The sequence below is a fragment of the Saccostrea cucullata genome, unplaced genomic scaffold, assembly GCF_032062105.1.
Source record: "Saccostrea cucullata isolate Sc308-1 unplaced genomic scaffold, CSIRO_AGI_Scuc_v1 ctg613, whole genome shotgun sequence".
Lineage (NCBI taxonomy): Eukaryota > Metazoa > Mollusca > Bivalvia > Ostreida > Ostreidae > Saccostrea > Saccostrea cuccullata.
The window spans coordinates 80,133-152,221 of record NW_026923726.1 but is presented as its reverse complement, the minus strand read 5'-3'; the positions used below and the strand labels follow the sequence as shown (position 1 = coordinate 152,221).

The following is a 72,089-nucleotide window of genomic DNA, read 5'->3' as shown; positions in this document are numbered from 1 at the left end:
CGTTGTCTCGCAACTTCTTCCGAAATTTGTCCGGTGCTTGGTTTAAAGAATTAAAGCATCTTCATTATTTAGATGTATCCTTTAACGGAATATCAGAGAAAACTTGCAACTTTACAGGTTTAGAAAATCTTACAAATTTACATTTAGGAGGCAATTGGTTCAAAGAATTTCCAAATTTTTGTAAACACCCTTTAAAGAAATTGGAAAGACTTCGTTTTCAGAATAATAAGATAACTGAATTCTTACCGAACTACTTTAGGTGTTTGAGGAATCTAGCTCACTTGAACTTGAATGGACATGCAATAAGAATACTTTACGATAACACTTTTTCGAATCTAACGTCTTTGGAAGTACTGAACATGCAAAAGTTAGCCGGACAGCTTTATCATATTGAGGCAAGAGCATTCGAAAGTGCATCGCTAAGGAAATTGATTTTTACACAAAATGGATTTTTTTTCGAAACGAAAGTACAAATCCTGCTCCAGAGTACTTTAAGTATTGTCCAAATTTAGAGCTTCTAAATATCTCCGGAAACGCTCTAGATTTACATGAAAAAGAATTCATTTCTATGTTAAAGCCTCTGAAAAAATTGAAAACTCTTGGAATAAGAGGCATGCGTCTGGTCTATTTACCACATGGACTAATGGATAATGTACCTAATTTGACCAAACTCGACGCATCAAATAATGTTTTAAGTGGGTCTTGGAATGGGGAATTGGTTTTTGGGAATAAGTCTAATTTAGAGGTTCTTGATCTATCGTTCAATAACATAGATAAAATCACATTTTTTAATTTCCCACAGACATTGCTTAATGGATTAAATGAAAGCGGTCTAAACGTCAGTTGGAACAAATTTTCGTGCGTTTGTGATGACGTGATTTGGTTTTATAGATGGATGCACTCAAACGAGAAGAAGTTGTCCAAGATAAATAAAATTGCGTGTAGGTCTAATACACATGATGTGGGCACACAAATATTGTTTGACCTGACTGAAAGAGACTTATGTCCTATTAACCCAGTGTTGGTGATAGCCATTATAACATTATGTAGTATAATAGCAGCAACGCCTCTTGTATTGGGGTTGGTGTACAAACTTCGATGGCACATACGATACTGGCTGTACCTCTTCAAGCATCACAAAAAGGAATACGAACTTATCACAGACGATCCCGATTTTTGTTATGATATTTATCTTGTGTACTCCGACGAAGACAGTGATTTTATTTTTAAGGTTGCAATACCGTTTCTTGAGCAAAAAGGGTATAAACTTTGCGTAAGGTGTCGAGATTTTGAGGTTGGAAAGCTGCACTGCGATAATATCGTGGACAATATTAACCAAAGTAGAAGGATTCTCTTCATCCTCTCAAATCATTTTGCTAAAAGCAAATGGTGTGAATTTCAAATGCATTTTGCTTACAACAGATGCTTGGAAGAAAAAAGAAACAACATAATAGTGGCTGTTTTGAGCGAGGTCAGTTATAAATACCTTTCGAACACACTCAAAGTTCTGTTGACGTCATATGACTACGCTCTTTGGACGAAGTCTGACGAAACAGGACAAGCTTTATTTTGGGGGAAAATTTTGCGGAAGTTACAGTTTCGACTAGATCGCACAGAAAGCGCTGAAGTTATGATTGGAGACATTCAGTGATAAAAGGCCAAGTACACTACAACCAACTTTACAAGGAAGCACAATTTACAGATTGTGTGGTAAATTCAGGACAGCCGTGAAACGCAAAACGTATGAAGATTGTCAAATATCTGCGATACTTAAGTGTTGTTCACCATACATTTATTTTTTTAACAATCCATGCCTTTTGTTTTTACACAGAAATCTATGATGATCGAGTACAAACAGGAAAAAATAGTTTGTCATTTGTGTTAGATATATTTTTAATGCTATTTCGGTCTTAATTGATCAAATTAATTTAATAATCAAATTAAGATTCGCTGTAAGATTTCGTTTTTATTGCACAAGAAGAGGGAATTGTTGTTTGCCTATGATATATGCTTATAAAGTATTCATAAAACAACCAAATTTTAATTTTAGCTAGACCCTAAGCTAACTGAAGTTGTCCCGTTCCCCTGTGATATATTATGTAGTTTGAGGCAATTTGAAATAATATATGTCATAGATCTCTCTAAAGTTACTGGTATTACACGTATAACATATTTATTACTTGTAGTCAAAGTTTTGCTATATACTGATTGATATTTTTTCTCCATTGTTATTACTTATGAACAAAGGAACTGAAAAATTTAATTCCTATATCATGGGAATACAGAGAATATTCTAATAAATTATATTTTAATGAAAATTGGTTGCATCTGATTGGTCGAAAAACATTTAAAAAACTTACACTAATACCCGCTGTATAATGAAGCCACACCCTCCAGCATAGCAACAGCATACTGACTCAGTTCGAGGGCAACATGCGTTTTGTCGGACCCAAGAACCAAACTGTCAAAATACACTCAACTACATGCAATAGTTATATAATATGCAATGTATGTACAATGTATAGTCTTAGAGATGTAATTTCGAATTCATACATAGTTTAAGCTTACATGTATGTATTATCAGCTATCAAATCTGTGATATTGTCTGTTTGATTTCACTAGGTGATATACATGTATCACTTATTCGAGTATCCGATATCATAATTTTAAGGAGGAATGCCACACCAACTTTTTATTTTATAGATCTCTGAGTCAACCTTTTTAAACAATGGTTTCAGCATTGAGAGGCCGATATTAGCTCTTCATTATTTTATATGAATTTTTTTGTATTTTTTCAAAGAAAATGGAAAAAAATTAATTACATCCAAATTAGATGCTTTCTTGTAAAATTTTTGCTGTAAATGAATGCAACACATCAATACCTAATAAAATATGTAAAGAAAGTCCGGTTAGACTTTTGAATTTTTTTTTATAAAAAATTATTTATGAAAATAAAACACATTATTTGCGAATATTTTTTAAACTTGTGGTTAAAATCTTCTTAAAACCAGTCACAAGTGGAGAGAACATGTTCATTAATCATATTTATAAAAGAAATTGAAACAAAATAGCCAAATTTTAGAGAAAATAAATTTTTTAAATTTTGGCCAACCCCGATCAAAATTAAACCGATCCTGACCATAATTGTACAATTATTGGAAATAAATAACATTTTCCTAAGAACACTAGTCTGATTAGGTGTTATAAAGGTTAAAACATTATAGAACCTGACAATAAAATAGATTTCTTCATTGTAAATACATGATAAGGCAATAGATTAGCATTTTATTCATTTTGTGTTAATTTTGATCGGGATCAGTTTAATTTTAATCGGGTTAGGTCCAAATATTAAAAAAATTAATTTCTCTAAAACTTCTCAATTTCGTTTCAATTTCTTTTAAAAATATGATTGACAAACATGTTGTCCTTAGTTGTGACTAGTTTTATGGTGTTTTTAACCATAGGTTTAAAAAATATTCACAAAAAATCAGTTTTATTTTCATAAATAATTTTTTATAGAAAAAATTAAAAAGTCTAACCAGACTTTCTTTACATATTTTATTAGGTATTTACGTGATGCATTCATTTACAGCAAAATTTTTACAAGAAAGCATCTAATTTGGATGTAAATAAATTTTTTTCATTTTCTTTGAAAAAATACAAAAAAATTCATATAAAATAATTAAGAGAAATTTAAATATAACTTGAAATTCCAGAACTATTTATAATTTTCTCGGAATGCCTCTAGAATTTTGGAGTGTCTGAATTGCCGGAATTCGTCGTTTTGATTCGGGTTTTAGTATTTGCACTTAGTTCCGGGCACGTTAACGAAAAGTTTGAAAAATTGTTTAAAAATCCCTCTTTAGGAATTATTTGCAAGATGTGAGGATATTTACAATTAGTAATGAATGTTCTGAGGCGTCCGATGCAGAAATATCGGTAGGTGCAGCGTTTTTTAAAGAGAACAAGCCATGTAAACAAGCGAGTTGAGCAGACGCCATTACGGAGCCTTTACTTTTTTTACATATCAATAAGGTACATTATAAATATTTATAAACCACGACCCAAGTACCTGTGCCACACATCATCAAAATTGTGGAGCTGTTGACAAACATTTGAAAACAAAAAATTACGCCCCCTTCCGCCTTCTGCGGACCTGGGGTTAAACTATATTCAAAAGTACATTTTCAATTGTCGTAAAGGACTTCTCTTGAAAACCTTTTCTAAAAATCGGTTCACGAAATTCAATATTCAATTGCAATCAACTACTACTTATATGATAAAATATTAACCTTTTTATACACTTTAATATAATAGGGATTCAATTCAATACAAGCAGTGCTTAGTCTTTGGTCATGGTTTGTCCACTCGATCTCTTTTTAAAAATATTTAATTACACTACTCCACCTTATGACTTCCGTAAATATCTGTATAGCCTATATAATTAGTCTGAATGTGGAATTCTCATAGTGTTGAAACCATGCATGCTTTGATCGCCAGCGTTTTGTCACTATCAAAAATAACTTCCTGAAGTAAAAATAGTCATACCGGGAACAAAATAGTAAAATGTGATTCGATCAACTGCATTTCTCTCCGCATATTATACCCAAGAATACAGGGTCTGGTTCTCTTGCCTCGGGTACGACATAAGTAGGTGCAAACTGGAGTCAAAGAGGGCTAACAAGCAAGGTAAGCTTGTGCAATTTGTTCCTCTTAATTTCTTTTCAAACTTAATACATGTCGCTGTCAAACTTTTGGGTGTAGCCTAAGTTGCGTGATATTTCCTTTGACTTCATTGGCAAGCCAATAAGCTCAAGCTCAATTTCTCAGCTCTATCATTAACCATTTATGGAATGTATGGAAATAACGAACGGTATTCAAGCTCAAAAGTCCATTCAAACAATACGGATTGGGAGTATGGTAAATATGGGCCTTTAATAGAGCATCAGAGTTGGGATCAGGTGCCATGGAGGTATGAGCCGCCATGTTTTTTTTTGTCATTAACGGGGAATAACGAAAAAAATCTGTGGTCAATTCAGTGTGTTAATGATCATAGATGGCCCAACTTTCAGTATCAAAAACGCCACTGAGAATTTGACTTAATGAGAGATTGTATTTGCTGACAAGGTCACTGTACCGTTCATACAACTTCCGAAATGATGATATAAAACGATAATGTTTATATAATATTCTTGTTTTATCAACTTTTTTGTCATTAACTTACCTGAGAGTCGTCGTAATCTAGACAGAGTACAGGATTGTGGCATTCGAGCGCTATGAGAGTCCATGACAGAGAATGCATTTTAAAAAAAATAACCCAGATTTAAAAGAGGGGAAAGGGCGGAATAATAAATCCTGGATCCTCCCCTTTTATACCCATAGCAAAAATGACTTTGCCCATTATACTAATACGGGAGCTGTACATCTTCTTGTGAGATTATTGCTCACGTGTAATACCTCTAGCTTGAATTAAGTGGTAAAAAGATTTGATTATTTGTACAACTTAACGTTAAAATTGATGTAAAGCACAATTTCAAGGAAACAGACATGAATATTGGAATTATAATTTTTAATAATAGCATTTTTTCTTTCATAATTGCAATGCTTCATAGATTAAAACTTCAAAATAAAAAAATGTGTAAAATCTAAATTTTTAGTGCTTTTGTATCAATAAAAATACTGCCACTACTTGTATAATAAAAGATAAAAAAATGTTAAAATATATACTGAAAGGAAAAAGAAACGCATAATAGCATAATATCGAAATATATTTAACTATATGTCCGAAAATTATGAAAATTTGTCAAATGTTTATTTTGATTACTGTGCACTAAAATTGCTGGTCAAAATTACTCAACCATGAAATGTATGGCGTCACGTAGGGGAAATGATAAAAAGCCAAAAACACGTGCATGTTGATGATGACAATTTTATGATCACATTTTGTGGTGCTAATCGATGCATTGGAGTTATAGACATCGTTTTCCGCATTTGAAATCAGTATAAATTTCGTGCAATCATGGTATGGCTGACGGAAGTTTCAATGGTTCCAGTAATTGAATTGCGTAAGTGAATAAAAAGGCAACAAGATGTTTCTGTGCAGTTTGTCAAAAATTTAAACTTTTCAACAAAAAAAGGTTTTTCAGTTGTCAGAGAGTAAATTAAAAGGTTTCCAACCAACGATGGCGGTGACGTTGACGCGTAACAACGTCACATCAAGACAGGGCTTTTCATCATGTCACCTCGGTTGTTGTCAAGGTGTTATCACTGAAACCGATATTTATACAGCAAACTATCATACCAATATTTTCACCCTAAAATTGACAGAAATTCTCTGCTCTAATTTGGTCCGCGAGCTTGGCAACTTTTACGTCGATTTTACTCTCACGCGCGCACGTACGCGTCGTGTGCGTAATGTTTTTAGCATGTTCACACCGGGGAAATGTAGCCAGTGTTTGTCGAGACTTTCTCACAAACATTCATGTGTACCAAACCAGCTGGATTCTGTAAATTCTATCCTTAAATGAAAATTCGTGGCACTCATTTGGCGGGGGGATTTGTTGGCTTTGGAATAATACAGCTTCTATCAACCATTAAGACTATTGTCGGAAGCGTTGAATAATAATCAAATGAGAAAGATAAATGCTCTGGTGAACTCATTGCACAGGAAAATCAAGGCTGTAACCAATGTGCAAGGGAGATGATGAGAATTTTTATTTTAATTTTGGGGGGTATCGACATATCAATTTCAATAACTCAGGAATTATCAGTCAAAGTCACACAAGATTTTGGTAACTTGTAGATTAAAGATGAATTAAAATGTTTGATAACAATACTGGAAAACATTTTCGAAATAATAGTTTTAATTTAATTTAAAAGTAAAATATGCGTTTCTTTTTCCTTTCAGTATATTATTAAACATCTCGTTTTCATGCCACTACCTGTATAATAAAAGATTCGGGACATATACGGTTTTGTCTGTCCTACCGTTTGTCTGTTTTTCTGTTAAATCTTTTTGCAAAAACTTACTCCTGGGCGATGAAGGTTTTCATGTATCACATTCGAAATACTTGTGATAACCCCCCCCCCCCCTTTTTTGGGTGGGTACCAAAATATTTGACATCTTGACCATGTCCTTGTAGTTTTGCCTATTTATGTGAATTTTTTCCAAAATTTTACTTTTCTTTTGTAGAATCTTGGCTGAGTAAAAATGATATCAACACCGATAATATTTTTCACACTTATGCTGGTAGAAAGTAGCTCACAAATAAATCCGTGTAGTGCTGCTGAAAAAATTCCCCCAAAATGGAAATGCAAGTGCTTATTTTATGGCAAAAAGGCTACGAGTGTTACAATAAAATGCGTAAATAGGGATGACGACAAGCATTTAAGTTATATACCGAGAGTGCCAAACAACACAAAACACTTGTACATTAAAGGATATCGGTTTACAAATGTAACGAAACAGACGTTCAAAAATCTGGAAAACATAAAATTGATGAGACTGACTTTACTGGACAATCGTATCAGGAACATCTCCAGAGATGCACTTTCGGAAATGAAATATCTACGGGAGTTGGAGATCAGCAGAGAAATTCTAGTCTCAACAAAAGAAATTGGCAACATGTTGCAAGGTGTACACAGGACGATCAAAACTTTAAGGTTCTTACACAATACCTGGAATGAACCCCCTAATTTTGATAGGCTTAAAAACAGTTGTCTTACTCACCTAACCTTATCCTTTAATTATTTTCGAACATTGATGGGTAAATGGTTTAAAGGATTAAGGTGTCTCAAAACTTTAGATGTATCCTTTAACGGAATATCAGAGAATAACTACAATTTTACAGGTTTAGAAAATCTAAAAAATTTATTCTTAATTGGTAACTGGTTCAAGGAATTTCCCAAGTTTTGTAATTCCTCTATCAAGAAATTGGAAAAACTTCATTTTCAGTACAATAAATTAACTGAATTTCGGCCTAGTTACTTTCAATGTTTATCGAAATTAACGTACTTGAACTTAAATGGACATGCAATAAGAAAGCTTTATAATAACACTTTTTCGAATCTAACGTCTTTGAAAGAACTAAAAATGCAAAAGTTAGCCGGACAACTTTTTCATATTGAGGCAAAAGCATTCAAAAGTGCATCGCTAAAGAAATTGATTTTTACACAAAATGATTTTTGGTTTCGAAACGAAAGCACCAATCCTGCCCCAGAGTACTTTAAGTATTGTCCAAGTTTGGAGGTTCTAAATATCTCCGGGAACACTCTCGTTTTACATGAAAAAGAATTCATTTCTATGTTAAAGCCTTTGAAAAACTTGAAAACTCTTGGAATAAGAGGCATGCGGCTGGTCTATTTACCACATGGACTAATGGAAAATTTACCTAACTTGACCACACTCGACGCATCAAATAACGTTTTAAATGGGTCTTGGAATGGGGAATTGGTGTTTGGAAATAAGTCTAATTTAAAATTTCTTGATCTATCTTTTAATAACATAGATAAAATCACGCTTTTTAATTTCCCACAGACATTACTTAATGGATTATATGAAAGAGGTCTAAACGTCAGTTGGAATAAATTTTCGTGCGTTTGCGATGATGTGATTTGGTTTTATAGATGGATGCACTCAAACAAGAAGAAGCTGTCCATGATAAATAAAATTGCGTGTAGGTCTAATACACATGATGTGGGCACACAAATATTGTTTGACCTGACTGAAAGAGACTTATGCCCTATTAACCCAGCGTTGGTGATAGCCATTATAACATTTTGTAGTATAATAGCAGCAACGCTTCTTGTATTGGCGTTGGTGTACAAACTTCGATGGCACATACGATATTGGCTGCACGTCTTCAAGCATCACAAAAAGGGATACGAACTGATCACAGACGATCCCGATTTTTGTTATGATATTTATCTTGTGTACGCCGACGAAGACAGTGATTTTATTTTTAAGATTACAATACCGTTTCTTGAGCAAAAAGGGTATAAACTTTGTGTAAGGTGTCGAGATTTTGAGGTCGGAAAGTTGCACTGCGATAATATCGTGGACAATATTAACCAAAGTAGAAGGATTCTCTTCGTCCTCTCAAATCATTTTGCTAAAAGCAAATGGTGTGAATTTCAAATGCATTTTGCTTACAACAGATGCTTGGAAGAAAAAAGAAACAACATAATAGTGGCTGTTTTGAGCGAGGTCAGTTATAAATACCTTTCGAACACTCTCAAAGTTCTGCTGACGTCATATGACTACGCTCTTTGGTCAAAGTCTGACGAAACAGGACAAGCTTTATTTTGGGGGAAAGTTTTGCGGAAGTTACAGTTTCGACTAGATCGCACAGAAAGCGCCGAAGTTATGATTGGGGACATTCAATGATAAAACGCCAAGTACACTACAAATAACCCTACAAGGAAGTGCAATGTACTGATAATGACTGTGATAAATTCAGGGCAGTCGTGAAATGCAAAACGTATGAATATTGTCAAATATCTGTGATATTTCAGTGTTGTTCACCATAAATTTATTTTTTAACCATCCATACCTTTTGTTTTTACACAGAAATCTATGATGATCGAGTACAAACAGGGAAAAATAGTTTGTCATTTGTGTTAGATATATATTTAATGCTATTTCGGTCTTAATTGATCAAATTAATCTAACAATCAAATTTATATTCGCTGTAAGATTTCATTTTTATTTTTATTGCACAAAAGGATGGAATGGTGGTTAAAAACTGTTCATAAAACAACCAAATTGTCATTTTAGCTAGACCCTAAGCTAATTGAAGTTGTCCCGTTCCCCTGTGATATATTATATAGTCTGAGGCAATTTGAAACACTATAAATGTACGTAGTAGATCTCTGTAAAGTTATTACATGTATAAAACATACGTACTAGTATATTACTTGCTGTCAGTTTTGCTATATACTGATTAATATTTTCTCTCCATTGTTATTACATTGTTATTATTTATGTACAAAGAAACTGATATTTTAACTTCCTGTATCATGCAAATACAGAGAATATTTAATAAATTATACTTTCATGTAAACTGATTGAAAATGATTCGTCGAGAAACATTTGTCAAAAAACAATATTATATAAATATTGCATGTAGTTGAGAAACATTTGTCAAAAAAACTGAGGTTGACAATGGTTTTCGAGGGGTGAAAATTTTCAATGTTACACTCAACTACATGCTATATTTAATATATTTAATATACTGAATGTTTTATACAAATACATGTAACAGTGAACCGTGCGTGCATACATTCTGCGCAGTCGCTATTTTTTGGAATATCACCCGTCGTCAAGCAATGTTGACTGTTGCTACGCAGGAGGGCGTGGCTTCATTATTCAGCGGGTAATAGCGTTTTTTAACAAATGTTTCTCGACGAATCAGATTCAATTAATTTACATGAAAGTATAGTATAAGGTGATATCACCTATTTGAATGTAATTGATATCACTTAATTAATGACTAATGGCAGTAAATACCAACACATCTCTTTGTTAAATTCATTGAAATTGTTTACTCTGGAATATTTCCTTGAGCACTCGGAAATCCAATCTTTGTTCCTTATTTTGGTAGATGAGTAAAATTGATAATATTCTAATGATTTACATAATTTTTTCATCAATATAATCGTTTTTTAAAGTTCCTTTATTGAAATATAGGTAATTTATTTCGAGACTTAACTAACATATTGATATTGCTAGCAAAACATGGACTTTAAAACTGTATACACAGCTCCCTGTTGTGAATGAAATTAACATGTTACCTGCAGTATTCATTTCTTTATATATGTAATAAATATGCTAAAAATGAGACTTTCTGTTTTAGTTTACTATCATAAAATTTACAGAAAATAAACAATACGCATGCTCTAAAGTCCATTAAAGCAATACAAATTAAGAGCAGATCTAACACGGCCATTTATCACACACCAGAGGTGGAATCAGGTGTCACGGAGGAGTTAAGCATTCCCTGTCGACCTGCCACGATCAAGCAGACAAAAAAAGTGTGAAAATAATAGTCTAACAATGTGTATGAAACAGGTCAGCCAAGTTAACGGTAGATTGTATCGACCATAGTATTTGCAAAATGTTGACACTAAAACAAGATTGTTAATATCTTTGTTTCATGAAGTTATTTGTCAGAAGCTTGCTTCGTTTCAGAAATTGATTGAACGCAGAGCATGCTCCCGTGCATCAATCCAACTGGGAGACATAACTCCATATCCAGATTATAATGGTATATTGATACAGAAATGAGGGAAGATGAAAATGGAAAAGTTTTTATAACGTTTTAAGAAAAAAATTTTGTTGTTTGGTTACCATCAACGTTTTTTTTTCTGGCAAAATATCCAAATATGAAACAGATGTGTCTGACTCTGTGGTATCTTTTATCTCGAGTTCAGATGGATATATTGAATCAACATATGATTAAAAATAAATATTGTCTTTTATACACAAGATGTCGTCGATATACTACAACTAAATGTCGAACATAAGGCCAAAGCAAGGTACTTCTTTTTATGCAGAAGTTTTTGAATATTATGAATTTCAAAATACATGTATTACTTCTTATCAGTGCCAGGAAGGTCAAATCGCGTTATCAAATAAGAAAGTGTGACCTCGAATATTTTCAGTCAACAAAATGTTCATCATTCGAATGTTATCCTTCATAATTCTGACTTTCTCATTTCTAATGACACATTGTGCTCACAACATTACAACAGGTAATTTTTTTTTTCTTTTGAAAATCATGTAAATCGTATTTAATGAACTCATTAGTAAAAAGCAATTTTGAATTGTATCTTATTTTTGTCAAGGATGTAGGCCGTTGGATGTTGTTTTCCTGATCGACAGCAGCGGAAGTGAAAACAACGCCTCGTTCAATGCTCAACTTGAATTCATGAAGGAACTGGTTCAAAGTTCAGCGTCGTACAATAATGACACAAAATTCGGTGCAGTGAGTTTCTCCAACGAAGCCAAGCTCGAATTTAACTTGAATCAATATACCTCAACAGCTGATATAAGTAAAGCCATTGAAAACATTAGTCACATTGGGAAATTTACTCACATTGAAGAGGGATTCAAATTTGTAACCAACGTAAGTTTCACTAACACAAGTGGCGATCGACCGGATGTGGAAAATGTCCTTCTGGTATTAACAGACGGAATTTTTCACCCAGAAAATGCCTCGGAACCGGCTGAGATATTGCTCGGAGATGGTGTAAAGATCAATCTTGTGATTTTTACCGACAGAATGACAGATAAATTGAACAACAATGCCCAAAGCGTCACAGACCTAAACAATACGTTTACAAAAGATACATTTGAACCCATGAAATTCTTTTGCTCAGGTTTGGACTGTATTTTTAGTTGCATCAGAAAAATAAAAAAAAAATCATTAAACAAACAAAAAATAACAAAAATATCCAAAATTTTTAAAAATGTCTTTTTGAAACTTGTACTTTAACATGCTGAAAAAGCCAAATACATATACATGCATAAAATCTAACCCTAAATCTGACTTTTGATAGAAACGTCATCAAGTATCCCAATATCAACGTCATTTGCATCTACAGCCTCATCACAGACAACGCCCCATACATCCAATCTCGGTAAGAGTTTCTTCTGACATGGTAAAAAATACTCTATTCTCGCAAGTTAGTTCTTGGGAGCACTAAATAAAAACTACATATATAATTAGTATATATATTCCAATTTTTTTGTAAATTCATCTAATTGTAACAAAAATTACTGACTTTTTAAAAAGTATATATTACTTAACATGTAAATAAATTTTGATCAAGGAATTATTTTTTTAACCCATAATATAATAATGACGTGTTATAATTACATGTATACTATGGTTTAAAAAATTATTACGAAACAAGTGCCCGAGGCGTACATTCATTAAATTGTAAATGGCAATTAAAAGACTTATGAATTCTAAGTAGTTAGAAAAACGTAAATGCAATTTAATATGAAACAAACTTAAGGAACTAATTTTTCTTTTGAAAGTTTTATTTTGGGAAATCAAAAAACAACCGACTTATATTTCAGTTTATATAAGAAAAGTTATCCCTAGCAAAAATTTACAATATTAAACCATAGGAAAAGATAATAGAGGTGCATGTACTTGTAGTATTCTGATTTTTACTATATTTTAAGTAATTCATATCTACACCATCATCTAAGAGAACGCCCCATATAGCAAATCTCGGTTAAACTATAGCCATAGAACTTTAGACCTTACTTATTAAATAGTGAGTCCAAAAAGCTTGAATTTATTTCTGAAATTTTTGTACATTTTTATTGTCAAATATTTTTTCAAAATTTGATATTTTTTAAACACTTTCATTTACTGAAAGTAAATATTTTAATATTTTGCTTACTTAATTATAATTTAACTTTACTTTTTAGTAAATTATATAGTTTACTGTAAAGTACTTTTTTGTTAAAGGGTAAATCGGTTGCATTTCAAAAAAATCAGGGACAAAAATATTGCTTTATCAATGTACATTTACACTCAATTTTCGTTATCTCGAACTCGATGGGGCCGAGGAAAAAAATCGAGATCTCCGATTATTCGAGATATCGAGGATAAAATACTTCTGACATCCGAGACTTCCAAAACACGTCGACATATCCATGATATTCGAGATATCGACGTTTGAGATACCGAAGTTCAACTTCAACATGTTTATCCTTCAGGTTGCCGTGATAAAGTTGCAAGATGTGCGAGCTACGGGGCAGAAATTTGTTCTCAATTTAGGCCCTGGGCGGAGATTCAGTGTCGATGTTTCTGTAAATTCGATGAAGGTAAACCCAACTGTATATAATACTAGTATATATAGTGTACACTTTTCAAAGAGGGTGTATTAATAAATTTTCTGTAATATAGGATCATAAAAAATTTGAAAAATCAAATAAACTTTTCTGTGCTCTTAGTAACAGGAACATTTAATAACTATATTAATGTTTAAATGCAATACAATAAACAATGGTGTCATTTACTGTTAATATATATATAAAACTTAGCAGACGCCTAATTAGAATACATGCATTTCAGTGACTTTAACCATATGTGTTAATATATTTCTCTAATTTTTTATTTTTCAAAAATATATCTTTTTGATCAGATGTTACTGTACCAACGAATCCAAAGGTCTGGGTTACCATTATGAATAAACACCGATGAATTTGGATGTTTGTTTGTTTGTTTATTGTTTGTTTGTTTGTTTATTTATTTTTACTAAATTTGCTGTGTTATGTAGAAAATTCTAGATATGGCAAGCAAAAATTGTTTGGAAACAGAAGTTAATTACGCATTCTGAAGACTGAATAAGTGCACAAATTCCCGAACATATGTTGGATTTGCTAGAATAAACCCAAATTTACATGATTGTATCAAAAACTCCTCTTAAAATCTGAGCCAATAATATTGTTTGCACCACTTCTCCCTTTCCCACTGCACACAAACTGCATATAACAATGTTCAGCCTGACTGTTTAAATGTAAAATTATTTAGCAATTTATCTTACACACGCAGATATTAGAATGGACATTATTTTGTTCTCTTGTCTACACAATTATTTCACTTTGATTCTGAAAAATTTTTGTTGAAATTTCACGCTACCCGAAGTATTAAGACCACATACCTGGGAGTAGAGGTTCGACCACATATACAATTTTAACTTTGTATGATTGGTCAGTTTTGCACCAACTGGACATTTCTTATTGACCTTTTAGTTTTATCTCTCAGAAAGGATTATGTGACGTGAGATATATTCCTCCAAAAACCGGACACAGCCCAGCTTTTAAGTAGCTGGGGGAAATTTCAATTTGGAAAAAATATGGAAATCGTGTTCTTTATAGTTTTGGTGCTGTCTTCTGTTTTCCTCTCAGAATCTACACTTGCGGTCGAAAAACAACTACACGGCGACTTATCTGGTAAGGATTCAACATTAGATTCATAGTCCGTATATCAAAATGACCCACGGTGACATTGGACAATCCTATCGTAGAAGGAGTAAAAAGGTACAGTATAGTCGTTATTTCTTCATAGATGAAATGTATGAAAATAGCAAGTACGTATATCAGAATGGTCCACAGTAACATTGGACAATCCTATCGAAGAAGGAGTAAAAAGGTACAGTATAGTCCTTATTTCTTTTGATGAATTGTATAAAAATAAGCGAACAGTATTCAAGCTCAATAGTTCATTCAATCAAAACAATTCAGGAGCAGAGAAATCTTGGACCTCTTAAACATCAGATGTTGGATCAAGTGCCATGGGGGATCAAAATAACTATCTCCTACTTTTAAAACGTACATCTGGGATGCAGCTAAAATTAATCTAATGGTCCTGTAAATTAGGATTGATCGTATATGTGCAATATAGCTACATGTATTTCCAGATCCTGCGGCGTGTATAGACCACGTATCACTATGCCATACCTATGATCCTATCATCTGTACGATATATAAATCATGGGCAGAAATCCAGTGTTTTTGTTTTTGCCAGCTTCACTCTCATGGTAAACTATTGAAATGTTTATAGATCTATAATTAAATTCCTGCGTTGAGATTCAAATTCTTGTGAGAGGATAACTGCAACAAAGTAATATAATAAATTATCAATCAATATAATTTTAAAATTGCTGTTTTTACTATTTGGTTTCAGGGCAAAATTGGATTTACAAAACAACTTCTCCATCAACCTCAACACCTTCTACACAGCAGACCAGCTCCACGACTCAAATGATGACGTCATTACAAAAAGTGACCAATCAAGTACCCCGATCACTCTCCTGTTTCACCTGTGACGATTATTTAACTTTTCGTTGTCGATCATTTGCTACAGAATGTGACAATACTTGTATGATCAGATACAAAGATGGGAGACTGCAAACAAAATGCACGTTAGTAAGTTCGAAATGTCGTTACATGTACTGTAACACTATTCGTATTTTAACGGATATAACGAACAGCATTCAAGCTCAAAATTCAATTCAAGAAAACAAAATTGGAGCATATCAAACATGGACCTCCAAAACACCAGAGGTGGGATCACTTGCCATGGAGGTATGGCCATTCCCTGCCGACTTGTCACACCCGCCATGTTATCCTTGTCATGAGGAAAAAAATTCGTCGACAATTCAGTGCACATGTATATAAAATTGCCTAACAATTAGTTTGAAAAACGTCAGTCAGCATTTGACTTAATGTTAATGATTGTATTTGCTGACAAGGTCACTTGTGTCGACCATAGAACTTATGAAATGACGACTTTAAACGAGACTGGTGATATTCTTGTTTCGGCAATTTGTCAATAGTTTAATTCGTTTTATTAGAAATTGTTCACATATAAAGTGCATGCTCTTTCGTATCGAATCAACTGAGATATAAACCCCGTATGTAGGTAGTGCGAAAGGCGCTGAAATATGAATGCCACTAAATTAAGTATGTTAACTTGTATCAACCGGACTCTCGATAGGAAATCCCCTCAACTTTAACGTGGTTCAATCATTTCTGTTCAATTTATTTCTCCGGGATTTTTTTACTAGAAAATAGCGTAAATATGTCACAGAAAAATTTTTCATGAAAATAACAGATGTGGTGGTACCTGAGGAAGAGGATGTTACCGTTCCCAAGCACATGTTCTTAAACATCGTGTTTGATGTCATGTTATATGGCAACTTAAAAAGTAATTATATAAGGAAAAAAGGGTATATATAATTCCTTTTATTTCATCTAATTTTTTTTTTATTGATTTTAATATCAAATTCTCCAAAAGCTTTCACACGATTCTTTAAAGCCCTCCTATATCTACATGTATATGTATGAAACATGGAGATAACAATATTTAGGATCAAAAGTCCATAAAACAATAGGAGCAGAGCAAATACGGATCTCCAAAACATCAGAGGTGGAATCAGGTGCCCTGGAGGAGTGAGCATCCCCTCCCCACCGTGTGTTCCTTGTCATGCCTCAGTGATAAATTGTGTTTGCTGACAAGGTCATTGTATCGACCATAGAACTTACGAAATGATGACTTTAAACGAGACTGCTGAAATTCTTGTTTCATCAACGTGTTTGTCAATAATTTACCTTGATTTAGAAATTTTTCATACGTATAAGATTTCTATGAATAGTTAAGAGATTTTTTTTTCTATCTGTAGGATCTTGAATGTAGAATTGCTCAACAAGATGACTTTTTAAATATACGCAGCTCGACGCGCTGCTGCAGAGACAATGCTTGTGTTAGCGATACCCTGCAGCAGGCAGTTCTAGGTAAGCGTGCAAAATGGTGATGAGGTAGGATGGTGAAAAGAATTGCATTAAATTTCGTCTCACTTAACTATTTTCATTTTTCACTACTTGTCAGATGCTAAAAGGTCATGTATTAGTCGAAGATGCTTTTGCATAAAAATATAATTCCAATTTAATAAAACTTCGAACATTGGTATTTTTTAAAAAGATATACTGGTATACGTAACAATATACGTGACAATGTTACAATTTTCATGCTGTTTGTATACGGTACACAAAAATGTGATATGCTGTTGATTTCTTCAATTTTCAATTCGAAGGGATTTATGAATAACAAGCAGTTAGTAGCGTCTATCTTATCAATGACATTTTGATCTCTTACAGTTCATCATAAACAGATAGGGGGTCAAACAACACTGCCTATTGGTATGGTATCAAATTCAAAGACTCAACCAACTTCTGTGACAACCTCTCAATCAGGACATTTGTCAACCACAAAACCAGTGGTCAAATCAACAACAGCAAAATCAACTCCAATTCAAGTGACTCAGAATTTATCAACCATGAAATCATCAACTTTACAACATTTAACTCTTCTGCAGAAAACTACATCACAGAAGATATCAACAGTAACTGGCTCAACTGTCAACACAAAGTCCTCTTTAGTACCTAAAACAAGGACCACAACTCATCCCTGGGGTTTTGTTACTCTTCCCATTGGGAGACGTCGAAAATAAGGAACAAAATCAGCCTTTTTTACACCAAAAATAAATTTTTCCCCACGTTTTCTCAATATACATGCAAATACCTGACAGGAAATATAAAACAGATGGTTTATTTTACCTTTTTTTGTATATATCTAAATAATTTTCCCAAAAATTTATAAGCAAGTAATTTTTATATTCATACCAACGAATTTATGCAAAAATCTTATATGAAAAAATTGCAGAAAAAACGTTTTAAGGGCTTTAAAACTTCAAAAGTACAATTGAAATTTTAATGATAATTTTATTTTAAGTGTAATTAATGATGGTCTGAAAATTCACAATTCAAGCCAAAATGTGTCTTGAAAGGGTAAGTTCTAATTAAAACACCGAAATACAATACTAAACCTACTTTTATTCACGACGACTTTATTTCGCGATTTATTATGCAAAACTAATTCACGACGATTAATTTTCGCGATCAAGCCTATTTTGGTTCAATTTCTTAAACGAGGTAATAGACACATAGACTTTGAAGAACGGGTTCGAAAGTCATCATTTCGAAATTTTATGCGACGATGAGGACCTTCGCGAACTTTATCATTGAAAATTTCTGCACGCGAATAAAAGTTAGTAATTCAAACTGAGAGGATTTTTTCCGTTACTGTGAGCAATGAGCACACTAAATGATACCCCTCCGCCTCCTATAATGTCCATGTGTTGCTATATATTGTTTTACGTATATGTGTTTAATGAGTTGAATAATACTATCAAATGTTATCCAGAAGCTTCTAACATGTGACGTCATAGATAAAAAATAATGGCAATTTTACGTCCATGTTTTGCTATAAACCTAAAATATAAATATATAAAAAAGTAAAATAGGAGGTGCACAATGGCAATATGTAATAAAGATTCTGTGAAAGTTTCATTAAATTTCAAAATTACAATTGAAATTTTAATGATTATTCTATTTTAAATGTTATTAATGATGGCTTGAAAATTCATAATTCTACCCTATGTTTTCAAGCGGGGGTATAATAAAACTGAATGAAACAATAATTCAAATAAAAATGACATTAGTGCTACGTTGAATCTCACAAAAGGATTGTTCCATAGAGAAGTATACAGTATTCACTTACAGAGGATGTTTTTCTGCTAAATGTCAGCTTGGCATTCTTAAGCATGTCTTTCGCTATCTGAAACTTCCGCTCCCAGTGCTTGCCTATCGGTTCCGATCGTCATCAGATGGTCTCCAACCTTCATCGGATGTTTCGACTCTAAACCATGGCATCCTCCAGTTGGTGGGTCAGCAGTGGTGACCAATTCACTACTCGATGGACTCCGACTTCCAGCACAGATTATCTCGGCGGTGCCATATCCAGCAGGATTACTTTTCTGCTGCTTCTCTCAGTCTCCATGCTGCTGTCTTGCAGCTCTTCCTGAATCGTGTGAGCAGCTTCCACACCGATTGCACTGGGAAACCTCTACAGCCAACCTCTATTGGAAACAGCCAAACAGTCTGCACACTTAAGGCTTTTCCTCTCAAGTGCGACAATTTTCTTCCCATGGCACAGTCAGCTCGATTGCATCCAACGTCTTTGACTGCTGGGACACTAAAACTGCGTCTGGGATTAGGTTGGTTTCAACGATTTTAGGGAAAACTAACTTCTTGTCCAGATCGAACCTGAACTCCCAGTCATGTCCTCTATCCAACACTGATGTCCTCCTTGCTGCTCTTGTGTCAGCCATTGCTCCACCCTGTCTCACAAACTGTACCTGTCTTTGTTTCTTGTCTGCTAGTCGTTTCCTTCTATTTCCACCTCCAGCACTTCAATCAACTCCCGCAGGACTTTGGCATGTCGCCATCAATATCTTCCCTGGAATACTTGGCATACTGTTAGAATATGCACCATTGTCCTCTCTTTCCACACAGCTTGCAGCTAGGGTCTTTACTTAGCCCCCATTGTTGTAATTTTGCAGGAGATAAGAGTGTTTCATACACTGACCTCAGCCAGAAGGTTCTAAAGTGGTCCTTCCTCCACATTTATGCCCTTTTTAATTCCCTCTCCGGTAACTCCTACTTCATTCAGGTCCCTCTGTTTACCCAGTTCTGTTGATTGTGCTTTCCGCTGATTTTCCCCAGTGCGCTGTACTTTATCTTGAATCATGGTGTGTCTGAGGCTGATGCCTCTATGCCTCTTTCCAACATGCTGGTATCGTCCCTTTCCTTTAAATTACTCGATACAGTTGCCACAGTCTTCTCAGTAACTTTGGGCACCTGTTATAGACTTTGTATTGTATCCCATTTGGTCCAGGAGCTGAGTCTGATCTTGCTTCCTTGACCCCTTCTTTCAGTTCCTTCCATTTAGGCTCCTGAATATCCATCTCAACCTCTTGTGAATCAACTATCATCTCATTTGGGCACTGACCGAGTGATTCTTCTCTCTAGGGGTCAGAGTGGGTCTCATTTAAATACTCCTTCCTTTGAACAGTAAAGAGTCCCTGATCTTTCTTACCCTATATTTTCCTCTATTAACTTAAATGGATGCTTCATAAACTTTGCCCTGCTCTTCTCTATTTTCTTCTTCCTCTGCCGCAATTGCCGCGCTCTCCTTAGCTTTGATAGCTCTGACCTGATGTTATCCGTCAATTGTGCTCTTCCTGCTTCTTCCCAGTCATTCCCTCTTCTGAACTGTTTGTTCAGCGGCTCGTTTAGTTCCTGCCGACATTCTCTAATCCTTCGCTCCCACTTATTTGGGGTCTGTTCTTTATTCTCATTTCTTGCGTATCCTTCCACTGTCCCAAACCGCTTTTTACCAATGTTATATACCATGTTGGTAAGTATCCCAATCTTCCTCTCTACATTTCCTTGCACTGTTGACTCAAGGATCATGCTGACATCTTCATCGAAACCATTCCACACCGCTTCATCATCTCCCCTCGGCCATGATATCCTTGGCCTCTTTGCCTTGCCGTTACTTTGTGTCTGCTGGCCCTGGCTATTTCGAAGACCGAGTTCCTCCATCAGGTAGCCGCTGCTGTCCTGGGACGACTCAGACACGGAGAGGTTGTGGGTTGTGGTCTGGCAAGGATCCTCCTGGGTCTCACCAGTTGGCTCTGTGTTCTGTATCTGGGTTGTCACACTACCATATCGAATTCTTACTTGGTTACCTTCAGTCCTCGGATGTTCTTGAAGACTTTACCACATGTGCATCGGACTTCATCCTTTCCTCCATCTAATGTTAGTTGCACCATCCTTCTCACAGTCCGTGGGTTGTTCCTTGTCGTAACTGTTTGATCTGTCTGTTCGAGCCTCTAAACCCCCCCCCCCCTTGGGAGGCTCTGGGGTGTTATTTCTAGTGTTAATACTGATATTTCAGTATAAACGAGTTTGTTCATAGACTTTTTAGCTCACCTGAGCTGAAAGCTCAAGTGAGCTTTTCTGATCACATTTTTCCGGAGTCCGTCCGTCTGTCTGTCTGTCTGTCCGTCTGTCTGTAAACTTTTCACATTTTCATCTTCTTCTCAAGAACTACTGGGCCAATTTCAACCAAACTTGCCACAAAGTATCCTTATGTTAAGGGAATTCAAGTCTATTCAAATGAAGGGCCACGCCTTCTTCCAAGGGGAGATAATAATGAATTAGTGAAAAATTAATGGCATTTTAAAAAAAATCTTCTTCTCAAGAACCACTGGGCCAGGAAAGATGAAACTCATACGGAAGCGTCCTCAGGTAGTGTAGATTCAATTTTGTTCAAATCATGACCCCCGGGGGTTGGGCAGGGCCACAATGGCCGACCAAAGTTTTACATAGAAATATATAGGAACATTCTTTAAAAATCATCTTCTCAAGGATAACAAAGCCATGATTGGTCATATTCATATGAAAGCATCCTCAGGTAGTGTAGATTCAAGTTCGTTCAAATCATGACCCCCGGGGGTAGGGCGGGGCCACAATGGCCGACCAAAGTTTTACATAGAAATATATAGGAAAATTCTTTAAAAATCATCTTCTCAAGAATAACAAAGCCATGATTGGTCAAATTTATATATATTTTATAGTGTAGATTCAAGTTTGTTAAATCATGACCCCCGGGGGTTGGCGGGGCCACATGGCCGACCAAAGTTTTACATAGAAATATATAGGAAAATTCTTTAAAAATCTTCTTCTCAAGAATAACAAAGCCATGATTGGTCATATTTATATTGAAGCATCCTCAGGTAGTGCAAATTCAAGTTCGTTCAAATCATTACCCCCGTGGGTAGGGCGGGGCCACAATGGCCGACCAAATTTTACATAGAAATATATAGGAAAATTCTTTAAAAATCATCTTCTCAAGAATAGCAAATCCATGATTGGTCATGGGACTTCTTTTGAATTTAAACTTTTCAATAATAAACTAATTTCTACTTTTCTACCTAGCCACAGTGCTCAGGTGAGCGATGTGGCCCGTGGGCCTCTTATTAAAAAATCTAAGCTAGCTTCTTCTTTGAATGAAGGTCGACTTCAATTTAACCATTGTGAATTTAATGAAGAAAAAAATTGAAGTTGGAGCAATAGATTGAAATATTATGTTTCAAGTAGATAAAGTACAAAAAATCAATACGAAGAGTAGCACTGTATTTAAAGTAACACAATGAGTCATAATCACGTCTTTCTCTTACGATATCGGTAGCATAAAGAGAAAGACTTATGAAAATCATGATTATATAGCTTAGATATGACAATTAAACTGCAAGCAAAGGTGAGAAAAATGATCGAACAACGTTTTAAAAAGATTGCATCCAAATTTTTGGTCTACTTACATTCATTCCTGGGTACTTGAGACCATTGTAACTATGGAAAATTATTCAACTTTTCTGCGCACGCGTACAATAGGAAGGAAGAAGTATTTAGCAATATTTTTGTTATGGGGCATACTGAAATTATTTTTGCTTTATTTTTCTTCATAAAAATAGAATTTTTTGGTTCTGAAACCTATAATTTTCTGAAACCTAATACTTTAAGGAATTGAACAAAACTAACATGGGGCATGCAAAAGTTCTACATTTGTCAATTTTTCCCCTTTGTGCGCCATGGTGTCTCTTTAATGTAGCACACTCACATAAAAATATCACACCATCCAATCATGCATTGGCAAGACCTAGACAAATACAAAACAAAAGAATTTTTTAAAAAAGTCTTAATATCTGATTTAAAGTTTAATTTTAAATTAAATTGATTTTGTTTTTGCTTAAGTGTTCGTCATCTTTTAATACAGCAAAACCTGTCTAATCCGACAAAAAGACAGGGTGTCGGATTGCACAGTGTATAAATATGGAAAATAGTAAAATGGGAGTAAAGTTTAACGTCGGAATTCACAGTGTGACGGATTACACAGGTGTCGGATTAGACAGGTGTCGGATTACACAGGTGTCGGATTACACAGTTTTCCTTATGACATAAAGGTCCAATGCATTTTAATTTTAAAAATAGAGAAAAAAGATTTTTTTAACATGTACTCAATATGAATGAAAGACATCATCAGAAAACTATGTTTCCCAAAGGTTATAATAAAAAAACGTATATTTGATATTTTCACTACGAAATGCTTCAAATGTCTTGTAAAATTCGAAGAAATCGAGTGGTGAAGAAAGTGTTTTGCTGTTAATGTTTCCATCTCAAGGGTACCTTGAAGATTTTAAGATCTTTATAGAAATCTCGAAAATGTTCAAACTTCCTCCCCAAGAACACACACTGTATCGCATGTGTATGCGTGCTTTCTAAGAGGGGCTTACGGATTTTGAAAATTCTAGCCCTGGAATGGTTGGAAAAATGACTTGTCTTTATTAATCTGGACCCCCTTCTTATCGTGAACATAACGAGCAGTATTCAAGCTCAGTTTTACAAACATTACAAATTTGGAGCAGAGCAATCATACACCTCCAAAATATCAGAGGTGGGATCAGGTGCCATTGAGGAGTTGGGATCCACTGCCGACGGTCACACTCGCCGTGTGCTCTTTGTCATGATCGGGAAATAACGAAAAAATCCGTCGACAGTTCAGTGTGTAAATAATGGTCGAACAATTATTATGAAAAACGTCAGTCAGCATTTGACTTAATGATAAATTGTATTTGCTGACAAGGTCATTGTATCGACAATGGAACTTACGAAACAATAACTTTAAATGAGATTGTCGATATTCTTCTTTCATCAACTTGTTTGTCAATAACTTACCTTGTTTTAGATAAAATATAAAGCTCATATGATAAACATGATGACTTTAACTTTTCAATCCTCAACTTCCCTTACTTATGCAGCAATATACCTTCATCACCTGCATCTGGAGTATACATCTCTCTGTTGATTCGATACGCAAGTGTATGCTCTACGTGCATGTATGTACATTTTCTAAAACGAGATAAATTATTGACAAATAAGTTTTATGAAACAAGAATATCAGCAGTCCCTTTTTAAGTCAATATGTCTTAAGTTTTATGGTCGATACAATGACCTTGTCAGCAAATATATACAATTTATCATTTAGTCAAATGCTGAGTGACGTTTTTCATACTAATAGTTAGTCCATCATTTACACACTGAATTGACGACGGGTTTTCCCGTTATTTCCCGATCATGACAAGGAGCACACGACGACTGTGGCCGGTCGGCAGAGGATGCTCACTCCTCCATTTCACCTGATCTTACCTCTGACGTTACGGAAGTCGTGTTTGCCCTGCTCCTATTTTGTTTTGTTTAATGGACTTTTGAACTTAAAAAACTGTTCGTTATATCTATATATTTCTTCGATATAGATATTGCCAAACAGAAACCCAAATATCTTTTAATAACAACTTCAGAGTAAATCTACTTCGATCGCCTGTTGTAATTTATATGAAATTAATTTGTATTTGTGAAAAAGAAGCACACCAATTACATACTCGTATTAGGAAAACCTTACTTTTAAACTACACGGGTTTACAAAAAACATTTAAAGAGGAAAATAAGAATAAATTAGTCACTTATTGGGTCATATGCTGATCAAGAAAATCGGACACCGTTGTTTGCCACTTTCAAAAAACTGTCTAGTCATTATTGCACTTGGCTAGACCAAACGCATTGTATTGATAAGTCTCTTGACTTAGATAACAATTAAGGTTGTGCACATTTTAGGGACATCAAGTACTAACATCAATGGGTACCATTCTTATTTGTTTCTATTTGATTTCTTGGTCATATATTCTTTCAGGTAATTGCTCAGTAATTTTCTTTCTTGAATTTAAAATTGATTTTGAGATTTAAAATTTTTTTAACCTTAGTTAAAGCTGTTAAGAAACAATTGGAAGTTCATATAAATGAAATCACGTGTTAAAATACGACCTAAGAAGACTTATAGTAGTAGTTTTCAGGCACGTAGCATCGTTTTTGAAAGTGGGGGGGCCAACCTGAGGAAAAATTTTTTTTTTACTTACCTGAAAAAGTTGACAAGCAAAAAAAAAAAAAAACAAAAAACAAAATTGAAATTGCCCAAACTCGAAAATCCTATTTCGTGGGGTGGGGGGGGGGGGGGGGGGTATAGTGCTCAACCTTTTTAAAGCCAACTTACTATCACTTCCAATTTTTTCCTTACAATCCTTGCTATCACTATACTATGGTTATAAAGTTGGGGGGCCAAACATCCTATCAATGAACATTTACTATAGTAAAGGTTATGTTGGGGGAAAAAGTGGGGGGGCCTGGCCCCCCCTCCCCCCCCCCCCCCCCGGATGCTACGTCCCTGGTTTTCAGGAAAAGTTTTTTTTATCAGTATCTTCATCAAAATTAAGATTGGTGAATGGATTTGGATTACCTGATCGGGGACGACTAGAAGTTTATGATGACATCCTGGGGGTTTGGGGAACAGTTTGTGATGATTTATTTGACACAAATGCCGCCGGAGTTGTGTGTCAACGATTAGGGTATCCCCGGTAAGTATAAGTTATTGAAGTGCTATCCCCCTTTTGTTTTTTAGTCTTCAAACTGTAAAACAGATTATGTTTAATTGAAAGCTATTCTTTTACAAGCAATCTTACCAAATAAAACTTGGGAAAATCTGAACTGCAAATATTCTAATACTGTCTACGGAAAAAAAATGTATACCCTTTGCAGGCTTGTTCGTGTTAGTGAACCCAAAGATTTACATACTTAATAACGGAATCTCAGAGAATTTTTTTTATCTAGGGAATGCAAGTAAATATGTAACTTTTTTTCTATTGATGTTTGAAGTTGGACGTTGGGAATTGACCATTTAATTGGTATATGGACAGGGTCATTAAAATAACATTCAGGTATTTCGAAGTTGTATTTTGAAGTTAATATTGTGGGTACTATTACGCTCCTTTATAAGCAGACCTATTTTTGCATTATCATGAAGCGAAAATGTTTATGATTTTCGGATCCAAAGGCTAAAAGAGACATGCTATTGACAAACAAGATGATGAAAGGATATCAACAGTCTCGATTGCAGTTATTATTTTGCTAGTTTTATTATCGATGCAATGATCTTGTCAGCAAATACAACCTACACTGAAAGAAAAAAAACTAGTTAATCTAACTAGTGTGCCTCGTAAAGCGTTTGTCGTGATTAGTAATCTTTCAGTTTACTGGCTAAGATTTATAGTGAGTTGTGGAGCGGGGATGATGTCGATACTTAGATACCTAGTGAAAGTTACCTATGAATTCTAGATTTGATAATGTTATCTAGTAAATATACTCAATACCTAATATTTACATTCAGTGTAATTTTTTTATGAAATCCATTGGAAATCCATGACGTTCAAATCTCTATTACACATTACACACTCGAAACCTTGTCATCACGCGTTAGAATACACAGTAGGAACTTTATATTTTCAATAGTCTAGGAACACTAAAATTAATGTGGAATGTTTTATTTCAATTTAATGAAAAACTATAGCCCTGATAAATTAATGTGAAATGCAACAAAATGCGTCTGAACTTAATTTTTCACTTTTTTCCCCCCGCAATGTTCGTTTGCGTTATTTGACAATGCAACGTCACAAACGGCTCTTACGTCTATGAAGCACAAGAGATTTGAAGGGCGCTAAATTCACATAAAAGATTAACAAAATTAACAATAATGAAGAGGGAAATTAGAGAATGTAAATATAAGCATTGAATTCATATTTTGGGATGTCGTCGGTACTACAACACATCTGGCCTTGCCGACAAATTGTATAACGTTAGGACCGACAACATCCCAAAATTTGAATTCAATGTTTAAAACAACACACGCGAAACCTTGTCACCACGCGTTAGAATACACAGTAGGAACTATATACATTTTCAATACTCCAGGAACACCAAAATGTACAATGTTTTATTTCAATTTAATGAAAAACTATAGGGTGAATTCACCATGCATCGGACACATACCTTGCTTCGGACAACTTTAGACAATAAATTCTCTTTCAACTTAAGAGTTCCGTGTATTTATTTGTTTCTGTCTTAAAGCTGAAGATTTAAATTTTTTAATGATACCGATTGTTATTATCATGTTGTGATAAAAATATCTCGAGAATGGCCTTGAAGTTACGTCATATTTTACATCATCAAAGGGGAATAACCAGAAATTTATGATTTTGCGATTTTTAGAGTTATCGTTCTTAAAATTCGACTTCAACGGAACGGGTCAGACTTTGGTGGATAAAGTCAAAGATTGGTAATTTTACATAAATTTTAAAGAAATTTCACTTCAATGTTTGTATGATTCTTTTTAGAGCTGGTTTTCACTAATATGTTCATTTCTCCGTACATCGGACACAAATTAACCATGCATCGGACACTTTCCGATGCAAAGGTAAGCGCTACCATTTTCATACAGAACCCAGCTGATAGCTGTTTTTTGCGGAAAAAGAAAATAAAAAAACTATATTTTCAGTCAAAATACAAGTTATCGATATATGACGTCTGGAATTTGAATCAATTTATTTCTACAAACCAGAGTATGATAAACCATGAAAAAAGGCGCGAATAACCGCATTATAAGCATTTTAAAGCATTTCTAAGGCAGAGTGAGGTCTCTTGAATCGTTCTACATTTGTGCAATGATATCGTCAATTAAATTTAAGTTGAGGGTTATTTCTTTGATAAAAGATAAAAATATATCCATATCAAGCAATTTAAAGAACTTTAATAAAGGTACGATATTTTTCCGGTTAAAATACCGTCTGTCCGATGCATGGTAAACAATGTCCGATCCATGGTGAATTTTGACTTATTCCTAAAAACTCGATTTTTGAGGATATTTTCTCAATAAAGGGCATATAATTGTATCCCAAATTGATATTCTAATCACAAACTAAATGTTAAACTCCATTTTGATAATTTTCCGTCGGTAGCGATATCGCTAGAACTTGTTGAAGTACAAGGGTATCCGATGCATGGTGAATTCACCCTAACCCTGATTTCATGTAAAATGCAACAAAGTGCGTTTAAGATTAATTTGTCACTATTTCCTTGCAATGTTCGTTTGCGTTATTATACCCCCGTCTTGAAAAGCGGGAGGGTATATAATAATGTCCGTCTGTCTGTCCGTCCGTCTGTCCAGAGTACGTCCGTCTGTCTGTTACACTTTAGGGTACCTATCTCTTATCTGCAACTCCTCTGATACCACTGATTGAAATTTGATGAAACGTTCACAGAATCTTTATTACATATTGCCATTATGCACCTCCTATTTTACCCTTTGATCTGACACATATTTTGGGTTTCCCATAGCAAAATATGGAAACTGCCATTTTATTCATATGGGAGACAGGGGTATCATTTAGTGAGCTCAATGCTCAAAGTACCTCTAGTTTAACTTTGCAAACGTAACAAACGGCTATTACTTCTATAAGGCACACCAGTTTTGAAGGGCGCTAAATTCACATTAAAGATTAACGAAATAAAGAGTTATTAGAGAATGTGAATATAAGAATTGAATTCAAAATTATACCTCCGCTTGAAAAGCGTGATGGTATATCATAATAAATTATATACAATGTAGTAATCGGGATGTCCGTCCGTCTGTCTGTACCTCCGTCTGTTATGCTTTGGGGGTACCTATCTTTTATCCGCAACTTCTCTTTTACCACTGAATGAAATTTAATGAGACTTTCACAGAATATTTGTTATATCATGCCATTGAGCATTTCCTATTTTACTTTTTGATCGGACACATATTTTGGATTTTCCAGAGCAAAACATTGACACTGCCATGTTTTCTGTAATATTCAAAGGTACGCAACTCCTCCTATACCACTGAACAAAATCTAATGAATCAGATACTTTCACAGATTCTTTATTACATAATGCCATTGTGCACCTCCTATTTTACTTTTTGATCTTATTTCGGGTCTCCAAGAGCAAAACAGGGACTTTGTCATTATAATCATATGGAAGACGAGGGGTATAATTTAGTGAGCTTGTTGCTCACAGTACCTCTACTTTTGGATGCCGTCGGTCCTATAACACACCTATAAAACTACTTTTGAGGTAGTGATTGTATGGACAGTAAATTTACTTTTCTTATTAGTGTCTTTAATTATTTTTTAAAGTGAATCATTAAATTAAATGCTAACTAACGTTTTCATACGTATTGTTAGGTCATTATTATACCACCGTTTGAAAAGCATGAGGGTATATAATAATCGAAATGTCCGTTTCGTTCGTCTGTTACGCTTTTGGGTACTCATCTCTTTTACTCTACTCCTCTCTTACCACTAAATGAAATTTGATGAGACTTTCATAGAATCTTTATGACATAATACCATTGTGCATCTTTTATTTTATTTTTTGATCCGACACCTATCTTGGGTTTCCCAAAGCAAAATATGGACACTGCCATTATATTCATATTGGAGGCGGGGATATCATTCAGTGAGTTCTTTGGGGCGCCGTTTTGGTATTTACTGCCAAAAAGTGATATCACCTATTCGAATAGGTGATATCACCTATTCGATTTAGCGATATCACCTATTCAAATAGGTAATATCATCTATTTGATTTGAATTGGCGATATCACCTATTCCAAAAGGTGATATCACTTATACGAATAGGTGATATCACTAATTCGAATAGGTGATATCACCTATTCCTTTTGATTATGTGATATCACTTATTTGAATAAGTGATATCACCTATTCAAACTGAATAGGTCATATCACCTATTCGAGTAGATGATATCATCTTTTCGAATAGGTGATATCACCATATCATTTTGACTTATTCCAATAGGTGATATCACCTATTCAAATTATTTATGAAATAACAACAGCTCCCAAGACTATAGGTCCCTAAATCTTATTTACTTTCACTTTCGTTTTATAACTTATCATTCTCGAAGACAATAGATTACAGTTTTGCATTTAATTTTAATCAATCCGAATAGAAATTGTTAATTGTAATTTGTTTTGCTCACGAAATTAATTTATTTCACTTATCTATCATGCAATCGCATCATCTCGGGTCTTTCCGTCAGAGGTCGGAAAAACAACCTCGAATGTATTAACATCACCGGATGTTAAAAATTTATACATTTCCTGTTTAGTCAAATATAGAATAGACAGAGTTAGAAGTCCCTTCTATAGTATATTTTAGGTAAAATCTTTACATTGAATAAAGTTAAACTCCATATTCCACAGATAAAAGGTCCCCATGCATTTATTTCAAAGATCGTGAAAAGGGAGGGTTGTCATGGCGGCTACCATATACATTCGAGGTCGTTTTTCCGCTATAGTCGGAAAGGCCCGAGAAGTTGCGATTGATCTATCATGCAAACTTTAAGAAAAATTTGGAAAACGCATGAAAACTGGGTAGTCCGAATTTCCTTGGTTCCAGTGGTAATTGATAGCATTCATTAGTAAGAAATTCAAATAGGTGATATCAGCTATTCGAATTGGTGATATCACTAATTCAAATTGAATAGGTGATATCACCTATTCGAATATGTGATAGCACTTATTCGAATAGGTGATATCATCTATTCAGCACGAATAGGTGATATCACTTATTCGAATAGGTGATATCACCTATTCATTTCCAATAGGTGATATCACCAATTCGAATAGGTGATATCACCTATTCGAATAGTTATATAACCTTTTCGAATAGGTGATATAACCTATTTAAAATGAATAGGTGATATCACCTATTCGAATTAGTGATATCGCCTATTCAGATAGGTGATATCACTTTTTGCCAGTAAATACCAAAACGGCGCCTCATAGAGTTCATTGCTCACAGTACCTCTAGTTTACAAACTAAAATGCCGACGAATATTTTGGTATTTTCCCGATGATGACAAGGAGCACGCCGAGGATGTGACCAGTCGGCAGGGCATACTCACCATTTGACCTCTTGTATTTATGAGGTCTGTATTTGCTCTGCTCCCGATGGACTTTGAGCATGAATACTGTTCGCCATCTCCATATATCTTTCACATATCAAATTTTACAGTACAATGCAAGATTTTAAATACAATATTAACTAGAGGTACCGTGAGCAATGAGCTCACTTAATAATACCCCCCGCCTCCCAGATGAATATAATGGCAGTGTCCATGTTTTGCAATGGGAAACCCAGAATATGTGATCAAAAAGTAATCTCTCACGTACACACGTATATGAAAAAAAGAGCAGTAATAAATAATTTATTAAATTTTATACACAATTATATATGAATTTTGTCTGACAGGTCTAATGCATATGTGACGTCCTCAATCTATTTTGGCAAAGGATCAGTACCGAGTCGAATAGCTTATGATGACGTCAGATGTAGTGGGACAGAGACAGATTTAAGCCAGTGTCAACACTCTAGAATCAGTGATTGTACACATGCAGAGGATGTAGGGATTATATGTCAAAGCACGTACACTTATGGTATGAAAGGATTTCTAGTTTATCATAGAATTAAGTTAGATTTCATAATTAAGATATTTTTTGTCCTTTTTGCTTTGACCTTGCCTAAGATATTATGCAGAGCTATACTACTTTGTCCGATTTCAGCAATGTGTAACTTTGATATACAATGTGGGTGGTCCTTTCACAACAATTTTTACTGGACAATGAGCAATGGTTTCACACATTCTCAAGATACAGGACCTGGCTTTGACCACACAACAGGAACGTCAAGAGGTTATTTTTGAAATGTATAAACATTTGTGATGTTATTGTGAACATTAAGCATCAACACAGTTTCAGGTTCATAGTTTAATGAACAATTTCGAGAACATTTGACATATGACTAGATAAAAAAACTAGAGGTACTGTGAACAGTTAGCTCACTGAGTGATAACCTCACCCCACCCCACCTCTCAAATGTTTATAATGGCAAAGTCCATGTTCTGCTCTAGAACAGCCGAAATAAGTGTCAGCTCAAAGAGTAAAATGAGAGGTGCACAAATGCAAATAAGTAATAAAGAATATGTGAAAGTAACATGAAATTTTATTTAGTGGTATAGGAAGCAATGCGGATAAGAGATGGGCACCCTTCAATATTATAGTAAGAATGGTAGTGTTCATGTTTTGCTATGGGAAACATGAAATATGTTTCCGAAGGAAAAGTAAAATAGGAGGTCACACTGGCATTATGTAACAAAGATTCTCTGAGTGTCTCATCAAATTTCTTTTAGTGGTATAAGAGGAATCGCGGATAAAAGATGGGTACCCCAAAGCATAACAGACGTATGGACAGACAGACGGACATCCCGATTACTATATAAACTCCCGCTTTTCAACCGGGGGTATAAAGGGGGGGGGGGTGGTTTATAACAAATAGATACATAAACATCCAAGGATATAGCGTGCAATTTGTATTTTCACACTTTGGATTTTTTGGTTGAATAATCAATAATGAAATACAATGTATAATGTATTCAAGGCACGAATATTAAAAAACCTCTTTATCTGTACTTTCAGGATATTATGCATACGTAGATGCTAGTTTTCCGAGACGACCAGGAGATGTAGCAGGCCTCATAAGTCCTATTCTTCAACCATCAAACTCACGTTGTTTGCACTTCTGGTATCACATGCGCGGTAGAACAATGGGACCATTAAATGTGATAGTATCTACCTCTACTGGTGACTCCACAGTATGGAGTTTTTAAAGCGGAGATCAAGGAAATACCTGGCATCACGCGCAAGTTGCCGTCACAAGTTCACAAGCATACCATGTATGCATAATGAAGCTGATTTTAATGATGATAATTTAAATATAGTTATAAACAAGCAAATTCAGAATATTGTGGTCCCCCGTTGTTTTTATGACATATTGTGTCAAATATGAACGCCCTATCATGCCATTTGGAAATTTTCACTGAAGTTGATTTTTTAAACATAAGGTCAATCGTGAAGGTCAAGGCGTCAGAAATCAAAGCCTACTTGGAAATATCTTGCCACGGGTAATGCGCATGTACTGTTTGAAAATTTTGTCTTTAGGTGGTGATAGAAGGAATTATCGGATCGGGTTACCATGCACAGCCACATTGCCGTAGATGACATATTTTTATCAGAGTCCTGTTCAAGTAGGCTCACTATATATATTTTAACTATGTCACTATCAAACTAAATATATTCCTAAACTTCTTAAGAATTCTTACAAAGATCTTTTTGTTCCAAGTGGAAAATGGAATCAATAAACCAGCATCTCCAACAACCTCAAAAACTCCGCAAGTATTGTCTTCACATCTACCCAATCCCACGACTCAAAAGACGTCATCACAAAAAGTGACCAATCATGTGCCCCAGTTACTATCCTGTTCTACCTGTGACGATTATTTAACTTTTCGGTGCCAATCATTTGCTACAGAATGTGACAATACTTGTATGATCAGATACAAAGATGGGAGATTGGAGACAAAATGCACGTTAGTAAGTACGAACTTTGCAAAGAGTTTCCGTCTTTTGTGACCCTGTGGTTTTTAAGGTAGCAGTTTTATGGTCAGTTTTCTTGAAATCTACAATTGGAGAATTTTTTTAAATTATATACTATGTGTAATTTACATTGACATTTAGTAAACATGTCAAGTTTCGGAAAAATCCTCCGCCTAGGGATTTTAGGGACCGTCTCGAAATACAGGTACATTTAAATTCAAAATTTACAAAATTACACTTAAAGGAACTTTTTTCACATAATAAATAAAATTAATAGTAATACTTTATTGTACAGAACATACAAGAACATTTTATTTTAAAAGTGTTTCGTCTAGTTTCTATAGGGGGTATCTCAAAATGTCAAAATCAAAGAAATTTTCGCGTTTTTGCGAGTAGTACAAAAAATTACATACAAAAAATTACATACAAAAAAAAATATTTTACATGAAATAATTGTGATATTCTCTCTATGTTTGAAATTTCAAGAGCTTATATTTAATACATTTTCAGTCTTAAAGACCCGCTCATTGAGGAACTTCTGTTCAGTTTATCGTAACGTCACACTCTGGTATTACGACGTCAGTCTACCTAACTGCATGAGGCAGTAGGTTAATATAAAAGAGGTGGCACACCACAGAAGTGGGGGATTGAGTGCCAAGATGCAGCAGTACATATAAAGTGGCAGAAACCAGAGAAATTCATTGACCAGTTAGTGATTGTCCAATCAAGAAGAAACCCGTTGATTTATTGTACATGTATTATAATTGTATCAATTGGATTTGGTCAACAAAAATCTGAGTTAACAGGTTAACGAACCTGAGTGTAACGCCTCGGTGATACAAGACATATCACCACACACCAAGCTCGGCCGCGTTGCACGTTACGTTATTTGGTGGCAGCGGTAGAATTTTGTTGACCATGGATTCGTATAAGATGTCAGAAACCATAGCATAGGGCGAATGGAGAAGCTATTAGAAAGGTTGAAAACGCCAACCAGTGACGGTGGTCAGACAAATGAGGCAAGCCAAGAGTCTGGATATGCGATACGCAGTACTGATAATCAACCGGACGGTATGTCAGGAGATGTGTCATTTGACGAGTACGGCGCACGGTCTAAATTAAATTTCCATACGAAGGCAAACCAAGCTACACACCATGTGCTGGGGTTGACGACATTGTGACGGGCATGCATCTATTTGACACGCCAAAACCACAGAGACAGTCAATAGAGACAGACAATGCGAAGACAGGCCATATAATGAAGCCAGCCACGTATGACGGAAACAGTTCCTGGTTGACTACAAATCACATTTTGAGGCTTGTGCTGTTGTAAATGGCTGGACAGAGGATATTAAGAAGGGCCTTTACCTAGCTGTATCACTGCGTAGCCAAGCACAGTCAGTGTTAGGTGACTTGCCAAGCGATACTGGTCAGCAAGTTATAAGACACTGGTCAGATCCCTTGAGGAGAGGTTCTCCCCTCCTAACCAATCAGATCTGTGTCGTGTATAGTTAAAAGAACGAAGATAAAGAGCATCTGAGTCAATACCAGAGTTAGGTCAGGCCATTAGACGACTAACCAAATTGGCCTACGCATCAGCACCTGGTGATGTGCGAGAAACTCTGGCCAAAGATGCATTCGTAGATGCCTTGGTAGATTCAGAGATAAGAATCCGCATAAAACAATCTCGTCTTCAAAACCTGAATGAAGACATCCGGCTAGAACTCGGGGTTTATAATCGAGCAGATAGCAGAAGCAAGAGGCCATTAACGAGTATCGACAACAGAGCACTTATCTGCTGAGGTTAGCCAGAACAGTCTGCAGACATGGATGAAGTCCATGGAGCCTAACATGAGTATGTTAACCATCGAGATACAAAAACTGAAGCTGAATCGGTCAGTCAGTAAAACCTATGACAATCAAGCAAGAGGCAAACCATTGCGCTGTTATAAATGTAACAAAGAAGGCCACATAAAACGCAACTGCCCCAAGCTGAAGGAGACGGCATCCCTGTAAGACGCAGGAGAAAACAAGTGGATGGAAGACTATGTCTTATGTTAGGGAGATGTCACAAATTGTCAGGCGTTGAAAAGTTTTGCACAAATGTAAATAAATTGTATAAAATTAATCATATGCGGGACGCATATAATCTTGGGGGGGGGGGGGGGGTAGTGAAACGGAAATTGGTTTTTGTGATTTAGTTTCGTATAAAACTTTAGACGTACGTTTTTGTGTAAATTCTTAAACACTAAAAAATATTAATTCTAAGATCATTTAAGTAGTTTGTAGCTTCCAATGTACTCGGACTGCACTGATCTAATACGTACATGTTGTATTAGGATATGCTTAGGATACCTCTCTGGTGGTAGAATTGTTAAACCGTTTCTGTCTATGATCTTAAACATTGTTATAAGACCTGAATACGGCACACAGTTGCGGGGGATAAGCAGTAAAAGTTTACATTATTAACAAATACGTAAGACCTGCATAAGGCAGTAGCTTAATGTAGAGAGAGGTGGCATACCACAGAAGTGGGGGAAGTGCCAAGATACAGCAGTACATATAACGTGGCAGGAACCAGAGAAATTCATTGCGGGAGACACCCGTTGATCACTGTTAGTGGTTGTCCAATCAAGAAGAAACCCGTTGATTTATTGTATTATAATTGTATATATTGGATTTGGTCAACACAAATCTGAGTTAACAGGTTAACTAACCTGAGTGTAACGCCTCGGTGATACAAGACATATCACCACACACCAAGCTCGGCTGCGTTGCACGTTACATTATTTGGTGGCAGCGGTGGGATTTTATTGACCATGTATTCGTATAAGATGTCAGAAACCATCCCAAGACCGTTCTGGATAACCTCAGTATTTAAGTGTTCTGTTGCCGATACTCGTAAATGGCCTTTCGCTTCTGCTCGATTATAAGCCTCGAGTTCAACGGCTAGCCGGATGGCTTCATTCAGGTTTTGAGGACGAGATTGTTTTATGCGGATTCTCATCTCTGAATCTACTAAGGCATCTATGAATGTATCTTTGGCCAGAGTTTCTCGCACATCACCAGGTGCTGATGCGTAGGCCAAATTGGTTAGTCGTCTAATGGCCCGACCTAAATCTGGTATTGACTCAGATGCTCTTTATCTTCGTTCTTTTAACTGTACACGATATAGATCTGTTTGGTTAGGAGGGGAGAACCTCTTCTCAAGGGATCAGACCAGTGCCTTATAGTGCTGACCAGTATCGCTTGGCAAGTCACCTAACACTGACTGTGCTTAGCTACGCAGCGATAGAGCTAGGTAAAGACCCTTCTTAATATCCTCTGTCCAGCCATTTACAACAGCACATGCCTCAAAATGTGATTTGTAGTCAACCCAGGAACTGGTTCCGTCATACGTTGCTGGCTTATGATAGGGAAATGTTACAAATTGTCAGGCATTGAAAAGTTTTGTACATATGTAAATAAATTGTATAAAAGTAATCATATGCGGGACGCATATAATCTTGAGGGAAGGGTAATGTAACGGAAATTGGTTTTTGTGATTTTAGTTTCGTATAAAACGTTAGACGTACGTTTTTGTGTAAATTCTTAAACACAAAAAAATATTAATTCTAAGATCATTTAAGTAGTTTGTAGCTTCCAATGTACTCGGACTGCACTGGGCTAATACATGTTGTATTAGGATATGCTCAGAATACCTCTCTGGTGGAAGAACTGGTAAACCGTTTCTGTCTATGATCAAGATCTGAATAAGGCACACAGTTGCGGGGGATGGGCAGTAAAAGTTTACATTATTAACAAATACGCAAGACCTGTATAAGGCAGTAGCTTAATGTAGAAAGAGGTGGCATACCACAGAAGTGGGGGAAGTGCAAAGATACAGCAGTACATATAGAGTGGCAGGACCAGAGAAATTCATTGCGGGAGACACCCGTTGACCACAGTTAGTGGTTGTCCAATCAAGAGGAAACCCGTTGATTTATTGTATTATAATTGTATATATTGGATTTGGTCAACACAAATCTGAGTTAACAGGTTAACGAACCTGAGTGTAACGCCTCGGTGATACAAGACATATCACCACACACCAAGCACGGCCGCGTTGCACGTTACAATTTTTTGTATTTTTAACTTGAATTTTAACTAGATATTGTTGCACAGGTTACATTTATTAGACAAATATATAAGATACGTGTATCTATGAGAAAGTATATGTGTAAGGTGGCATTTTGTGGACAGAATTGATCCATTTAATGTTTTTAATGTAGGACCATGAATGCAGAAATGCGAAGCAGGATGACTTTTTAAATCTACACAGTTCGACTCGTTGCTGTAGAAGCAATTCTTGCGTCAGTGACACTGTGCAACAGGTGATTCTTGGTAAGCATGTTCACTGGAAACAAAAATAGGGGTTGGGGTGAAAATATGCACAGAATGAGATGCCTGGCGACCATTATCCAAACAACGTCAGGGGTCCTGGGTCAACACGAACTGCCGTTCGACGGACAATATGTTGACTTTGGACGCCTGACGTTGTGAGGATGGGCGACAATTTGTTTAATTATATATTTTCTTTGAAACAATTTTCCAGTTGAAAATACAATTTTTATGCCCCCGTAAACGAAGTTTCGGGGTATATAGTTTTTGTCCTGTCCATCCGTCTGTTTATTTGTCTTACTATCTGTCGCAAAAACTTATATGTATGCCCACAACTTTTGAGTGGGTGGAGCTATGGGTTTTTATATTTCACATTTGTATTCCTTGTGACAAGACCTTTCTTTGGGTACCAACAAATTTGACCTCTTGACCTTGGAGTTTGACCTATTTTTACAAAAAAATACCACACTTAACCTTGGTCATAACTTATGAATAAGAAGAGATAGGGCTTTCATATTAGACATGTGCATTGCCTGTGACAATACATTTTTATTTACCTCGTGACCTTGAAGTTTGACCTACTTTTCAAAATAATTTAACCTTACTCATGACTTATGAATGAGAAGACATTGCATCATGATAGGGGTTTCATATTAAACTTGTGTATTGCTTGTGACCTTTCTAAACACATTAATTTTTTATCTTGTGATTTTGTCCTTGAAGTTTGGCCTAATTTTCAAAAAATGTTAATTTTTCCTTATACATGTAACTTTTGATTGAGGAGAGATACAGTTTTCACATTTTACACGTGCATTTCCTGTGACAAGAAACAGAGCGTATCTCTGAACATGCTATGATTTCTTGACCTTGACCTTCACGATTGATCTAATTTAAAAAATCAACTTTGGTGATAACTTCTGAATGACATAAGAAAAGGCGTTCATATTTGACACAATGTGCCATAAAAAAATGACATTTCTCCACAAAGACACCGAAAGCCGGGGACCACAATTCCTTGAATTTGCTTGTTTCTTTTCAAGTCTTCTGCTATGCTCTTGTATAATTAGAAAACAAAATATTTTAATTAATCATACTAGTAATGAAGGGCACCACCGCCTTCCAAAGTTATGAATTGTTTAGTCCTTAGGACAGGAGGGTTTGTGTTAGGGAAGGACTGTTACAACCCACTTTGAACAAAATTCAACAAATGCGCACTTTGAAATATTTCGAAGTGCGTTTTTGGGACCAAGTAAACGCACTTTGAACAATTTTTTCAAAGTGCGTTAAAATTATATTAATGCATTTAGAAAAAATACCTTTGAACTGAAATTCAGTGTAATAAGGAATTCATTATTCTTTTAACTGGATTAAAAGTTTTCTAGAATTGTTTTAAAAATGACCATTGAGAGAACGAAAAACGCAGCAAAATGGGGTCCAAGTTTGTGTGCGAATTGAAAATAAATTTCCCGCACAATATTATGGTCTTTTTATTTTATAGTTTATATTTGGTTAATATTTAAATAAATGTATAATAAATTGTTTATTCCCACACAATATGATGACTTCAATTTTACAGCTGTTTAATTAAGATGAGTGAAAAATATTTATGTGTTTTATACAAGTTGCTTTATTTTTAAGCCCCCGTTAATGAAGATTCGGGGTACATATAGTTTTTATCATGTCCGTCTGTCTGTCTATCTCTCTGTTTGTCCGCAAAGACCTTCAACTTGCTCATAGCTTTTGATTTAATGGAGCTATGACTTTCATATTTCACATATGTATTCCTTGTGACATGACCATTCTTTAGGGTACAACCGAAGTTGACCTTTTGACCTTGAACTTTGAAGCACTTTTACACAAAAATCCCCAATTTTAACCTTGGACATAACTTTTGAACGGCAAGGGTAAGGGCTTTCATACTTTACATATGAATTCTTTGTGACAAGACCTTTCATTGGATACCAACATGTTTGACCTTGGAGATTTATATAGTTTAAAGAAAAACTTTAACCTTGGGCATTACTTTTTGAAAAAAAAATCCAAAGTGCGTAGATTTTGTCCTAAATTTTCACACTTTGAATTTTTTTTCAAAGTGCGTTGATTTTGTCCTATTAACACAGTACGATTTATTTTCAAAGTGCGTAATTTTTTCAAAGTGCCTTGCCACACAGAACTCTATTGATTTCATAGTAAACGTAATAATTTTTGAGAATTTTCTTCTCTGATCCAAGGTGCGCGTAAATACCTAGAAGCAGAGAAGATTTATAAAGCAGATACACATTATGCACTTTTTTGATAATGAAGAGTGCCTCTGCCAAAATTATTAAACTTGTGACCCCAGGGTCAGGGACATATGTGTTTTTCATACTAATTGTTAGGCCATTTTATACACACTGATTTCCGTTAAATCGCGATCATGACAAGAAGCACAGTGGGTGTAACCGGACGGCAGGAGATGCTCACTCCTCCATGGTACCTGATCCCACCTGTGATATTTTGGAGGTCCGCGTTTGCGTTGCTCCTATTTTGCATTGTTAAATGAACTTCTGAGCTTGAATATACCGTTCGTGGTCTCCATATATTTCACAGCTGTGCACTGAATTTGTCTGCTGAATAAACAAGGGGAATAAAGCTGTTTTCATTAGTTTGGTTTTATTTTTCCCTGTTCAATGAAACAAAAACAGGGTCATAAAAACCAACAGAAGGATTGGGATCATTACCAAACATATCAGACTTCTAGATCTACTGTAAAACAGTGTCTCCATATTCTAATGCAATACACCAAAAACTAATTCTATTTCAGCATCTCAGAAGGTATCATCACCTAAATCATCTACTGTACAACCAAGTACAATTCTAGTACCTAAAACAAGGACCACAACTCATCCCTTGGCTTTTGTTACTCTTCCAACTGGAAGGCGACGGAAAAGAGGAACAGAAAGTCACCTTTTTCTTGATTTGATGAATGTTGCAAACACTGAAAAAATTATTCAAATAAAATTAAGTTAAATAGGGGGAACGTATATTACTGTTTTGTATCTCACAAAAGGATTTTTCTATTTAAAACATTTCAGAATAAACAGGACTGCTCCTTCTAAAATATATTAACTTGTTCTAAGAATGAAGATTAACTTCAAATCAACCATGCATGTGTATTAAATGAATTTAAGATATAAACTGAAGTTAAGCAACAGGTTGAAATAACCTTTTCTAGTACATGTGTATGAATAAAAAAAAACCAATACAGTGGCATTTTTTATTTCATGAATCTTTGGTCCTACACACACTCACATTAAAAAAATCAAATCTTCTATTCATGCATTGGCAAGACACTTTTACATCTAGAAATACTACAACTTAAGAATAAAAAAAAATGTTCAATCGCTTCTGCATTGTGTCAAGTCTTGTCACATAAAGTTCAATTTCAATTTACATTGATTTTGTCTTTGGATAAATATTTTTTCTATATTAAATGATTGCCAAGGTCAAAGTTAGACCAAAAAAAGTACAAAGCAAATTAGCAAGAAAGGCTTAACAAGTAACCAACAGTTTGGGGTACTCAAGTACAATATACCAAACAAACTACATGACATTTACAGGCCAAATGCATTTCATTTCCTAAAAAGAGAGAGAGAAAAAAAAAGAATTTTTAAATGCACTCAAAAATGAAAAAAAAAAAAAATACATCATCAGAATACAAAGTTCAGCAAGTAGTATATTTAAAAAAAAAAATCTTGAAATTTTTCAAGAAAATTCTGGAGATCAATGAAACATTAACAGCAAAGTACTTTCCTGAATGCTCAAATTCTTGATTTTTTACTAGGTATTCAGCATTTCCTTGTAATAATATCAAAATAAATTCTTTCACCTGTAATAACTTTCTATTATTTTAATGGTCTGTTTCATCAATGTTTTGCTAAATATAACTTTGAAAATAGTATTATTTTGTTGGATTTCTGCACAGAGAAAGAAAAATATACAATTTCTCAAATAAAAATTCACAGAACATTAAAAACTTAACATCTTTTACAGTATATAAACAATAATGGACTAGACTGTGTAAAAATACTGTTTCAAACATTTGTCAGTTTCCTTTTAATATACTGATAAATGTATAATCAATTTTGAAGAAACAATCACACAACTAGTAACTAACAAAAGAGAAGGGCTTACATAAACCATGTAAACTCCCAATTGTCCTCCATAATATCAGTATTATTTCCAATTTTTTAAGAAGAAAAAAAAAATATTTATAGATACTCCATAAAACCAAGCATATCCATGAATTCTTTTTACATACCAAAATTTTGCTTTTTTAAACCATGGATTCTTCTATAATTAAATCTGGTCTACTTGACACAACATTTCACAACCTTAGTAAAAAGTGAAGAGATCTTTATTTAAATTGGAAGCTGGTTATAATAGCAGTATTGTGGAACATGTGTTTTAAATGCTTTAAATAAGTTTACTAGAACTAATAAAAACAGAAATAATAGTTTTAATACCATAAGTTTTTGTTTTAAAAGTAATTATAACACTTTTTTTCCCTTAAATATTAAAAAAGAATTAACGCAGGAAACTTGAAACTTGCTTCAAAGTCTTGCATCAACAAGTCTATAATCAGAAACATATCTTTGAAAATAATTTAGTCCTACGCTATAGATATCACAAATTTTACAGGCTTATCTGAAAATTGGTCATAGACCAATCTAGAAATTCCTAATAATGTAATACTTTTTACAATACGAACAGTGTTTAATACAATACACACAAATCATATTATTTACAGGCAGCCAAAAACACAATGTTGAAATAACTAAGAAGCTCTTGAAATGTACACAAAAAAAGTTAATATAATAAAACACTTTTACAGGAGGTATATTTAAAGGGAAAATCACAAGAAGGAACAATAATTAAGGCATATTTTATACAAGGTGAAAATATTATGCTTAAACATCCCATATGAATATAAAAGTTTACAGTAATGTACATGTATACAGACTTAACAGTGTTTACTTTACATGGTCTGTGTTCATTTTTGAGGCGACATTCGGAGGGGAGAAGTATGATTGCAAACACTATGGGGCATTTTTCTTTACATAATAGGATTTTTTTCCATGGAAAAAAGCAGATGAAAACCTTGTGTGACAAAAATAACTGAACAGAAAATAATGGCAGACAGAAGGATCCTTGCATACTTTATATGAATTCAATTAATAAAAGCATTTAAATGACTGTTAGGAACTGAAAACATTATGCTAATGCTAATAAGCTAACCTTTTACTGACTTACAAAACTAATATCAATGTAAATTTAAACAAAAATCATATGGGACCTTGTTTTCCACCACTGATTGAAAATACAGTGCAATCTGTCTAATCCAACATTCACTGGGGGACAAATTTTGCGTCACAATAGACAGGGGGCTGGATTACAAGGTGTAAAGAACAGAATAAAATGGGAATTTTAATAAAGTTTGGAATTCACAGTGAAACAGATTTGTTTGATTAGATAGCTAGCACTGTATTCATAACAATCTTTTCAGATCAATAGATGCAGATATAAGCAATGTTATTTTTTTTCCACCATGAAAACATTTGTTTCTTTAAAAGAAAGTACTGATAAAATTAATCGTATCTTTGCCATTAATTGTGATTTAATCCAATCTCAGTTATGAAAGTAATTTTTGTTTTCTGATAATTATATCAAAAAATATAAATACTAGCTAGGCTACAGCTTCATGAGTCATATCAATAGTTTTTCTATATGAAAATATATAAAATTTTCTCATATACTTTATGATTAATAATTAACAAATGCTATGAAATTAATGTCTGTTGATATTGCATATCCTTTGGGTCAACATTTCTGTTTAATGAACCCTCCCTAGAGGGGCCTTGTGAGACATTGCGTGTTGAGGAACGGGAAAATGAACTCTCCCTGGAGGTTTCCCCTTGTGTTCGCTGCTGCTTCCTTCCCCTGCGGAACAGTTTTTTAAGGCTTCCCCCGAGGGAACGAGATTTCTTCAGATTTGGAGTTCCGGGTGGCTCTGCCTTTCCTCTAACTAACTCAATGTCATCTAGCAATAAAAAAAAGATAGAGTTTGATAAAAATTTCATGCCTACTGGTAAAACAAAACCTATTGATCTAATCTAGATTTACTTAGCCATTTAATTAATAGCAATTAGCAATTCATTAGAGACATGTTTAGAAGTATGTCTAATTTAAATGTTCAAAATTTGCAACCTTTGTTCAAATCTAGTTCTAGAAACAGAAAAATTTAATACTAATAACTATACATACAAAAACCAAAACAATTTGAAACTGGTAGCAAAAGCAAGGGAAATTATTTTTCTTTCTTGTGCCAAAGCTCTAGTGTGTCTGTTGGTCATGCAATATACAAAGCAGTGATGCATAAAATATTTTGTTTTCTAATTTTTTGTCTACAAAGGTTTTCTCCCACATTTCACCTAGAAAGCTTTAAATATTCCAATCCAATCTTGGAATTTTGAGTACCAATAAAAGCTAAAGATGATTAACAAGTTGCTGTCCTTTAAAAAAGGACTGCAATACGTGGACCATATGCATGTGTTTTTAACCGAAATTCAATTTAAGAAAATTTTTAGGTGTAGTGAATATTCATGAAGGTGTGTTAAATTTTTAGGTGTAGTGAATATTCATGTAGGTTTGTTAACACATTCTACTATGATCTGCCTACTTATGACTGATTGAAGTCTTAAAGCATTTGTTAAATTTTATCTCCGATTAGCATGATTAGCCTTTACTTTTGTCAGTTTAAAACACCGGGAGATGTTTTGGTACATGCAACCCATAATGGCTGGGACTCAAAACCTGTTCTGGATTTATACGGAAGAAATCTATCATGGGAAAATAGATCTGATGGTTCACGTGTAGCACAGCTCTGTAGAACGAAGATATTTTTTTGTCGGAGACCCCACCCCCTCGAGCATTTGTTGCTACATACTTCTATCAAACGGTAGTTATATTGCTGAAATATCGAGTCTGAGGCAAAAAGCTAACGCCGGTAAAAACTTAAAAGCAAGAACTCGTTGTTGAATGACGTTTTATTTAAGTTGTTAAGTTACATGTATCTTTATACGCAAGTTCTTCCTACTTTTTAAAATCTTTGTACATGTTCCACAGAATCAATGTTTAGTTTGTATAAGAGAATAGACATAAGTATTTGTATAAGAGAAAAATTCGGATCCGCCAATGAATACATGCATGCGGATTTGAAAGAGTGATTTGCCAATGAAGGGTATATTCTAATTCGAATAGGGCGAATTATTCTACGGGCAATTTGCCGTAGGTGCGAACTCTCTAGTATTCTCGCGCATGCGTAGCCTGTCGTTTGCCCATGGCATCCGGTTTAACTTCGCTTATATATTTACTGCGTGGACCTCAGGGTCCACGCAAAAACATGGTTTTTTTTTTGTTTACAAATACTAAATACTAGTTTAAGACAAAATATCCATACTATGCTATATCCATACATTCACTATATCAATATTAATACTAATATACAGTGAATTTAGAATTTGTCATTAAAACCATTTCTGACTGGACAAGGAGATTTCTGTCATCAGATAATATACTAATGCTGCATGTATACACGGAAATTTTCACCACCACTTTTATTTTGCCCCTTTTACCCTGCTTAAAAGTTGGTTAATTCAAAGAACACAGCATTATTTCTTAAATAGAACTGTGACTGGGTAAATTAAAAATAGTGATGCAGCGCTGTAAACTTTGCAAGTGTGAAAGGATGAAAATAACATTGGGCCAAAAAAATCCCATGTATACAGTATTTAAATGGACACACTGTGTTTGTGCTACATAAACATATAATTTATCACACTGTTAATGAGTGCAAATGGAATATAAATATTAATCATACATGTACAGTACATGCATTCTACTGACTGAATTATTACTAAATGTATGAATTTTATTTTATGTACATGACTGACAACTACATATATTATAGAACTAATATGCTGGTTCAAAAGCTAAATGCCTATTCACTACCCCTACATTGTTTGTGCAAATGATAAAACATAAATAAAAAAAAGGGAATCAAATCCGAAAACCAGCTACTAGGACAAAATCTAGACATGTGAACAACATTCAGTGAACTAGAACACGTGGATGCAGTGAACCTTTAGATTGTGGCTTCCCATGGCCAGTGTCTGGTGGCTGCAGATAGTTTGAGCCTTCTCTCAAAGAATTGCTCGACCTTTCTGCACTGCGTGAGCGCTTCTTTGAGCGAGAAAATCTTTTCTTGATTTGCCTTGCAAGGGACATGCCCTTCTTTCTATCTGCAAAGCATGAAGCAAACAACTTATGCCCATCTATTCTAAGCTTTTGTGACTTTGAGTGTTGCTATGTGCTGATCAGATCTGAGATTACTCTGTGTTGTCTGCAGATAATACTGAAGCTTTGGTGAGCAATGTGCTATTCTTTGTTTATACATGTATACAAGAGAAAGCACAAAAGTAGCAAAATATGGGGTAAAGTAAAAAAGCATTACAACTGTGAAGATTTCTCTGAAATTTCAGTTGCATAAATAAGAATATCTGCATAATTCTAGAATACTTGATGTATCAGGATCATGGCTGGCAATGCATTCTGACTCTCATTTTAACATGATCTGTAATGTATTTGCTCCTAAAAGTTGAGTATAAATATTTGATTGACAGTAAAGTTTTACCTTTCTCTTGATGACCTGGTGATGGAGGTTGGGTCGTTACCACGGGAACATCCTGATGCAGGTCTTCAGGACTCTTTAAAAAGATGAAAATGGTTTTATTAATTTGTTTCTTAATTTAAATATTGGTAAGTTAATTTCAAGTTGTTATGAATAAATAGAGGCTATATGATTACTTTTCACTCAATATTTTTAGTAAACCAGTACTGCTTTTAGTCTCAGTAAATAATTCCAAATAAATACTTAAAGTTATAAAAACCCATATATATATTTTACAACAGGTTATAATGTTAGATTGAAACTGTAACAACATGCTTATGAGTTAGTAATATATCTCTATCCATAGAACTCTGTGCGCTACAAAAGGTACTTCTATTATGTACATCTAACTCTGTGACTGACATCCATGTACAAAATATATACTTCTAATTTTTGGTGAACAATAGCACTTAATTATATCTAAATTATCTCATTTAGTGGGACATGGTCACAAAAATTTAGTACTTAATACACCCTTACAACCCACTGGATCAGAAAATGATGCAATAACATAAATTTGCATTGCTACGAGATCTGCTTTGAATAAAATGGACAGAGAACACCATCAAAGGAGAGTCAACATGATGATTTTGATGAATTTTTTCATGAACTAATATAATACAGTAAACCAACTATTATTCGCATTAGCTTTTATTCACGATTTGTCAGTTTGAAATAGATCTGCCATGATTATTTTTTGTGACCAAGCAAACATTCTTTACAAAGCAAAATACATGGTTATCCGCAAGTTTAAGTGTGTCGTGAAACTCGCAGATATTTCTCGCACGCAAATAAAAGTTAGTTTACAGTATAGTTCTAAATATAGTTTACTATAAATTCATATATAAAAAGTTTTAACTTTAAGCTTTAAGACTTAACAAAACTTTTAACTTTGTGCCCTTCAGGTATTTTCTAACCTTGACCTTTGGAGTCCCTTTAGTCTAATCTTCTTTGACCTTTGTAACCCTTCTAGCCTTACCAAACTTTGACCTAGGTGCCCTTCAAGTCTCATCTTACTTTTACCTTCAACCCTTACCTAATTTTGACCTTTGGCGCCCTCCAAGCCTTAATTAACTCTATTCTTCAAGCCTTACCTAACTTGACAATTTCTGTGACTGTCCTTCAGGCCTTACCTAGCTTTTGACCATAGGAGCAATTTTAGCTTTACATTACTAAACTCCGACCTTTGTTGTCCTTCAAACCCTACCTAACTTTGACCTTTAAACCTTACCTAACTATGACCTTTGTTGCCCTTCAAGTCTTACCTTCTGGACCCCTGTAATGATGAGTGTACTAGTCCTAGATGGAGTTTTAGATTTGAACTTCCTGTCCTTTAATTCACGAATGGCAGTCTCAGCCACCGATTCAACCCCATTCATAGTTACTACTTCTGCTGCAAGCACAGGAAGCACATGCCAATAAAACAGGCTATACATATAAAACAAACTTCTAAGTACACACACACTTGGACTAGTATTCTGTATTGTGCACAATTAACTTTTCAGTGCATGTATTACACTGGCAAAATTTCTATGGCCAATATGTATTGTGTCTTTTACAACATATCCATCATAAATTGCATTCCATTGTTTTTGTTGCTCTAAATACTTCCAAAAATTTTTTTTTTACTATTTTGTCAATTCTGAAATTATAATTACTTCCCTAAGTTTAAGATCTGGAAAACAAAAGTGTCAGTTTTCTAATATTTGAAAAAAAAATTTCTTTTATTATGTTTTATGACTATATAGCTTGGTAAAATAAGGTGTACACAAGTTTTAGGACAAGAAAATTGGAGTATTTCTTTTTTACATAGACAAGGGAAGTGTATATGTTATTAACCTCTCCTTAAAATAAACTTAAATTCATCGCACAGGTTATTGAATTACTTCTGATTTCAATCCGAATTCCACAAGTATAGGGTATTAAAAATACTTCTAATTAAAGTTATAACAATATTAAGGTATACAAGTGCTATTTTGGGGGTTCCTGGAGTGTTTTCTGTCATGCAGGGGTGTTCACAGCATGAGCACACAAGAATGATACAGGTATCAAACTGCTGTTCGTTTTACTTACTTGAACATCACCATGTCCAAAGTCTGAAAATCAGGGATTGTGCTACAGTGTTGTGACAACATGTGAGACAGACATTGGGATATTCTACATGTACATAAATTATTGGTGCATGTTATAGTTGGAAAGAGGTTCAGTTGTTTTTTTTAATATTCATTTTTATTGTTTCATTGCATAATTTAAAATCCATTTTTACTCTTCACAACAAGAAACTGCTTCAAATTCAATGCAGCAGGATTGATTCAAACTCGCAGAACTAAGGAAAGACAAAGCTGCTCACTCTGGGAAAATGCAACACTGATTTTAGTTTTTCATTTATTTTAAAGTCATGAGTTAAAGAAGAAAATGTTAACAAAAACAATTTAATGAAAGTAGGAATAAAATGTATTGTTTTAATCAGCTGCTTTTTTAAAAAAAATATATAAAATGGCTTGGTCTTTTTAAGAGTAACTAAGCTAGATTTCAAATGTAAATAATCTATGTATTGTATACACTTTTAAAAATTATAGCTATCTCTAAGGGTTAAGGGAAAACACAGACAAACAGATGGACACACCAGATAACCATATCATTCTTCATCTCCAATATAAAAGGGCATAAAAACAGAAAGAGTTGAACTAATTTAATGTGGAAACACAAATCTCCATGGGGATCAAATTTTGTTGATTTTTTATCTACATGTATGGTTTCGCAAGCATTAAAATTTTTGTTGTTTTGAAAGTAACCCTATTACATACTACATTTTTGTCCCTGTTTAGTCATATGAAAATTTCATAATTTCTTAAGTGGGGCGAATTATAATTGTTCACAGGTTCAAAAGATACTTGTTAATTTAATTAACAATTCAATAAATGAAATTTACTTTACAACAAAATTTTCTGCTTAAGTTGTAACAATATGCAAAATTCACTACTTTTCAGATTGGAAAAGATAAGTTTTTAACCTTCATAGATTGGCAGTAAAAAAGTCAACACAAGCTCTGTTGAGCTTTACACTGACATAGATGAATTGATGGGAGTAATCTAGGGGTGGACTAATTTTCACGATTGTTCAAGTAATACTTCATTATAAGCCTACAGAGAAAACACATCAGGCTTTGAAGACAAGAGTTAGTAAAGAGTTTGAATGACTAAGTTTTACCTGACGAGGACAGAGACAAATTCTGGCGATGCATACTGGCGTTGGTCGTATTCAATGTGTCTATACTTGTGTTTTCCGACATATCAAAATCAAAAACATTTTGCTTCTCTATAAAATGTGGGGATGCTGAAAAAAAGGAGGAGATACATGCAGAAAAAATATATATATATCACAAATATAAAGCAACAATACTGTCAAATTTCTGAGCATACAAAACAGCCGGAATTTCACTCATTAAACTTTTTTTTTTTTTGGCGTCAGACACAACACACTTAATAAAAGCTTCTATCACACCCTATATCTTGAAAGGCTGCTTCCAAACCAAACTGCCTACACATAACTTGCCCTGTCTACACATAACTAATGCTTTTCTTTGAATAAGCATACAGACTAAAAAAGTCTGACTTTTTTATTTTATAGCCTCAAGCTTTATGGATTAAGGGAAATATTAAGCAATCATCTAAATTTGGCATTATTAGTAATCAAAAAAAAATAAAGAGTTGCTAAAAATTCAGTCATAATATATGCAATGTATAAGAATAATTGGCCTTTTTTGGGGGGGAGGATAAAGTTGATAACTTTGCCCCTTGCTAAAACAACTCATTAATTTCAAACTGGGAAAAAAATCTCATTTTTTTCTTTGAAATTTTTTTAACAACTCTGGTTTATTTATTGAATTATTTTGTGAATGAAAGTACCATGCACTGCATAAAACACAAACACAACACTAAGAAACCATTCTCTTTGTGGAAGTGATTGATATTTGTAGATACCTCTTTCCAACTTTTCAATTAAACCATAGAAAGTGTACATCAAATACAAACACACTATATATTGTTTTTTTCTCTTTTTCATTAAAAAGAAAATTGATATTTACATAATTTCCCAGATGTAATTAACCATGTCATGTAGATTTGGACAAGTCATTTCTGCTGTGATTCAAATGTATGTGAAATGACATAAATGACATAAAATAGGGCTGGGCAAAAATATATTTCAATATCATATAAATATAGCCCTTTGATGAGGTCCATGCACTGCATAAAACATATCATACACATATTATTTTTTTTTAGTTGACAAAGCCAATCAAAAGTTTTCTCTCCTTTTTTAACACTGAGAGACTATGATAAAAAAATAATCTGTAATGTAAGTGTGTTATTTTTTGTACCGTTGAAGTAAGGGATTTACTTTTTCAAAAGGCTAATTTGTCTAATTATAAGTTTTGTATTATTTTTTGAAAAATATATCTATTATGTTTTAATATAAAATAGATTCTTCTTCAAGGCATCGTTATGCCTCAATCATACAAACATCACAATTCACACAATTGGCTGTTTTGATGTGTTGTTTTAAAAAATTATTTTTAAAACATGAAGTTGATATACATTCGAGAATCATAAATAGTAACTCATATGATATAATTGATCTTTTTCTCTTGAAATATATGTTAATATATTGCGAAAATGACAAAAAATTATCGCAATACGATATTGTAATATCGATATATTGGCACATAATTTTGTCGTTAAGTATAAAAATAGACTTATGAAAGTTTGTTATTAAGCCAAACAGTAAGACAGAAGTTTTGTGGGAGCATTTCAGAGCATAACTTAGATGAAATCAACAAGATTTTTTTCCGTGTTCAAGGTTACTTATCACAGTTATGTACATTTTGCATGTAAATGAAATATGACAACAAAAAAAAATATTGCAATACATGTCGCAAATTTAAAATATCGCATTATATAAATGGTCTGTACCCAGCCCTAACATAAAAAATAAATATTTCTGACCATGGTCTTTAAAATTTCTTTAAAACCCTCAGAGGACTCTGAAACTACGATCAGTCAAACTTAGTCATCTCAAACTCATTGAAACTGAGGTAAAACTTCCAAGATATCTCGATCAGGATTCAAAGTTTGAGGATAGAGACTCTAAGATTACTTTGATATCTTACTGGTAATTGAGACATCAGACATGTTTGAGAAAAACTTTGCTACAAGCCCTATATTACTGGCACAAAAATATTTTGGATTTTTTCAAAGTTCTATAAGGATCAGTGAGATACCATCTATGATTACCTTCTCTCTGATATATTAATGTTCTCTTTGTAATTGAAACATCCACAGGGTCCAGAAACAGAAACTGTTAACAAAAATGTTTATTTTAAACTTTTTTAATTGTTAAAATCAGTATGTATTCAAGTTTGCAACACACAATACCCTCAACTTAACAACTATAAATTGTCCTTGGTGACTTTAATGAGTGACCTTGACCTCAAAAATTTTAAATATGAGCTTTCTCTCTAGCCTAGCTTTAAAGTTAAAATTGACAGAAAGACAAATGGAATAAATATTTGAGAACTAAGAACTGTTTTAAATGATAAAGATACATGTATACCATATTTGTATAAACATGTATATATTACACATTAACACAAAGTGAGCATACCATCAACTGCAGCCTCATGTCTCTGATTTTTCTGCTGTCTCTCTGTTGTCATTGTTGTCGTGGTAACCAGGAGTTGTACATGCCCCGAATACTGGTAATGATTAAAATAATAAACATATGAAAGTAATACTCCAGTAAGTAATATGTCCTAATTCACTTGGATTGTTCTCTTTGTATCCAGAAATGCCTCCAAGCGAGAAGGACATTCTTCTGGTTCATCACTGGGCCCAACCCATTAGTGTCCACAGGGTCAAGAAACAGAAACTGTTAACAAGAATATTTACTTTAAACTTTTTTTAATTGCTAAAATCAGTAAATTCAATGTTTGCAATACACAATACCCTAAACAACTAAATATTGTCATTAGTGACCTTAATGAGTGACCTTGACCTCATTTTTTTTAAATATGAGATTTCTCTCTAGCCTAGATTTAAAGTTAAACCTGACGTAGTAATAGGGATAGAAAGACAAATGGAATAAATATTTGAGAACTAAATCACCAATAATTGTTTTAAATGATAAAGATACATGTATATACAATGTATATATATTTTGAAGTAAAATGGCACAACAAAAGGGCCCATTAAGTATTGCTTAACAGCCCTTACCTGGCTATGACATTTTTCAGTACTGAGATGATAATATAATCCAATTTATTACTTTGGTTGTGTCACACCTACATATGCATACAAATTTTATACAAATACAATGAACATCAAATAATTTTCATTTCTTTCCATGCACTGATACATGTAGCATATGATATAAATGCATATTAATAGACATCTATATGCATGTATATATGTAAGCAAGATTTATTTGCATTAAGAGCTGAAGTAAAATGGTTATGCTAACTGATTTGCAAGGGCATGAATACTCAACTAATGAATCTAATCGAAGGAGGAATTAAGTGATGATTTGGTATCTACTTTAATGCCTGACTGCCAGAACATTCATTTGCTTCCTCTTTAATGAAATATCAGCCAGTATAAAGGGAACTTTTTGGTAGGTCTCTACAATTCTGATTTATCATGTCTATATACATATAGAGCTGCAATAAATAAAACAGTTTTACTATATATCATCATATCTTTAAAGTCTTTATTTTATGCCATGCAGAGTAACATTCCTTTTCCATCACTGACTAAGTCTTCAATAACATATCTTTATTGGACATTCCAAGCATTCAAATGCAGAGCAACAAATCGGCAATTCCAGATCTCCTAAATATACATACATGTACGCCACTGAGGCAGTTTTCTTGGCACCCAGGCAGACAAAAACAAATTTAGCACATGTGATATGATTTCAACTGACAGGAAAAGTGCGAACTTTACTAAAATAAAGAAGGCCGACTACCAGTTAAGATAGAAACCATGAGCGCTAAGAAGCATCAGCAAGTATTTTGATTTTGCACTTTGATTTTAGCAATGGACATTTCTAAAGATATATTCTTTTTCTTTTGGCATTTGTTAATTAAAAGAATGGTTTGTCATTTCCTCTGCATAGTATTTTTTCTACTGCAAAATGTTCAATAGAAATATTCATTTTAATGCAATTACAGTTTTTTCCCCATAAGATTTGGGACAAAGATCAATATTTGAAATAACAAATGCCACACATACTTTTACATAAGCTTCTTGCAGTTAATCTGTGGATTTTACATACAGCGAAAAAAGAACAAATTATTCCCTCATTCCAAAATGACATGTCTGATCTTGTTTTATTAATTTTGAGTAGTCAGCCATCTTTAATAATGGCTACCAAATTAAGCATGATTTCTTCAAGCAATCCAAGTTAATTGCCATATATCTCATTACCCATGATGTAATCCTAGCTATAATTGTTATTACCATGGAACAACGGCACTACTACATGTATATAACTCTACTTTGCAGACTTAATATGCAAAAAATACACATAATCAACACCAATCTTCCAAAATGCTTTTGACACGTTCCCTTTTATAAAATCACAAGCTCACCTTCTGTACTAAACAAAAACCCATTGTCAAGGTAACAAATATCCTCAAAATGATGAACTCGGAAACCATGGAAACAAACACTACTAGAAAGTCTATAACTCCACACGTGATAAATATGGCACACATATATACATCAAAGGCAAGATAGGGCTCAAAAGACCTATTTCTGAGGGTGGCGAAACTGAAAAATTTCACAAAACACATGTCATTTTTTTCTGGTTTTACAATTTTCCCCCTTTAATCTAAATATTTCCAAAATGGTTGCACTGAGAGCAGACTTTTTATTTATCTGCTTGTAAAATCCACAGTTCCTAATACCTACTGCATTTGAGTATCAAAAAATAAATAAAAATTTAAAGATTAAGCGTGTGTAAAATTAAATATTCTTAAAATCTAGGCATTTTTAAAGAAATATTGTTAAATAACAGATTGGATGACATCGTAAATGCAGTACTCCTTTGAGACATTCCCTTATGCACTGATCAATGATTATTTCTTCTTTACACATGAGGATGGAATTAAAAGAAGCAATTACTCTTGAATTTGTACTAAATACTAGACATCATTTAATTGAAATGAAGAAATTCCATAGAGAAAACTTTTTTTTGCTAATTTACTTCCACTGGAGTACTGAATTTACAAAATTAAATGAAAACATTGACAAGATAAGAACGATACATTAACATAATAACAAAGTAGGCAACATAACATACAATTTCACCGATTTTAAATCTCTTCAAAATTTCATATATTCTAAATTCCTAATCTATTCTACCAACTACTCTTATTGACCCTCTTCTAATATCAAAACACAATTTGATCATCTAATTTTTTTCCCTCCAATTTCTAATCTATAAATAGAAATGATGCAACATGTCACACAGCAGACAAACCTCCACAGTAATGGAGCCGCTGGCCATATTGCCGTCGTCCGTGACGCCCTGTAGGGGGATGATCTGCCGACTGCTGGCATTCCTCTTAATGTCCTCATAGTACACAATAGCCTCACCAAGAAAGTTCTCTGTCATAAATAGATACTGAATTAGTCAGTTAGTCAGTTATTTATTTAGTTGTCTTTCTATGAAATAGTCAACTGTAAATACTTCTGATGATCTAAACTTTTCATATTTTTTTCTATATAGAGAAAAAAGGGGCTTAATTATTTAAAAGAGCTAGGAATTATTTTTCAAAGACTTAAAAGCAATGAGATGAACAGATGGTATACCCAAGGAAGTAACTCTTAAATCATGATATATATAAAATACTGAAAAGAACTCTCAGCAAAAGTTTTTGGCACTGTCTAGGAAAAACATATTGTATTGCACTATTATGTAAAAGCAGTGTTACAACTTACCTCCAGTAGGTCTGCTTTTGTCAATGACCTCAAACTTCAGTTCTCTTGTATTTCCAGTCAGATCACTAAAACAAAGGAACCAATGACATTTGTAAACTAAAAAGTCACCTTTAACAGAAATAGACAATATTTTCATAAATCCAAAAAGGCACTGTATTTTCTTGAAATATTTACTCACAACAAGAACTGTTCGTCCCAGAAAGGATTGACGGACATTTTGACGACACTGGTGATCTGACTCTGGGGTGGATTGTCCATGAACACAACACAGGCAGGGTCTATAGTTCCTGGTTCAAAGCAAGACATATACCAGAATTTACATACAATCCATGAAAAAATATAGGGTATTGCTTCAAATAAAACTTGAATTTTAATCTTAAAGTAGTACAAAATCTTAATCCGAAATCTGACATCAAAAGCAATAGACAAGTTTTAGGTAATAGGTAAGTTTTATTTAGAAGAATAACTACTGTAAGGACAGATGATATGAACAGACTTTTGTCAAAAATCTTATTATTCACATCATTTCCAATTAAAATAGATCCAAAAATATATAGCAATCCAGGTATCAATTTTTTTGTTTGTATAATCTGTCCTTAAAGCACCTTGGAAGCAATATATGTTAAGCAGTGCTTGTCAGTAGTAATCTTAAGTATATTTTGTTTTATTTTGTTTAAACAGGTATATACATTTGGCAGTATGCATTACCTATACATGTATAATTATAAGCCTTCTTCATAACCATGATCTTTAATTAATTCATCAGAAACAGGAATTTTCCCTTTACCTGTCACACCTTTGGTGGCCAGTCCACTGGCTTTGATGACCTTGACCAACAGTCGTTTGTCCTCAGAGCTCTTGTTTGTCCTGGGTGTGGGGGCGGCAAAGCTGGAGCCAGGAGACTGGAACTGAAATCACAGCAAAGTTGTATATATGAAAATACAGATCTTAAAGAGTCCCCAAAACAGTGATTTTTTTACAAAAAAGTCTATATGTGGCATAACTTTTGTTAAAATGGGCCAATCACTGCAAAGCCTATATATTATTTGAACAGAGATATACCTATAAAAACATTATCTACAAGGTCAGCAAGTAAAGTCGGGAAGCTACAAATTTGATGGAAAAAAATGCCAAAATGAAGGATAGAAAAGGGGGACAATTCATGCCCTAGCTGGCTAAGCATTTCATGACAAGGGCATAAAAAACTTTTCAGTAAACTCATAAAATATTACATTTCTACAAATGTGTATAAAATAAGGTAGCAACTGCAAAAAGGTTTTGTTAAAGCCATTAGTCATAGACTGTATAAGTACAGGTCATTGTGCTCCAGCAATCATGGTCGAGGTTGATGATAACAATCAATCTCCAATGTTTAACAAAAATTCAGATGAATTGCTTGTACTTTTTTTTTTCATTACGTGATCTTTAAATCACAAAATCCTAATTTCAGTGGAGGAAACTGAAGAGAAAATCAATGATTTGCTCATAAACAAATTGACACTACGCTACTAAACTAATGACTGCTCCCAGAAGACAGCTTATTTGAAATGTACACTGTACCTCCTCTGGCAGTGTTAAATCTTTGTGTAGGCTTCAAAGTGAAGCAGAACATGAATTATATCAACATGATTTAATTCAAATTGAAGCATAAATCATGCCCTCATAGGGATGCTGCATGAAACTATAAAATGTTCTTAATGTGGATGAGACAAAGCTTCAGTATGTTTGCATAAACAACAATAATGTTTAAGTTCCTGTCCTGTCATTGTTAAAAACATTGATACTGATTACAATTCAATTTCATGTATTGATCAAGCATATACATAGCATGTTAAAAAGTGTAGATAATTATTAACAGCAATCGATCTCAAAAAATACACAAGCAATACAAATCTGTGAAGATGGCATAAAACGTGGACCCCTGGATATTCTAGAGGTGGGATTAGGTGCCTAGGAGGAGTTAACATCCCCTGTTGAATGGTTATACCAGTTGTAAGCCTGATGTACTGATCAGGTAGTTGGAACTTTTCATAGTCAAAAGTATCAAATTTAGTATAAGACCTTGTATGATTTATTATCATATTACTCCATACATGTATCAGAGCTCTGCAAAGCACAACAATCAACATGGCCATACAGTTATTGGGAGAAAACCTGTGGTTTCCTAAAATGGCAAGATCATAGATGGTTATAAGGAAGAGTCAAATTTCTTCATCAGAGTACTAGGGGATAAAAGGATAACATTTTTTATTAATTAAGAAATAATAATTAAAAGTAAATCAGGACTAGACTAATGGAAACAATACAACTTGATAAAATAAGACTTCCTGTATCCTTCTAGTTATATAAAATATGTTTAAAAAAAGTCCTTATTTGAAATATTTTCTAAGAAAATAAAGCCTTAATTCTATTCAGCTAAGATACTTACAGAGCTCTGGGTCTGCTTGACTTCGATGGGTTTGAAGACTTCCTCTGTGCGGGGCTTTGGTGAGACTGGGGAAGAGGCGGGGGACCCTCCACACACTCGGGGGATATTCTGGGACTGACCGGTCACCCATTTGGTGATGTTGAATTCTGTGGTGGCCAGACAGATGGCATTTCTGACCACCTCTTCCACCACCTCAATGTCCACTAAATCTGATGGGTCCTACACCACACACAAATAAGACTGGTAAAACATTCAGTAAATCTATGGATTTATATTGATGACAAATGGATATGAAATAAAATTAAAATTGAAACAGAGCTTTTCTGGCAGAAATAGCCTGTATACATTGGGAAAATTTTCAAAAATTTTATAAAGAAAGTTAAAATCCTAGCTAACAACAATTTTTTCCAAAGACATTCCTTATATTTTCTTTGAAAAAAGAAATTCAGTCCCTGTGCTATCATTTCAAATTATTAACAAAATTTTACAAGTAACATCTTGTACGTTATTTAAAAAATCAATATAAATCAGTTTTAATATAACGTAAAAACTGACAGGATTAGAAATGCATTAATAATGAATAAATATGTCTATATTACCTAATTTAATACAAATATAACCATGATATCTCTTCTGATGAGTTTCATTACCTACTTTACCTCTAGAATATGAATATATAGTAACTTTTAATTAGTAATAAGCTATAATCAATTGTTTAGGTTTCATACATATAGCATTTCACTTCAATGCTATCAACTATAAATATGGTTTATTGTGATTGTCTCATTTGTTTAAAGAAATTGAGAAATACTGATACCTATAATTTAATCTAAATGCCATTAATATTAGGTTAAAAGACCTAGCTAGAAAACCTAGCTATCTTCTTCCAATTAGGCATACATCAAATTATGTTGTAAGCAAATTTATATACACTTCAGCAAGAAAATCAAAGAATTTTTCTCTTGTGTGCATGTGTGAAGGATTCCAACAACTGTGTAGGTGTGTATATAGCTTCTGTACGCAAAAAAAATCTCTCATCCATTCAAATGATATATATCTGACATTTCCATCACATGAACGTCTGCTATCTGCTTTACAGATAACTATGGCAACAGAAAACCCACTACCTGCCTGGCAATGATTTGAATTCTACCATCTGACATAACATTCACTGAACCAAGAATAGCTTACAGACAACATGCAGGTATAAATGTTGAAATATCACACCTACATATGAAAACCCATAACATTTATCCATCAATATTTCATATTTTTAATCATTTCAAAAAAGAGGAAACATCTTCATTTCCAGGAAACAGTCATCATACAAGATGCAGAAAACTCGTACTTTTAAAATTGTTTGGAAGGGTTACAAGAGTGAAATTGATATTGCTGTTTGTTTCAGCAGGCAGACAAAAGGAAGATCAATTTCATTAGTTTTGAAATATTGCTATCCTTCTGTACATTTCATAAGTCAACTTGTTAGCTTTAGTGAAGACAGAAATATGACAGACGACAGACGACCAAGTCTATAACAAAAAGGTGTGAACAACCCAGCAACTTGTCAATAATTCTGGCCTCATCAGAAACTTATCCTACTAGCTGAGCATCTGAGTTAAAGCAGATTTCATAATTGAATGGAAAATACCATGCTCTTAGTACTTATAATATATATGGTAATAGAGCAAATATGATACTAGGGATTCATTAATTTGACACTTAGTCATCCTAGGATAGAAATCTTATGAGCAGGTGAAATTGAATGCAGATACCCTAAGAGTCTGTATAAAGTTAACTTCATGGTGGGGCAGAAATATAATCTTTCATTTCAAAATTAGATGAAGAGCTATTACTCAAGACTTGATTTTCCTATGATAGTAGAACATGGTTTCTTGGTCTGGGAGTTTCTAAGATCTCTATATTTTTCTGTAATATAGCGGTGGGGAACCAATCTACTATCACACAAAATAAATACTCAAAATTTTCCTCCCTACAGCCCAGCTAAAGATAAGCTTTTCTATAATTAGACACAAAAATGTCTACATCAGCTGGAAAATGGAGGAGAGATCACTGGCCTGAGAATGCCTGTACACTTTATATATATGCCTACCTGGTATGGATTCACAGGTTTTCCAACAATGCGAACATCAGGACGACCTTCAAAGGCGACCTTAGCCATCATATCACTGCCGTGCGTAAAACATTCCAACCGAAGCTGGAAGAAATACCTCATTTTATTATGATTTAAGTGATGTTATGTGAATGTTAATCAAGACATATATTAGATCAAAATGCTTTAAATAAAAAGAATCAAAAATTGTTGAAATTGCAAGGCAAAATCATTTTATTTTAAAATTACATCTTGTATAGTAGAGATTAAGTCTGTTTTTAATTTATTATACTCGTAATTTTAGCTATTTTGATAATATATATGATCTACATTTTATTTGGAATATATTACACAAAAGCTGTAGCTGTGTATTTTATTCCTTTTAATACATTCAAAACATATTCTACTAGGGTTATTGTGAAAATCAAAGAAATGGCACCATTATTATTCTCGAATAAACTACAAAAATCATCAATTTTGAATGTTAATTTTCATTAAGTAAAGGATTGAGGCATTTTTTGATTTTGATGCAATTTTTTTGCGACAAAAAGTTTCATTGGGATTCAAACTGCATAACACTTTTTCTAATGTGCAAAGTACAAAGGAACAAGAAGTAGCATTTAATTGTGAAATCATAAGACACTTCTGCCAAAGCTGAAATCTATACTGAAGTTTAAAACTTGACCACAGTAGAATAGAAATAATTCTCTTGTCTTTGGAATTGTTGGAGAATATACCCCTGTATCAATGTTTTGTTGGAAAATGAAAACTTTGCACCTGGGAACACTTTTAATTTCCCAACAAAAAATTCTCCACTATCTAATATCTTCTCCAACAATTCCCATGATGTATAGAAATGATTTCTTCTTAATCATCAACATGCAATTTTCTACTACATGTAATTATGAAGAGGAACATATCTCATCACATTTCTTATCTAAATTTCCTTTTCAATAGCCTTAGCTGCACAAATGATGTAACATACAAACTCTATGTTATTGATAAAACTACACTTGAAGTTGCTTTGAGCCTTTTGTTTGGCTTTCAAAGATAAACAGTTCTCTTAAATAAGACATGATCATCTGTATTTTATTGCATGCCTTGGCAAAAAGCTATATAATTATTTACGTGCATGCGTTTTCACATCTTGGAGGATGATGAACTTCTATTGGTTAAGAATGCCAAAGAATTATTTATAGGCATTTATCTTTATAATTAATGGTAGTTTAGTGTGGAATGTTCTTTTACAATGAGAAAGAGCAGGAGATACTGACTCAATATGCATCCTAATATCAAAACTGATTTTTTTTTGTGGGGAGGGGGGCTGGGAAGTATTTAAAAGGTAAATCAGCTCCTAGATGCCACAAGAAACCCAACTAAATACAGGATTAAGGGGATCTTGGGTTCTTCTTCTTAGTAGGCCTGAGGGGAGTGAGGAGGAATACCAAAGTCATTAAAGGCAGAGAAATTCCACAACCCCCTGGTCTTATAGGGACAACCTTGTAAATATAGGTGGTACTTATTCTTTTAAAGATATATCATATTTTAAGATATTTTATGGATGCGATTTCCTGATATATAAGATAAAGTCAGAATTGCCCCTCACCGAGCCTTTCAGCTTGAGAATGCTGGTGTTCAGGTTGGTAAGTTTAACGCCCTCCGTCGTCTGTTGGGAGGCAAAGATGGCAAACGACAAGTCTTTGGAATCCACCTTACATTTGACAACCTACAAACAAAACAATACATTCTTATTTGTCAAAGCCCATTAGTTTTTACATACATTTCTATTCAAAGAATGTTAATGCATCTTTAAAATGCTTAAAATTTATCATTGTCTAATTTTAGTGTCAATTAATGCATAAAAATGCAGTTTTCAATCTATATTTAAAATATCAGTTTCAAAACATGATTCTGCCCATATGCAAAGTGGGTTAATACTTTGCACTTTAATGGCATGATGTTTTTTGCCTGCATGCATGCAAAAATTGTTGAACTGATAGAAAGTACATGTATTAATCCTCTGCAAAGGCATATGCATATTTGTAAACAGCAATTTCTCAGCAAGACCTTTCTGCCCATTCTATGACAGTGTAAGACATCAAAACAACCTAATCCATATTAATCAGGGATAAAAGAGAACCTATAGATAACACAGAATTATTCTTCTAGAGATGAACAAGTACTGTGCTATACTCCTTCTGGAGCATGTTCATCAGCTAGCACCAAAGTATGCATTTAGTGCAAATTCTTTATCATGGTTCTGTAAATTTAACCAGTTAAGACAAACTTAACTATATAAGAACATACCGGTATTTTGAACTATAGAAAACCAAATGTCTAAAATATGTTGACCAATATTATATTAAGAAATATATGCCAATACAAATATAGATATTTTCCAGGTTTCCAAAATATGTTGCCTAATATTTGCCCATGCATACAAATATAGAAATTTTCCAGATATCCTAATATAATAGAGCAAAGAGCAAAAGGAAAAAAAACACATGAAGCAGTACTGTTTATATTGAATTAAGGCATTGTTGTTTTTGATGAGGTTTACAGTTACTGTGCAATTGTTAATGATACAAAAATGGCAGTCTGGAGCTTATACAATCTCCCCAGTTACAAAACATGTCACACAGTTGACAGATCTGGGATTCCTGGGGGATTACAACAGCTCTCCCCTTAATGACTGATTCAGGGATACACAAACAAGGCTGTGATATGTAACGGCTGTCCAATGTCATTCACCGGTTTGTGTGACAAATTTACACTTCTAGCTATCGAAGCAATATTTTTAGGGATTTATATAGCTTGCATGCAATTTTCCACCTATTTGTGAGCGTATATTAAAATTATTTAAGTATACTTTAATTGTAAGATTAAGAATGAAATTGTTTTGGCTATATTTAATTAGTTCATACAGTGTTTAGTCCCACAGCTGAATTGTATACAGATTTTTCTGCTTGCCTGATTATGACAATTTAGGAGCACACCAAAGGTGTGAGCAGTCACATGACCACAAACACAGGTGTGAACGGTCATTGGGGATGCTTACTCCTCCATGGCACCTGATCCAACCTCTAAATTGTTTTTTGATTCCATATTTGTTCTGCTTTCAATTTCTATCATTTCTATATACTCCTGAGCTTTATTAAAACTGTTCATTATCTCTATTTTTCCTTATATCCATTTTTCTGATGAAAATGATGAAGTCCATTCAAAAAGAACTGAAATAACTAAGAACACATTGTATGGCAAATAAATGAAAAGCTTACATATTTATCCTCTGGACCCGCCTGGAAGGTCACCTCACTGAATTTCGGGGGCAGACTTCCTGACTTGACGCGTTCAAACTTTAGCTGTACTGGTCCCTGTTACAAGAAATAAACAATACTAAATAAGCTTATATATAAGGCTGAACTTCAGAATATTTCAAAAAACACCAATACCATGGATATGTCAAAGTTATTTGGAAGTGCTCATCACATATTCTTTAAGTATTTTATCCTCAATACCTTAAATTTTGAGACTTTGGTTATCTTAAATTTTTCTTGGTTTCATATACATGTTGTTCTAGATAATCATTAATGAGGTTGACTGTGTTTGTCATTTGATTTAATGTTTTTAGCTTTGTAAATATAAAGTAAAGATGCTGTACATATGCATTAAGTCTACTTCAAAGAATCTTAATGAATATTAGGGTAATTCAGTTAAAACGGTATCTAATTTATATTTGAATGGATCCATCAAACGTAGATTCACTGGTTCATTTATAGCTAAAAATGCATTAACCATTAGTAAAATTCATTAATAAAAGCTATGTGGTGTATTGATTATAGATAAAATATGACTAAAAGGTTCTAAAAGATGAAGTTTTTAAGTACATATATAGAGCAATAAGTCTTTAAGCCCTCGTACTGCAACAGTTTTAAATTAGAATCAAAGTCTAAATGACAATCATTCATTGAAGACAACAGGATATAAAGGAACCTTGTGTCTGTCTTTTAAAAAAAAATCATGTCTTGCACAGTATATAATGTTGGAGTAAAAATCCAAAAATGTGGTTTGTGTTATACAGTATATTACTATTGTCCTCATGATCTGACCCAGTGGAGTAAACTTTGAATTGACCTGAGTTACACGATTTTGTTTAATTTAACTTTTTGCTTAGGGTGGGTCACAGAAACTTCTATAGCTGAACATCTGAACCTCTACATGGTTACTTCATGTATTTGACAAAGAGGGATTTTTTTTTACAATTGCTGCTTCCCCTAAATTTTGGAAGCTTACTTATGAATCAAAAGTTCACCTGGCCATACTCCATCACTTAATAATGTGCAGACATAACAAATAAGACAGCATTAAGGCCTAACTAAAAGACACACTGCAGACATAATGACCTCCCAGTGTCTTAGGAGCAATATGCAGCCGACCATCTAGATGGCTTTATCATCACCAGATAGTCCAACACAGTTATAGGGAGCATTCTGATGGGGAAATGATGATCAAATTATGTAATTAACTGTAAACAATGTCCAGACATCATCACAGGGTGATTCTGAACTGAGGGAGATCAGAGGTCACCTCAGGTCACAGTTAATATATAACAAATGGACTGTTGGTCAGAATACATGTGTAGTGCATTACTTGAAACATGTTAAATTTGACTACTGTAACTGACCACTAGTTGCAGATTTCCACTGAACAACCAAAGTCTTTTGTAGCTCTATTCTAATGGTTGGTAATTTGTTTGCTTTATATCCATCCCTTCAAGAATGGGACATCTGCATGTATTCAGCAATGTTGGTCACTGAGCAGTTAAAGATGAAGTTTGTGGTAACATCTACATCAACAAGGGATTTTGGTTTATACACATGATACAGTTCCATCAGAAGCCAAGGACCCCTAAATAGATTTATTTGAACTCTTTTTTTTGTTTTGATAGTTTGGTCAATTTGTCATCAACATCTTCATAGAGTTGACTTGTCTTTAAAAATTTAACCATGACAATGTAATAAGTTTTATCAAGATTTGTTGATGTTATTGCAGAATACATGTACACAGATCAACACAGAATCAAATTCATAGGATGTTTCATTATTCAGAAAACATGCATCTCTGAAGTAGCAATGCAAAAAAGCTGAAGAATGCTCCCTATAAGTTAGTTAATTACATATAAATTCCTCTTCAATTACATAAAAAAATCCAACATAATAATGAATCCTTTCTTGCCTTCTGTCATTATCAGGCATGAAATAGATAAGAGGGATTAGCTAAAGAAAATAACAATTACAAACAACAGCACCAGACATCACTGTTTCCATGGCAACTCATCATAATTATTCAGTGAGAGAGGATGAAATGTGATTTAATTTTCAACAGCTGATCTGGAATATGTGCCTGTAGCTAATGTGGAAAAATTGCAAAAATTTGCATAAATTTGCTTCTTTTTTTTTGACTTCTAGAAAGCCAAACTATATCCTAGAATTTTGCACATGCAAGTTTCAATACTTGGTTTACGAAATTCTGATACACATGAAGTATCCTGTAACTATCTGATTTTTATCACTAGTCCTTTTATAGTTTATATCATTTTTTATGATTGATTTAAGTTTTCCTTTCTCTCAAATTAGTGAATGTGTTACACCATTTTAAATGTCAACATACTCTTTAATTTCTTCTCTCTCTTATAAAATGTTTGACATTCAAAATGTGTTACCTTTTTTTTCTCTCTCTGGGGGGGGGGGGGGCACTTTTAATATTAAATTACGTTATCAATTTTCCTCTTATCAAAATAATTTCTAAAATAGTATTTTGATGTGCTTGTAATTAAGGGGTTCCTTTGACTCTATTTTATAATTTTTTCAATGCTTTAATATACTTCTTTATCTGCATGTATGACACTACTACCAAATTTGCAGTACATCATTGAAATATGAATTGGTAGGGTGGTACACTGAACATATGACATGTAAAAAAAAAAAAAAAAAAAGATGAGATCGATATCTGAGGAACTGTGACAACCCAATCAAATAAAGCAAAAAGAAATTCTGAAAGTGAATGCAATAATGCTGTCATACATGTAAAACAGTCACTAAAACACACAGGAGCCTGCTACGCTATTCTTTATATCCTAGGCTCACAGCATGATCTTTCATACATCAACAATATTTTAGGCTATTCCAGACCACTAAATTACTGTGTTTGTTTTCATTGTATATGGTATTGATTTTTACATTCACAGTTACTATCTCAGTATCTGACTATACCTACTCATAAAGCAGTTTCATTAATTTAATTAGCACTCCATATGAAGATGGATATTATTACTGTACAGGGTAAACAATAAAAACACTTAAAAGCATTTCATCAGTTATCTTAATACTGTTAAAGAAAATTATATAAAATGTGCACAGATTGAGAAACACAAAATGAAATGACATTATATTATATTTTTTCCTCACAATACATGCAATAACTTCCCAATATCAACCTTTGAGACAGTCCCCCAAAAGAGTAATTACATTTTTTCTTCATTTCTTTATCAATTTCGACACACTTACCCCAAGTTTGATTGTCTGTTCATTTAAACCCAATACCCAAGCGTCCACAAACTCTGGAAACTTGTCATAATGCAAGTAGAACCAATTTAAAGCCGAGTTTAACCATTGACAGGATTCCGCTCCGGTTTTGTCTGTTACAATCGGCCCTGAAACCCCGACAGTACTGTGGTCCCAACTATCGCGGGGTTTCAAAGGCCCGAAAAATGTCAGCACTGCATTGACAATGATAACGACTAATACTGCCCAGCCGATCCACCCGAAAAGCAAAACATCCAATAAATTATCGTCCCAGTCAGAAAACAACCAAGCCGTAATTCCCTGGCCCGCATTCGCCATTTTGTCGAAACTCTCCCCAAGCCGATACCAGATCAGCTTCAATGTGATATCAGCCATAGGGAGCCAATCAGAGCCGACTTCTTGTAAAACGATATGCCTTGGAATTGAACTTCACTCCCATATTCTGCTATAGAATCATATCCGTAGTTCACGAAGATAATATAAATTCAGCGCTTCGTCTTCATACACATTCTGTTCTGTTTGTTGAACGTAAGGGAATCCCTCGAGATCGATCTTTTAATTTACGTCAGAGAACTTTAAATATAGCCGTTGTCGTGTAAAGGGAATTCCCAGCATAGACAAATTAATATTTATTGACATTTAATTATGTTTTCTCTTTAGGAAAGGGGGTTGGAGGTAAAATATATCAAATAAAAAATACAATTTTTGTATTTCCTAAATAAAAAAAGTACAACTTGAAGAGAGAGAGAGAGAAAAAAAAAACTACGATTAAACGCTTAAAAATAAACGCGTTTTCTGGCAATTAATGGTACGTGTTCAGCATAATGAATTAATTAATTTATTTAATTAATAGTTTATTTATTTCAAAATATACTTTGAAGTATATAAGTTCTATTAAACATCGCTATGTCAGTCTAATCATTTAACATTTTCAAAGTCCTTCAACGTTTACGTAAACTTGATTGGTAAATATTTTTTTATACCACTTTCCTTAATAAAAATATTGAATGATGCGTGAAAAAAAAATCCACTTGGGTGCTCTGAAATAGGAATCAATTGGTAAATAACATGTTTTTTGTTTTTTTTTAAATGAAAGTTGATCAGTAATTTATATTAATTATTAATTCTAATTTTAATACATATATGCAATATTTTTAAAAGAAAAAAATCAATATATTTTTTTATTTCGATTCATTGGGGCATCAAATAGTGCTATTCCATCACCAGCTACCTGTACAATGTGATAGGTAAGGTTAGAAAATTATTTGCGATAACTTGAAGGATACATATATAATGTTAAGGTTGGACGCTGTCAGACTGACCCATTTACTATCTCGTTAATTATAAGCACATTAAAGTTTATTCCAAAGAAGCTATAATTACATGTAAGTAGCAATAATTCCTACATTAACCCGCCTTGTATAGATGAACCTACTATACAGATCGATGCTCACTATAACTGTCAATCATTCTGCATACGAGCTATATTACGTGTGTTAAAAGATGAGGGAAATATTTTATGATTAGGACGGATTTTAAATAAACTGTCAGCTCAACCTCACGTGCAGATCTACAGGGAAATGGGGTGTGTGTGTCTGGACTCCCATTCTGAAATTTGTTGAGTTGTTAAATGTATATACTAAACCAACTAAATTGACTTTGTACCCCCCCCCCCCTTGAAAACGGGGATCTACATATGTATGTAAGGTTCGTATGAAAATTCTTAATTATGAAGCTTTAGTATTCAACCCCCATGAAACAGAGTTTTCATGTTTCGGAAAGGAGTTGCTGGAATAAATTCTGGATCCGCGCCTGCAACCTTGTTCAACACTTGTATTCCTATTGCATGTAAAATATCGTTCATCCTTCGCCATCCTGACGATAACCTATATTTTCAGTATAAATGACATGAATCATAACTGTATGCACTATATTCAAGAATTAAATTAGATGAAAATGTTTTTAAGTATGCATGCAGAGCCATTCCAGCTTCTATGACAACAAATCTTGCATGGATGTCACATCTGTACATCAAAGCAAATATTATTGACAATATGTTTCGTATCCGCAATTGACCTTCATTTTATAGATCGATTTAAAGTTTTACTAGCATTACTACATGTAGCATAACATAAATCCTACAATGACCAATAGATTTTGTAGCTCGAGATGCAGTTTAGATTGCAACTGTTAAAAAGTGACATATTGGACACCATACACGTAGTATTATGATCATACAATTATGGACTGTCACTCTTTCGGTGGTAATTAGGGTTTGCTGGTGAATAACAAAGTTTAGCCCTATTCACTATCATCCTCGCAAGCCAGAGGGCCTAGCTGTGTCAATACGTTACAGCATTGTCAAATTAGGATATTATAAGGGAAATGCAGAGTTTTAAAAGTAGAAGGAATTGATCCTTACATCACGGGTTCGAATCCCACCCCGGGATGTATATAGAATTTTCGGATGAGTTTGGTAAAAACCCCCCCCCTTTTTTAGCTTGTCAAGTTTTTTTCCCAGGTAAGTTGAATTTTTTTCCTCGGCCCAGGATGGCCCCAACTTTCAAAAACAACGCTACTGTCATTAACGAACTTCTGTTGTAAAAAAAAAAAGTTCATGCAGATTAGAACTTACAACTTTTGTTGTATAAAAGACACCGAAATGTTTGAAAAATAATCAGCAACAGACTTGCCTAACAATTTACCTGATTTGATATTATAATAATAATAATATATGAATTTATAAAGCGCTAAATATTAATAATATAACTCTAAAGCGCTGTACAATAAAACGCAAGTAAACATAATTTAAAAGCTATGAAAACTTATATAAAATATTAGCCCATAGACACACATGTGTTCGAAATTATAACATGTAAAATACTTTTTACATACAAAATACAATTACACCATCAATAAAACTCAATAAAAGAATTTATGATTTGCTGCTAAAAATTGAGCACCTAAAACTTAAAAAGCTATCCTATAAAAATGCGTCTTTAATTGTCTTTTGAAAATATCCAGGGACTGGGCCTGCTTTATATCATTAGGAAGGTCGTTCCACAAAAATGCTGCTGTCCAACCAAGTCGACGTTCACCATATGTTTCGTCCTGATCTTAGGAACAACTAACCGTGATGTTGACTCAGATCGCAGTGATCAAGGCTTGTATTCCTTATAAGATCTTTGATATACGATGGAGCCAACCCGTGTAAGGATTGGTAGACATTGTCAAATTTTATATTGTGGAAGGGAAATGAAGAGTTTTAATATGATGATCTTGTAACTAAACGAGCTGCCGTGTTCTGGACTTTTTGAATCCCCCCTTTGACACTCCATATAGAAGGCAGTTCCCATAGTCCAGCCTGGCAGTGATAACGGCATTCACCATGGTCTTGCAGGCTTCTTTTGTAAGAAAGCGCCCCAATATTGCTTATTTGAAAATAGCATGTTGACGACCGAGTTTTTTTCCATAGGTAAGGTGTTGATTGAAAAATTTTTTTTACACATGGCACGCTTTCAATGATATTATCACCAACTTTTAGTTGTAATGTTGGCAACTTCTGGTGTTGCTTTGTGGAAAGATTATTACTTCTTTTCTGTTTAGTTTGAGTAGGTTTGATGTCATCCAAAAAAACACGTTCAAGTCAGAGAAGTAATTGTTCAACTTTTCCAGTGGTCTGTGATCATGTAGATTTGTGTATCATCTGCATAGCATGTATATCAAAAATAATCAGCAACAGATCCTTGGGGGACACCAAAAGGCAGCTAACAATTTACCTGATTTGATATTCAGCTGGTTTCTGTCGCGCAGCCATTGCTTTCAACCACAGGAGTTCGCGTACCCATCAATTTTATCAAATTTTTCAGTAAATTAAAAAAATACGTTATACCTATAATAAATTATTATACGTATTTTTTTTTTCTTGAAAAATTCGGTAAAATTGATAGGTACGCCAACTGTGCTTTCAACGTTGTTTGAGGTATAAATGTAAATTGATTGTGACGTCACAATACCACTTGACGCGCACTGACAATGCGATGAATTGGCTTCAATTCAAGTGATGATTATGACGTCACAATACTCTTTGACGCGCACTGACCGTTCGATAATTTTCGGCTTCAAATCAAGTGATTATGACGTCACAATACCGCTCGACCGTCTGATGAATACGACTTCAAATCCAGCGAATATAGTAGTGTTATGAAGGTATGTTATAAACTGTTGCGTTTTAATTAATAAACTACGAGGGGTGATCAGAAAGTTCGCGAACAAATTGAATAACTTCCATAAAACAAAAAAATTAGGTTTCAGTGTTCATTATTTTTTAAAGTGCCGTCTCCAATTTTAATGTACATCTGCCACCGTTCTGTCCATGCGCGAATCACGTGATCTGAAGCATTCTGTTCATATTCGCTATTTAAAACATTTTTACCGAGTCATATATTTCTTACCATGTAAGTTGATTTTTATAACAAAAACAATATTTTTATAACAAAAACAATTCATTTGTCAGAAATGACCAAATCTCGGAAATAGGATGATTGGATAAGAATATCCTTTCCCAGAAAGTACATGGTGACCCATCGTCGCAAACCAGGCCAAAATGTACGATCCTCTCCCATGTAGGAGAGAGCTTATATGCGGACTCCGGACCGTGGTTGAGACGATGATGGTGACCATCACAACCCGACTCCTCTGTCTTAGAAAGACGTTTATCCAATTTGGATATAGTTGTAGGGGGCCTTCTTTTTATCATATCTTATTTGTTAAAAGTCTAAATTAAACGATATTTTAGAGATTGAATCATCCTATTATTGTTAAGATATTCCACCTTTTTTCTAGCTGTAACTTCGCAATCTTTCATAACAAATTGCCGAACAAAGGACACATCTTTTCTCAAGATTGCTTTCGT

The 72,089-nt window shown here is 34.0% G+C and overlaps 4 protein-coding genes and 1 pseudogene across 4 annotated transcripts; 4 read left to right on the top strand and 1 right to left on the bottom strand.

Moving 5' to 3' along the window:
• Window positions 1-1,994, top strand: part of LOC134264776 (toll-like receptor 13) — a 3,298-nt pseudogene extending 1,304 nt beyond the window's left edge.
• Window positions 1,995-7,210: 5,216 nt separating this feature from the next.
• On the top strand, window positions 7,211-9,705 carry LOC134264775 (toll-like receptor 13). Its single transcript, XM_062747056.1, has one exon. The coding sequence runs from the start codon at window positions 7,211-7,213 to the stop codon at window positions 9,383-9,385; it is 2,175 nt and encodes a 724-aa protein (XP_062603040.1). The 3' UTR covers window positions 9,386-9,705.
• Window positions 9,706-11,631: 1,926 nt separating this feature from the next.
• On the top strand, window positions 11,632-13,863 carry LOC134264768 (collagen alpha-6(VI) chain-like). The gene is made up of 4 exons (XM_062747050.1): window positions 11,632-11,751; window positions 11,845-12,378; window positions 12,559-12,639; window positions 13,736-13,863. Exons 1-4 carry the CDS (start codon window positions 11,670-11,672, stop codon window positions 13,861-13,863), a joined length of 825 nt encoding a protein of 274 aa, XP_062603034.1. The 5' UTR covers window positions 11,632-11,669.
• Window positions 13,864-15,013: 1,150 nt separating this feature from the next.
• On the top strand, window positions 15,014-18,036 carry LOC134264767 (uncharacterized). The gene is made up of 5 exons (XM_062747049.1): window positions 15,014-15,061; window positions 15,426-15,561; window positions 15,708-15,949; window positions 17,206-17,317; window positions 17,681-18,036. Exons 1-5 carry the CDS (start codon window positions 15,014-15,016, stop codon window positions 18,031-18,033), a joined length of 891 nt encoding a protein of 296 aa, XP_062603033.1. The 3' UTR covers window positions 18,034-18,036.
• A 23,489-nt stretch (window positions 18,037-41,525) lies between these two features.
• On the bottom strand, window positions 41,526-67,708 carry LOC134264774 (uncharacterized). The gene is given in 16 exon segments (XM_062747055.1): window positions 41,526-44,362; window positions 46,464-46,622; window positions 47,015-47,087; window positions 48,316-48,443; window positions 50,261-50,386; window positions 52,715-52,883; window positions 52,919-52,978; window positions 55,592-55,719; window positions 56,053-56,117; window positions 56,231-56,339; window positions 56,840-56,960; window positions 58,481-58,699; window positions 60,591-60,695; window positions 62,197-62,316; window positions 63,869-63,964; window positions 67,157-67,708. Coding segments are annotated over 16 exon segments (2,331 nt in total). The 5' UTR covers window positions 67,550-67,708; the 3' UTR covers window positions 41,526-44,102.
• Between the last annotated feature and the right edge of the window lie 4,381 nt (window positions 67,709-72,089).

Bases quoted from the DNA above. Each gene is read 5' to 3' on its own strand.
- LOC134264768 (XM_062747050.1), top strand. From the start codon at position 11,670: ATGTTCATCATTCGAATGTTATCCTTCATAATTCTGACTTTCTCATTT. The intron at 11,752-11,844 runs GTAATTTTTTTT...ATTTTTGTCAAG, and splicing joins TGCTCACAACATTACAACAG to GATGTAGGCCGTTGGATGTT. The intron at 12,640-13,735 runs GTAAGAGTTTCT...TTTATCCTTCAG, and splicing joins GCCCCATACATCCAATCTCG to GTTGCCGTGATAAAGTTGCA.
- LOC134264775 (XM_062747056.1), top strand. From the start codon at position 7,211: ATGATATCAACACCGATAATATTTTTCACACTTATGCTGGTAGAAAGT.
- LOC134264767 (XM_062747049.1), top strand. From the start codon at position 15,014: ATGACCCACGGTGACATTGGACAATCCTATCGTAGAAGGAGTAAAAAG. The intron at 15,062-15,425 runs GTACAGTATAGT...TGTGCAATATAG, and splicing joins ATCGTAGAAGGAGTAAAAAG to CTACATGTATTTCCAGATCC. The intron at 17,318-17,680 runs GTAAGCGTGCAA...GATCTCTTACAG, and splicing joins CCTGCAGCAGGCAGTTCTAG to TTCATCATAAACAGATAGGG.